General features: G+C 44.7%; 2 protein-coding genes across 3 annotated transcripts in view; both read left to right on the top strand.

Annotated features, from left to right (window-relative positions):
* The first annotated feature begins 312 nt into the window (after window positions 1–312).
* UBA2 (ubiquitin like modifier activating enzyme 2) lies at window positions 313–42,013 on the top strand. The gene is made up of 17 exons (XM_041744127.1): window positions 313–525; window positions 2,700–2,783; window positions 3,926–3,996; window positions 5,368–5,432; window positions 7,038–7,138; window positions 8,831–8,952; window positions 15,296–15,363; window positions 15,789–15,910; window positions 21,999–22,098; window positions 23,374–23,540; window positions 25,227–25,320; window positions 25,408–25,520; window positions 29,432–29,587; window positions 31,191–31,287; window positions 35,314–35,419; window positions 37,091–37,227; window positions 38,748–42,013. The coding sequence occupies exons 1-17, from the start codon at window positions 388–390 to the stop codon at window positions 38,927–38,929; spliced, it is 1,923 nt and encodes a 640-aa protein (XP_041600061.1). The 5' UTR covers window positions 313–387; the 3' UTR covers window positions 38,930–42,013.
* Window positions 42,014–46,685: 4,672 nt separating this feature from the next.
* LOC121485225 (WT1 interacting protein) overlaps window positions 46,686–60,948 on the top strand; it is a 21,299-nt gene continuing 7,036 nt past the window's right edge. The window contains exons 1-2 of one of the 2 annotated variants that reach the window (XR_005986239.1): window positions 46,686–47,602; window positions 53,614–53,715. Coding sequence is in view for 1 of the 2 variants with exons in the window: in XM_041745347.1 (XP_041601281.1) it covers window positions 46,894–47,602; window positions 53,614–53,715 (811 nt within the window). In the remaining variant the exon portion in view is untranslated. The remainder of the gene's footprint in view (window positions 47,603–53,613; window positions 53,716–60,948) is intronic. The other variant, XM_041745347.1, reaches the window with a different exon arrangement.

Genomic DNA, 60,948 nt, shown 5'->3' with positions numbered 1-60,948 from the left:
GTGACATCTGCTCTCTTGTTAATTTGCCAGAACTCTTTACATACAGCGGCATCTATTTTCAAACGCGCACGGAAGCCTCGGCTGGGAGTGCAAACCCCCCGCCTTACAAAGCCGGCCGCTGGGGTTCCCAAAGCCGGACGGCGGCTCCTGGCGCGTCGGCGACCACCGCCACCAGGCCGGGTCCGACGCGGCCGCGAGCGGGGCTTCGCGCTGGGCCCATCCTGCACGCGGCCGGGGCTCCCCGCGCGGCCCGGGCGTCGCCCGCTCGGCGCCAACGGCGGCCGCAGTGCGCAGGAACGGAAGTCGGGCCGCCCTTCCCCCACCTGCTTCCGGCCGCCGCTCAGTTCTCGCGCCTCCGCCTCCGCCGCGGCTCGTGGTCGTCCCGCCATGGCACTGTCGCGGGGGCTGCCCCGGGAGCTGGCCGAGGCCGTGGCCGGGGGCCGGGTGCTGGTGGTGGGCGCGGGCGGCATCGGCTGCGAGCTCCTCAAGAACCTCGTGCTCACCGGCTTCTCTCACATCGACCTGGTGAGGGCCCGGCGTGCGCGCGGGCTGAATGGCGGGCCGCCCGCGGGGGGCCGGGGCGCGGGGGGCGGCGGCGGGCCTCCAGGCCCCGGGGTCGTGGGCGCCCGCGGCGCCGCGCGGGACGCCGGGAGGCCGCGGGCCGGGGTCCTCCGGGCGCCCCTCCCCCCTCCCCCCCGGGGGCAGCGGCGGCGCTGGGCTGGGGGAGCGGCCTCGCGTGCCCGGCTCCCGCGGGGGGCGATGGTGCGCGCGTCGTGGGGTCGTGACCGTTGGTGTCGGCGGTCACGGGAGCCGGTGGCTGCTGAGCGCTCGTCCTGAGCCCCACGCAGTTCTGAGCGGTTAACTTGCCTTAACGCATCTTGTCTTCGCTGCCCCCGTAAGGTTGCAAACGCCATTTTCATCCCCCACCCCCTCACCCCCGCCGTTTTTAAAAAAGAAGAAGAAGAAGAAGAAAAGTGAGCTCTAGGAGCATTTTTTTTTTTTTTTTAAGTAACTTAGCGAAGCAAGTGGCAGGACTGCTTGGGGACCGGCGCTCCTCTGCTGTGGGTATAATCCGCGTGACTGTCCCTGTTATCTCCGTAGATAGCCCTAAACGTCCCCCAAGACGTTGGTGAGGATCGGGACTCTTGGCGCTCCTGTCCAGTGACTGTAATCTTAAATACTATTAAATGTGAACTTTTTTTTTTTTTTTTTTTTTTTAAGAAATTGGAGGTGTTAACGAGGAGGCTGGATGTGAGTTTAAGTCGTCTTGAAGGTGTAGTGGAAATACGGAATGGGGAAAAAAAAAAAAAAAGAAGTGACAGACTGAACTAAGAAATGATTTGGGGATGGGGGACCCGGCTGGAGAATTTACACATTTTTCCTTTGGCTGTTAGAAGGGTAGCCTGCCTTCCCATCCGGTTCTGGACCTCAGATCCAGATGGGATTTGTGCCCTGAGCTGGTAACTGCTGCTACACGTTTAAAAAGAACCGTTTTGTAATAGGACAGTAGATTGGGCGCCTGAAAAAGAAACGCTGATTTCTTTTTTTTTTATTATTTGATTTAATTTTTGTAATAAACGTGGAAAGTGCAGGTAGAAAATGTTTAGGTGGTTATATAGTGATTTTTTTTTTCAGAAATTATAACCTAAACTGTTGAAATGTTTCATGATAAGAACGTTTTGGTTACTCTATATAAGTTTGGAGTGGAATGAAGTCTTTAGTCGTTTTCTTCCATTATGTTTGTTTATTTATTCATGAGAGAGAGAGGCAGAGACACAGGCAGAGGGAGAAGCAGGCTCCATGCAGGGAGCCCAATATGGGATTTGATCCCAGGTCTCCAGGATCAGGCCCTGGGCGGAAGGGAGGCGCTCAACCGCTGAGCCACCCAGGAATCCCCCGTTATGTTTATTTTCAAGCAGCAGTTACTAGTAGTTAAAAGGTGACACTACTTCTTTAACCTTGTGTAGACCTTTCCTTTCGCAGCCCTTAGGTAACGATTATAATAAATGGAGTTGTGCGTGAATGAAGACTTGAACTAAAGCAGCAAAAATTCAGTAAATCTGCCAAGTATCATTTAAGAAAAACAAGTCAGATTAATATATTGGGTTTGATAGTAATTAATTAGATTGATAAATGAGTTACATATTCATTTTCCATAGACACATAATTTTATGCCATGTAAGGAATTTCCAAACATACTTGCCAGGATGATTAAACAAACAAACAAAAAAATGCATCCTTTCTAAAATATTTCTGAGAAAAATATCTCTGAAATTAAATCCTGACTTTTTTAAATTTATTTTTATTTTTTTAAGATTTTATTTATTTATTCATGAGAGACACAGAGGCAGAGACACAGTCAGAGGGAAAAATAGGCTCCATGCAGGGAGCCCGACCTGGGACTCGATCCCAGCGCCCGGGATCAAGCCCTGGGCCAAAGACGGCGATAAACTGCAGAGCCACCCGGGCTGCTGTTGACTTTTTTTTTCAATTAAGTCCCAAGTCCTTTTTTTTTTTTTAATGTGTTGTTTGTTATTTTTATCAGTTTGACAATTTTGGTATTGCTGGTTGAAAGTGAAAAGCATTTTCTCTGCTGATGTGACAAAGAGCAAGAGTTTGGGTTATGAATGCTGAAGATAGTAGTATTGCTCAAACATACTAGAAAATTTGTGATTTATCTGGAGTTTATGCACTTGTAGATTGATCTGGATACTATCGATGTCAGCAACCTCAACAGGCAATTTTTGTTTCAAAAGAAGCATGTTGGAAGATCAAAGGCCCAGGTAACTTTATTTTTCTTATACTTTTTGTCTTTATTCATTAATATTTGTGCACTTTGGTGTATCTTCTCTTTATGGTATCAGGTTAATTGGGACTCTTCAGTAGGAGGGAGAATTGGGGGAAGCTGCCTCTGTAAAAAGAGATTGTGAAGAATAAAAATAAAAAGATGTGGAATAAAGTACTAAAGACTACATCCTCCTGTTGTAGGGTGTTGAGGAAATAGATGTGCTCTACCAGGTCCTGTAAATGGTATTCCCTTCATATTTAGATTTCGCATTGTTTGCTTAGGGTGAGCTTTGTTCCAATGTTTCCTAGAGGTTGACTGCTCCTGTATTTGGGGGCAAGAGAAGGGACAGCCTCTGCTCCTGTCTTTTGTAGAAAAAGAGCCTTCCCTGAGGTTTTAGCCACCTTGGCTTTTCCTTAGTGCCTTGAATGTTCTATCTTGAATCAGTCTTAAAAAACATCTTTTTACTTTGCTTTTCTCCCAACCCTTTTGGCAAACTCCCACTCTGTTCTCTTTTTTAGTTTCCAAAATTTGGCTTCCTTCTCTAGAGATACACTCCAAATAAACCTTCTAGACTAAGTCAGACCTTCCTCTTATACAATTTCTACTTTTTTTTTTTTTTTAAGATATTTTTATTTATTTAAGTAATCTCTACACAACGTGGGGCCGGAACTCAAAACCCCGAGATCAAGAGTAGCCCGCTCTTCTGACTGAGCCAGCCAGGCACCCTACAGCTTCTCCTTTTTCTCTGTATCATTTATCATAGTTCATAGTTCTGTTTATGTACACTAATTAGCGTTACTTTGGTTTACTAAGTGCTTCATACAGATACTGGCACAAAGAAGATACTCAGTAAATGTTTATTGAATGAATAAATGACACTTATTTACTGCATTTTATATTCTTGTTGACGCTTGCTATTCATGTAGATGTGTATAAGGGAAGGAGCCAGCTCTCCTTTTATTTTATAAATATATATCATTTTAATCATTGAAATGCACATTTTTATATTTCTTTAGTTTTTAATACAAATAAGATATGTAAGTAGATGAAACAGTTTGTCATCCATAAATAAACTTGAAATACAGAGAATTGTAGCAATTGAGTAAATTAGTAATTTAGTGTTGTTTGTTTTTCCAGGTTGCCAAAGAAAGTGTACTGCAGTTTTACCCGAAAGCTAATATCATAGCCTATCATGACAGCATCATGAAGTATGTTCTAATTATTATGTTGCAAAACTGTTGTTTTGTGAATTAAACTTTGAAAGCATAAGGTATTTTTGTTAACTTGATCCAGGAGTTTGAAGTCCTTCTGCTTTTAAAAATGATTTTTCAAAAAATAAAAAATAAAAAAATAAAAATAAAAATGATTTTTCTATCCTAATTATAGAGAAGAAACTGCTGGTTATCAGGGGAGGTGGATGGGGATGGATTAAATAAGTGATGGGGATTAAGGAGGGCACTGTGATGAGCACCACGTGTTGTGTTGTATGTAAGTGTTGAGTCACTAAATAATATACTGTATGTTAACTAACTGGGATTTAAATTAAAAAAATTATTTTTCTAGATAAAATGTTATAGCTTGTACCCACATAATTAAGTAGAGTTTTTATAAATAGTTTATATAACGGATTTAAATGAGTTAGAGGCAAAATATTTTAATATTTTAAATAAGTTACTGAAACTTACACAGGGCCTTATGTTTTTGTTTTAAATAAAGATACACTAAACTATGAAAAATCCTTATATGTGAAAATTCAGACTTCTAAATATATCGCTCTCATTCTGATTGATTGCATCTGTGGTCTTTTTTAGTTTAAACGATTCCTTCCCAAAATAATTTGTTTGGACTATGACGTCTGTACTATAACACTAGAAATTGTGATGGGGGCCATATATAAATACGCTCTGATTTCAGTAAAGATAGAGTAAATACATAATTTTGGAAGTGTTGGGACAAAGGAACCCTGGGTCTGAATTGTCCTTTATAGTTGTTGTCTAGCTTACAAGCAAGTGGTATTAAAAATAATAACTTCTTGTCTGAGGTCTGCAATTAGAGTCTTTTACTTTCTCAGGAAATTTGTATCTCTAGTTTCTTTTATTCTCTGGATGTTTGCTCTGCAAACCTTCCTGTAGCTCTCTGTAACCCCTTTGCCCTGTGTTGCTTTCCCAGTGCTTCTAAAAGCAGGGACCCTAGAGGCCTGAACCCTGCCTGATCCTAACCATGTGAGGTGAAGTCAGAGGCCAGGCAGATCCTGGGAATGTGTTCTTTATATGTTCCCAGGCTGCCTGGCAAAGGCCTGTGGGACTGGTGAAGTCATGCCATCTTTCTGCCAGTTTGAGATCCTGCTCTTAGGCCCTAGATTGCTGGCCAGAAAGGATGCCTAGTCACAGGGAGTAAGGGGAAATTATTTCTTTGAAATCTGCTATGGTGTTTGGAAAAAGTCCAACCTATTATACCCCTAGTATCAATTATTTTTGCACTGTTATTTTAATATGCTTTTTAGGATACTGTATTCTGTGAAGATCAGGTGTAAGGCCAGTTGTTTTAGTGACATTGTTTTGTTTTGTTTTATTTTGTAGCCCTGACTATAATGTGGAATTTTTTCGACAATTTATATTGGTTATGAATGCTTTAGATAACAGAGGTGAGATTATTTTAATACATTTAATTTCTAAGTATTTCCCTTCCTCCAAAACAAGGCTGTTTTCCACTTGTAGCGTTTAAAGTATGTCCTAATGAGTTTCATGTAGAGGGAAGTAAGGTTAGCTTTAAAATTTACCAGTTGATTGTAACTTTAACTAGAACTGGTTTCAGGCAGGAATTTAGCTATCATTTACTCTGCTTGTTCTACCAAAAGGTGTGAATATAGAAGTTGTTAAAATCACTAAAGAGGGTGACTACATATGATATGTGGGTGTGTGCTTGTTTCAGAGTATCCCATCACTTAAGCAGTGTCACTTCCTTCATTTACATGGCGATCTAAGAAATATCAGTGCCTACATCTCATCTCAAAACCAGTTAAGTCAGTCTCTGAATGGGGCCTGAACATCTTTTTTTCCCAAGATTCCCACATAATTCTAAAGTGCAATCAGGGCTGTAAAACCACTGTTTTGAGATTGAGGCAACAGGATGTTCATGTAGATGCCATGGATCTTGAATTATTTTAGGTATAGCTCGTGTGCCAGGATAACAGACTGGATTCTGTTTAGACGTACACATTATTAGACCATGTAAGCTTTTCACAAATAGTGGGTGATGTTTCTTAAAATCAAGTGTTTTATAGCCAGGCATTGTTCTGCATGGGAAACATCTGTGGAGTGATTTGTAACAATTTTGAGCCAGAAATACCAAAGAATAAACACAAAGTAGCATGAGGAAGGGTCAGAGTTACCTTTTTTTTTTTTTTTTTTTAAGTTTTATTTATTTACTTGAGAAAGTAAGTGAGTGGGAGCAGTGGCAGAGAGAATCTCAAGCTGACCCTGAGCAAGGAGAACCCTGAGCGTGGAGCTGACACACAGGCCAGATACCAAGACCCTGAGATTGTGACCTGAGCCAAAACCAAGAGTGGGGTACTCAACTGACTGAGCCACCCACACGTCCCAGAATGACTTTTAACTAGACTCCTTTTTCTTCCCCTTGGCCTCAAACTGCCTTAATAGTTCCAAGTTGATGTTCTGTATTCTCCATTCACTTCTATATGTTACCTACTAATTTTTTTAGAATAATAGTAAGAACTCAAAACACATTGAAGCAATGCTTTAGCTAAGATTAATAGAGTAGGCACAGCAATAGAAGAAAAAGGCGACGCTTTGGGATTTAAAAATTATTTATAGGGGTACTTTCCAATGGAGTAAATTTGTGCTATAAATTATGTTTGAAATTTTGCTAGTGAATGTCTCTTAAATATAGCAGTTTTATTTACTCTGGTCATAGCTATAAGAAAATTGCATTGAAATAAAAAAAACAATAGTTCGGGTAAATGTTATCCTAACTAAAGGTAATTGTTTTTTTTTTTCCCCCGTAAATTACTGCTAACTAGGGACACCTGGGTGGCTCAGCGATTGAGTGTTTGCCTTTGGTTCAGGGCGTGATCCCAGAGTCCCGGGATCGGGTCCCGCATTGGGCTCCCTGTGAGGAGCCTGCTTCTCCGTCTGCCTGTGTCTCTGCGTCTCTCTCTCTCTGACTTTCATGAGTAAATAAATAAACTCTTTAAAAACAAAAACACTGCTAACTAGTATTTTTCTTCCAGCTGCTCGCAACCATGTTAATAGGATGTGCCTGGCAGCTGATGTTCCTCTTATTGAGAGTGGAACTGCTGGTTACCTTGGGCAAGTAACTACCATCAAAAAGGTAAAGTAAGTTTTTTACTTCCCAAATAATTTTTTTGGACCTTAAGGGAGGGAAGAAGTAAATTTTGAATTTATATGATATGGGCTGGTCAGCATCCAAGAAACAGGGATTTTTGTACTGTGATAAAACATAGATACTATAAAAGTAATGAAAAGAATATAGGGCAGAGATTTTTTAGCTTGGTGCTATTTTGCTTCTGTAGCTTATATATTAAAATTATTAGACTGGTAAGCTTAATAAAATTACATTTACAAATTCTTTGTAGCTATGAGACCGCATGTCATGCTGTAGTTGACATGATAAAACAGTCTTCTGCAAAATTACTTTTTATCTGAAGTCTGGACTCAGTAGATCTTTGAAGAGTACTTTGAAAATTTTTGGTGTATTTCTGAAATATTTCAAACAGAATAATAGAGCAAATGAATACTTGTAGACTTACAATGGAGTTTTACAAAATTCAACGTTGTCCTCTTTTTCCTCTTAGTTCTTTTAGGAAATTAAACATAGTTACATATGAGGAATCATTTTGCAGGTTTTGAAACCAAAACTTGGATTACATTCCTTAAAATTTGCTACTTTTGTCTGTTACTTGGCAGTTTACCCATATTGAAAATTGTGGCTCTGCTTCTTTCCTTTTAGCTGGTAAATACTAGTATTAGAAGCTTATTTAGTATCCTTTTACAAAGACTTTTGTAAATATCAGTGTGTATTAAATTTACTTAAATCACTAGGGTCATTCAGAGTCTGTTCATAAGTTCAGCAGTAGTTCTCTTTTCCACTGTGATTTGACGGATGGCTGCTTGTCATATGGCTGCTGCCCCCAAGAAAGTTACTGTGAAAGATACTAGAAATGGTACTATGGAGAACGTCCTGGATTTGCTGCTACATATGTTAAAACAATATTTCCAGGTTTTGGTTCTTTAACCAGTATTAGAAAGACATTGCTCATTAACATGATCCTAAGGTACTAGTATGTATTAAGACTGAGGTTGAGAATTGCTGAAATGAGGAATATTCATTTATGGTTTTGAAAAATTGTCTTAGGTGCCATAGACTTGTTCCAAAGATTCCTTACATTGCAAATTAAAATGTAACCCTAGCTCAACAAAATGAAGATTTTACTTGGTGGTAATCTAGGATTTTTCTGTATACATAGGTGGTTCTTGAAATGAATAATTATTTTTAGCTTTCTTAACTTTTAGGAGATTATAAGGTAAGGCTATGAATAATATTTAAATAACTGAGGTTCACACCTTTGAGAGATAATTGGTTAGAAAGCTATTATTTGTAAAAAAAAAAAAAAAGCTGTTATTTGTCTTTTAGTAGTTTTTCTTTTGTTTAGTGTGATTAAGGGAAACTTCATATTGATATTCAGGTGCAGTTGGGGTTTTTTTTTTTTTGTTTGTTTGTTTTTTGGTTTTTTTTTTTTTTTTTAGCTTGTGAGTGGTGCTTACTGGACCAGGAGTCAAGAATCCTGGCTTAGGTTTAGCTGTGACTGTGATTCATTCAATTCACATTTCTTACAGTTTCTCCTCTGTAAAGGAAGAATTTTGGAGTCACTGATATTTTAAAATATGCTTGACAGTATAAAATCCAGTTAGAGTAGATGAATGATTGTTTATTATATTACTTTATAATGTTGAGAAACCACCAGTGTGGGATAAATGACTTTCTCATATCCTGACTTTGCAGGGTGTAACTGAGTGTTATGAATGTCATCCCAAACCTACCCAGAGAACTTTTCCTGGCTGTACAATTCGTAACACACCATCAGAACCTATTCATTGCATCGTTTGGGCAAAGTATTTGTTCAAGTAAGAGTGTATCTATTTCTGGGCATATTTTCAGTATTGTCGATGGGAAATGGGGTCATTTTTATTTAAATATTTTGGAGAGATTGTCCTTAGGAGGAATATTCTTTTAAATATGGCAAAGAGACACTTCAGTAGCTTTCTTTTGATATCTCTTGCGCTAAATTCAGCCAACATTGTATCCATACCTGTTAACATACCATAGACTATTTAGGAAGCCTGATATTGGAGACAGGCATGTAACTAAAGGAATACAAATTTGTGTATTTGGAATTATAAAAACAGCAGCAACTCATTGGTTAAAAAAAGATCACGGGGGAGTGCCTGGGTGGCTCAGTCAGTTAAGGATCTACCTTTAGCTTGGGGCGTGTCCCAGGGCCCTGTTAGTGGGGAGCCTGCTTCTCTCTCTCTCTCTCTCCCCCTCTGACCCTCCACCCCCACTTCTTTGTGCTCTCTCTTTCAAATAAGTAAAATCTTTTTTTTTAAACCGAGATTGTGGAAAATAAAAAAAATATTTTGTAATGATAATGAAAATAATACATGTGAAACTTGGATGCATTGAATATGGCAGTTGTTAGAAAAGTTCTAGGCATATACACATAAAGAAAGATGAACCTTAATGAGCTAAGGACCCAATTTATATTGGAAAAAGGATAAACTCCAAGGAAATTAGTGGGAAGGAGGTAATTGAGATAAGGGGGAAAAATACTTCTTTGAGTTGAGTCATGAAAAGGAGAGAGAAATAACTAAATGAGGAATATAATCTCAGGACAGATTTACGTAATAGTAAATAACAAAAGGATGATAATAAAAAGACCATGCTGGTATACAGAAATTTTTAATGATCTGGATAAATTCATTTAAAAAAAAAAAGAGCACAGTGAGGAGGGACAGAGGAAGAAAATCTCAAGCAGACTCCATGCTGAGCATGGAGCCCAGTAAGGGGGTCGGTCTCACTACTTGTGAAATTACCATCTGGACCAAAACTGAGAGTCAGATCCTTAACTGACTGCTTGCTACTCAGGCACTATTGGATAAATTCACTGTGAAAAAAACTGACTCAAAGAAATAGAAAGCCTCAATAGTACTATGCCTTAGGGGAATTTAACCAGTGTTTTAAATTCTGAGTGATGCACCAAACTTAGGTGAATTTACTGGTGATCTCCACTGAACTTGAAAGTACTATATCAAAATAATGTTAAGTAAACTATCCCATAGACATTTTTTTTTATTTTTAAAAAAAATTTTTTTTAAATTTTTATTTATTTATGATAGTCACACAGAGAGAGAGAGAGAGGCAGAGACATAGGCAGAGGGAGAATCAGGCTCCATGCACCGGGAGCCCGATGTGGGATTCGATCCCGGGTCTCGAGGATTGTGCCCTGGGCCAAAGGCAGGCGCTAAACCGCTGCGCCACCCAGGGTTCCCGACATTTTTTTTTTAAATGAATATTAGTTTACATTTACAGGACTGTCATGTCTTTGATAACAAAACCACATAAGGTCATTATGGAGTAACAGAATTTTAAGCCTTTTTTTTTTAAGCTTTATTTGTTTTAGTGTGTCCACATTCTTGTAAGAGTGTGGGGAGGGCCTCAACGGGGAAAGAGAGAGAAGCAGATTCCCTGCAGAGCTCAGAGCCCGACATAGGGCTCAGTCTCATGACTCTAAGATCACGACCCTGAGACAAAATCAAGAGTTAGATGCTGAACTGACTTAGCCACCCAGAGACCCTCAAGACATTCTTATTTATAAATGTAGATACAAAAGTCCTGTACAAAATAGTAGCATACAAATCTAGAATTTTGTAAAACAGAAGGTGTGCCATGACCAGGTTGTATTTATTCCAAGAATATAAGCCCAGTTTAATAAAGGTCTTTCACTTCATTAAGAAATTAAAGAGGGGGCAGCCCGGGTGGCTCAGCAGTTTAGCACTGCCGTCAGCCCAGGGCTGGATCCTGGAGACCCAGGATCGAGTCCCACATCTAGGCTCCCTGCATGGAGCCTGCTTCTCCCTCTGCCTATGTCTCTGCCTCTCTCTCTCTCTCTGTCTCATGAATAAATACAAATCTTTAAAAAAAGAGGGAGAGAAACTATATAATCAAGATGTAGAAAAAGCATCTGACAAAATTTAGCAAACATCATTTCATGACAAATTCTTAGTGAATTAAAATTTTATCATCCTGGTAAAAGATATCTTTACAAACCTACAACCAACACTGATTTCCTTATTGATTGAGGTATAATGTATATGCACTCAGAAAAGTACACATATAATAATGGTATGACAGTGAAATTTCACAAAAAACATACTTACAAACTTTAAGTGGTAAACTTTTTCTTTTTAACAGATTTTACTTTTTAGAAATTTAAGATTTTCAGCAAAATTGAGGAGGTACAGAGTTCCCCCATTGTTTCTTGTGTTAGTATGATACATACGTAGTAATTAATGAACCACTGTTGATCCTTTTTTGTTAACTGAAGTCCATGGTTTATTCAGAGATCTTTCGTTTTTACCTAGTGTCCCTTTTTTGTTCCAGGGTACCACATTACCGTTAGTTGGGTCAGGTCTCTTTAGGCCTTAGGCCTCCTTTGGCTGTGATACTTTTTCAGACTTTCCTCCTTTTTGATGACCTGATAATTTTGAGGAGTGCTAGTCAGGTATTTTGTTAAGATGCTTTACTATGGGAAATTTTTTTGTGTCTGTTAACACTGTCATGAGCTATTGGAAGGGAAATCACACAGGTAGGTAAATTGCCATTTTCATGACATCATATGAAGAGTAAATATATTATTGAAGTATTGATGTGGTTTATAACTTAATGTTGGCCTTGATCATTTAACTAAGGTAGTGTTTGCCAGGCTTCTCCACTGTAAAGTTAACTCTGCCCCCCCCCCCCTTTTTTTTTAAGATTTTATTTATTTATCCATGAGAGACACAGAATGGCAGAGACAGGCAGAGGGAGAAGCAGGCTCCATACAGGGAGCCCAACGCAGGACTTGATCCTGGGTCTCCAGGATCACACCCTGGGCTGAAGGCAGGGCTAAACTGCTGAGCCACCTGGGCTGCCCTGCTCCCCTTTCTATATTGTATCGTACACTTCAGAAGGAAGTCAATGTGTGCATCTCACACCTAAGGAATGGGAGCTGTGTTTGTTTTCTTGAGAGCATAGTGTCTATGTAGAGTTCTTCTGCCTGGAAAATTTTTCTCACCTATTTATTGATTTATTCATCATTTATATCAGTATGCAGTCATTAAATATATTTTTCAGGTTAAATCCAGTAGTATGTTTGTTGCTCAGTTTTGGCTACTGGGAATTCTTTATTTTGGGTCTGTGCTCTTAGACATACTGCCATCAATGGGGGGGAGGATGTTTAGGGAGTAATACCTTGCTTTCTGGTACTAGATGTTCCAGGCTCATCATGTTATTTCCTGCTGTAGAATCAGACTTTTCTCCAAGGAGCCTTGGTTCCTTTTATTAAAGAATGGATTTAGAAATCAAGATTTGAATGTTTGGCATGCAATGGTATCATTTCTTTTAGGCTCTCTTAACTAATAGAGCAAAGAATATATTTTATACTAATCTGTATATGTGTACAAATTTATAAACATTTCAGTATCCATCCTTATCTATATTAAGCTAAATGTGAATTCATACTAGTGTCTCCAGCTCTACTCCATTAGTACACGGATCATTCTAGCCTCCTCCCCGTGCTTATCTGTATAGTCCCACTCCAACAGGCAGAAACTTCCACTCTTTGCCATCCATATACTTAATATAAGCATTCTTTTATTTATTTATTTATTTTTAAGATTTTCTTTATCCATGAGAGACACAGAGAGAGGGGCAGAGGGAGAAGCTCCCTGTGGGGAGCCCTATGCAGGACTGGATCCCAGGACCCTGGGATCACGACCTGAGCCAAAGGCACATGCTCAACCACTGAGCCACGAAGGGGCCCCTAAGTTATTTTTTAAAGATTTTTTTTATTTGAGGGAGTGCATGCATGAGTTGGAGGGAGAGGGAGAAGCAGACCCCCATTGAACCTGACTAAGGCCTTGATCCCAGGACCTTGAGATGAGGACCCCAGCTGAAGGCAGACACCCAACCAACAGAGCCACCTACATGCCTCGATACAAGCATTATTTTTAATGATAAAAGTTAAAAATCAACTCTCTGAAATGATAGCGTGAAGGAGATTGCTGCTTCAATTTGGTGTTGTAATGAAGTTCCTAGCCAGCACAATAAGACAAAATTCAGGAGTAAGAGTTGATTAAGAAGAAACAAAACTTGTTTGCATATAGTTTGAAAAGCTCCAAAGAATCTATAGACAAATTATTAGAAATAATTAGTTGGCCATGTTGCTGAACTCAATCCCAAGACCCCAGGATCACACCCTGGGCCAAAGGCAGGCGCTAAACCGCTGAGCCACCCAGGCATCCTAATGTGAAATTTTAATATAAGCTAAAAGTAACTTACAGTATGTTACTGGTACAGAAATAGAAACACAGCCCTTGGGACAATGCAAAGCTCTAGGCCAGGGGTGCATTAAGAGATCCCAGATGAAAGAAGGGATTGAATTAAAGGTAGGACAATTTATTATCAATGTAGAAAAAAATGCTCCAAATAGTATATACAAATTAAGTCCAGATAGATTTTTTTAAAGGTTTTATTTATTTATTCATGAGAGAGAGAGAGAGAGAGGCAGAGATACAGGCAGAGGAAGAAGCAGGGAGCCCAGTGTGGGACTCAATCCTGGGTCTCCAGGATCACGACCTGGGCTGAAGGCAGTGCTAAACTGCTGACCCACCCAGGCTGCCCTAGATAGATTATTTAGATGTCAAAGGAAAAACATTATCTTTCTAATATGAGGGAAAATCTTTAGGAAACAATCTCAAGACTCAAAAAAGTGATAATCATAAAAGAAAGGATTGATTCATTTGAATCCATTAAATATTATTTGTCAAAAGACTGTATATATGAGAAAATATTTGCAACACAAATTCAACTAAAAATTATGATCTTAGAATATATTCCTGTAATCAAGAAATAAACAACCTGACAAAATAATACAAATAGGCATTTTCACTTAGAGGGAAACCCACATAGGCAGTAAGCAAATGAAGATGTATTTAACTTCATGACTAACTTCGTGAAAACTAAGAGTAAAATTATAAGGTACCATTTTATTCTTGGTAGGTTAGCAAAATGTTAAGTCTAGGGGGGAGTGAATTAATAGGAACTCGTGCATGCCTTGTGGGAGGTGGAAATTGATGCAGTGACTTTGGGAAACAAGTGGACATTACAAACAAGTCTTGTAAACTCTATCAGGAGCTTCTTTTTAACTGCAAAGGATACCTTTAAAAAGCTTTCTTCTAAGTCAAGTACTTGAGGAAAGGTTGGAACATTATATTCCTGTAACTGCTATGAAGTACTTTTTAGGATAACTGGATTAACAAAACAGAATTCCTGCTTAATATATTGTTTAAGGCCTTTTAGTAGTAAAGATATATATTACCATGAAAAAAAAGTCTTACTCTTTATTCTTAGACCTAGATCAGCGCCCAGCATGTAGCAGATGTGTAATAATGTTTTTTTAATAGCTAGTTACAGGTATACTTCACAAGTGCCAATCTGGCATTAGAATGTTCTCCAACTTGGAATGTAAAAGCTGTGTCTTGATCAAATATTTTAATGTAGAAATTTGCAGACGCTAAATGATAGGAATGAACATAGATGTGCTAAAATTTAGCCTGCTGTGTATTATGGTTGAAATTAGAATGCAAACTATCTGAACAGGTTGCTTTAATACTTTTAAGTTATGGAATATAATTTATCTTTTTTTTAATTTTTTTTTTTAGTCTTTTTATTTATGATAGAGAGAGGCAGAGACATAGGCAGAGGGAGAAGCAGGCTCCATGCACCAGGAGCCCGACGTGGGATTCGATCCCGGGTCTCCAGGATCGCGCCCTGGGCCAAAGGCAGGCGCCAAACCGCTGCGCCACCCAGGGATCCCCTCTTTTTTTTAAATTTTTATTTATTTATGATAGTCACACAGAGAGAGAGAGAGAGAGGCAGAGATATAGGCAGAGGGAGAAGCAGGCTCCATGCACCAAGAGCCCGATGTGGGATTCGATCCCGGGTCTCCAGGATTGCGCCCTGGGCCAAAGGCAGGCGCCAAACCGCTGCGCTACCCAGGGATCCCGAATATAATTTATCAATTGTTTATTATTCATTCCTTCTAAAGATTTGGAATATTCTAAATTAGTTGTTTTGGGGGGAAGTAGGAAAAGTAAACCTTTGTTCAGAATTTTTTTTTTGAACATTAAATATTTATTGCTCTTATAGCCAGTTGTTTGGGGAAGAAGATGCTGATCAAGAAGTATCCCCTGACAGAGCTGACCCTGAAGCTTCCTGTGAGTAGATGGGGGATGTTATCTTACTTAGTGAGCACTACCTTTATTTGGCTAACTTGATAGCATGAGGAGAAACAAAATAATTGCTTTTTTATGTTACATAGTATATTATGTATTTAAAATGGATTATTAAAACATGAGTAGTCCCATTTGTGGTGAAGACAAGGTGCAGAAATTTTACAAATGCAATAAATAGAGCAGAGAGTTTTCAGATCTGATTACAGGTCCATATTTTGCACTGTTCTACATGTGGCTGTCAGAAACTGAAATAGAAGATGCTCATGAGTGTATTATTTTCCTTTGTCTTTGAACTCAGAAGGTCATGTGCAGGTGACTTCCATGAAAGACTCTTTCTCCCTCAAAGGTAGATGAGAGGTTGGTTCTACTTTACCATAACTGCGAATAAAATGGTGTTCATTCTATAGGGGAACCAATGGAAGCTGAAGCCAGAGCCAGAGCATCTAATGAAGATGGTGACATTAAACGTATTTCCACTAAGGAATGGGCTAAATCAACTGGATATGATCCAGTTAAACTTTTTACCAAGGTTAGATTTACTTTCTTTATAATTATGGATTAGTTTATTATTCTGTTTGTTTTAAAATAGTAAACGAAATAGGGTTGCCTGGGTGGCTCAGTCAGTTAAAGTGTCTTCCTTCAGCTCGGGTCATGATTTCCAGGGTCCTGGGATCAGGCTCTGCATCGGGCTCCCTGCTCAGTGGGAAGCCTGTTTCTCCCTCTCCTCCCCACTCATGCTCTCTCTCTCTCTCAAATAAAATCTTAAAAAAATAAAAATGAAATCTGAGCCTGAAGTTTAAAAAAAAGTACATGAAATAGATGCTTTTTATGCCCAGTGTTGTCTTAATAAGTTGATTGATGTCATCAGGATAAGCAGTTTTGGGAATTTCCTAAAACGGTATAGAAATTAAAATAGAAAGGCTCCCTTATATATGTCTGGTTGGCTTTCCTTCCCTCATTTTGACTGAACCTCTTGATTTTCCTTGTAATTGACCTTCCTGCTGTTTCTCATCTTCTTTTAGATCCATCCTGCTCAGATCTCTTGGGACGCTGATGGACATTTACTGAATTAGTCTTGAATCCCTAATTCTGTCATTCTTGGACAAATCCCTCTTCATTAGTATATATTTGCTTGCTGAATATATGTAGAGAAATCTACAAGATTGTTTTAATTGGCTCTATCTAATTATAGCCCAGCTAGATTTTCATGTCTGTGTTTAAAAGTTTTTTTTCCTTCTTTTGCCTCCACTCCCTAGCAAGTTTATCATAATAGATACTTGGAGATTTGTTACCCTTTTTTTTATATATAAGATTTTATTTATTTATTCATGAGAGACACGGTGGGGAGGGGGCAGGGAAGAGACACAGGCAGAGGGAGAAGCAGGCTCCATCCATGCAGGGAGGCTGACGTGGGACTCAGTCCCTGGTCTCCAGGATCACTCCCTGGACTGAAGACCGCGCTAAACTGCTGAGCCACCCGGGCTACCCAGCCTTTTTCTTTAAAGAAAAAAAAAAGATTTTATTTATTCATGAGAGGCACATAGAGTCAGAGACATAGACAGAGGGAAGCAGGCTCCCTGCCGGGAACCTGATGTGGGACTCAATCACAGAACCGTGGGATCATGCCCTGAGCCAAAGGCAAATGCTCAACCACTGAGCCACCCAGGAGTCCCTCTTAGCTTTTCTTGAATTACCCTAATACAATAGGTAAATCTTACTATCCTTACTGAGCAGATGACCTTAAGAATATATTAACAGGCTTGTAGCCATTGGACAAAAGCACCCATTAAGAGCAGGTCCCACTTCATGCAAACTTTTTTTTCTCTCCCGCTACTTGAGAGAAATTGCTGTGAAAAAAGGTTCATTTACTTTTCCTTTGTACCTTTGTCTTTTTTATTTTTATTTTTTTAAGATTTTATTTATTTATTCATGAGAGATACAGAGAGTCAGAGACACAGGCAGAGGGAGAAGCAGGTGCCATGCAGGGAGCCTGATGTGGGACTCCAGGATCACACCCTGGGCTGAAGGCAGGTGTTAAACTGCTGAGCCACCTAGGGATCCCAGTCTTTTTTTTTTTTTTTTTTAAATAGGCTTCATGGTGAATGTGGGGCTTGAATTCAAAACCCTGAGATTGTGGGGATCCCTGGGTGGCTCAGCAGTTTATTTATTTTTTAAGATTTTATTTATTCATGAGACACACAGAGAGAGAGGCAGAGACACAGGCAGGGGGAGAAGCAGTCTCCATGCAGGGAGCCCGACACGGGACTCGATCCTGGGTCTCCAGGATCATGCCCTGGACTGAAGGCAGATGCTCACCCGCTGAGCCCCCTGGGCTGCCCTGTGTGTGTGTGTGTGTGTGTGTGTGTGTGTGTGTGTGTGTGTTATGAATAAATAATAAAATCTTAAAAAAAAAACAGATTGAGAATCAACATGCTCTAATGACTGAACCAGCCAGGCACCCCCTGTAACTTATTTATTTATCACTATATTTTTGCCAGTTTAATTGCAGTAAGCTTTGGTGTGGTTCTGCTTTTCTTGATTTTGGTGGGAGTTCTCTGTGTTCCCCAGATCTGAATGGGAAAGTCTTTATCTCCCATTTTGAATAGTATGTTTGCCGGTTAAAGTATTCTTGGCCATAGGTTTTTGCCATTTGGCACTTTGACTATATCATGCCACTTCTGGCTTGAAAAGTTTCTGCTGAACAATATGCTAGCCTTAAAGAGTTTCCCTTTTAAGTTACTGTCTTTTGTCTTCTTTAAAATTGTTTTCTTTATCACCATGTTTTGCCAATTCAGTTTTTTTTACTGTATTTTTCAAACAGTATTTTCTTTTTGCCCTGCATCTTGATCTTTCCTGGTTCCTTCTGTCTGCTTTCCAACATGTACAGGTTCCGCTATCCAAAGCAAATAGCCTACTACTTCCTCCAGTTTATATATCTACTCTTTTCCTCAGTGCAAGAGCTGTCACAGGTTGAACTCTTTAAACTTGTTGCATTTATTTCCCTGTTTTAGCCTTTTTAAAATTTTTTAAAAGATATTTATTTGAGAGAGAGAGAAAGAATGAGTAGACAGAGGGAGAGGAAGAAGCAGGCTCCCCACTGAGCAGGGAGCCTGATATGGGGCTTCATCTCAGGACCTTGGGATTATGACCTGAGTCGAAGGCAGACACTTAACCAGCTTTGCCACCCAGGTACCCCCTATAGCCTTTTCTTAAGAAAATGGATTCTGCTTTAAAAAAAAAAAGGATTTTGGTTATGCTTAAAATGTGCTTAGCTCTGTTAGGGATGGTGACAGTGTATTTTCTAATTTTGAGTCTCCCAGATCTATTCAGTAGGTAACTAAGCATCTGCTGTGTGCTGGTTACCACTCTGAAATGAGATAGAGTGGTAAACAAGACAGAAGATAGGGTCCTAGCTCTTTGGTTTTTTGTTTTTGTTTTGTTTTTTTAAGATTTTATTTATTTGTTCATGAGAGACACAGAAAAAAGGCAGAGACATCGGCAGAGGAAGAAGCAGGCTCCATGTAGATAGTCCAATGTGGGACTCAATCCTGGAATTCTGGGATCACACCCTGAGCCAAGAGCAGACACTCAACTGCTGAGCCACCCAGGCACCCCAGGTCCTAGATCTTTGTAGGTAACTCATAGTTCAGAGGCAAAGTCAAACATTGAATAAGTAATATCAAATTCAGAGTGTCATGACATTAAGATCAGATGCATTGGAATCTTTAATACTAAGTAGACTTAACATTGTTATTAGTGTTATTAAACATTGTTATTAGACCTACTAACTAGAACTAGAGTTCAAAAGAGGTTTTCCAGAGGAAGTGACGTTTCAACCCAAGACTTTAAAGAATAGGGTTGGGGATAAGAGTGCTACATATATAAAGAAGGTCTGTGGTCAGAAAACTGAAATAATTCTAAAGGGAGAGTGGGGAAAAAAATAAAATAAAAAATAAATAAAGGGAGAGTGGGAAACGGACTAGAAACATAAGGTGAGGCTACATCAAGCAGGAAGTCCTAGGTCATTACAAGGATGGTAAACCAAGGCAGTGGGAATCCATTAAAGGTAGTCTATAGGATCAGATAGAGAGGGTATGCCGTGCACCATTCTTAGCACCTGATATACGTGTTGTAGTCAACAGGGGACAGTGCCTTCTGGAGTTGTACAATGTTAGAGTAATCTGAAGTACACGCCCATTTGCATTCCCAGTGGAGTGTGGGGAAAAAAGTAGACTCAACGAGACTTAGGATGTTTAGGGGGTAAGTGTCCAAGTCTTTTTTTTTTTTTTTTTTAAGATTTTATTTATGTATTCATAGAAACACAGAGAATGAGAGGCAGAGACACAGGTAAGGGGAGAAGCAGGCTCCATGCAGAGAGCCTGATGTGGGATTTGATCCAGGGTCTCCAGGATCACGCCCTGGGCTGCAGGGGCGCTAAACCGCTGCGCCACCGGGGCTGCCCGTGTCCAAGTCTTGATTTTGGCTCAGGTTGTGATCCCAGGGTTGGAGACTGAGCCCCATGTTGGGCTCCATGTTCAGCAGGGAGTCTGCTCAAGATTCTTTTTATCTCCCCCACCCGCCACTCACACACTCTTTCTCTGAAATAAATAGTTTAAAAAACAAAAAAGACTTCAGATGTTTAAGGTGAGGAATAGTGAAAATTAGGAATTTTACCTGGTTTCCTGCTGGGCAGCAGAATGAACAAGGTGCCATTTCTCTGAACTAGGTGAGGTGAGCAGCAGGTGTGTTGGATAGGGGTTAGAGGATGGGAGAAGATGACAGAATCGATTTGAGATTGCTGTGGAATATTAGAATAAGGACAGGTGATTGTAAGGCAAGCAGAGAGGTTTAGACTATGGTTTGTAGGCCTAAGAGAAAAGAGCGTGGAGGTGGTTTATTATAGAACTCAGAGGGATTCCCAGGATTTAATAATTGGATAAGAGGAATGGAGCCTTGTATGTGGAAAACCATGCTAATTCCCCATTACCTTAGGAGGCTTTTCAGCCAAGCCCTTAAGGTCATCTATAAAATGGGTCTTGGGACGCCTGGGTGGCTGAGCCGTTGGCTCAGTGCCTGATCCCGGGTCTGGGGATTGAGTCCCACATCAGGCTTCCTACATGGAGCCTGCTCCTCCCTCTGCCTGTGTCTCTGCCTCTCTCTCTCTTTCTCTCTCTGTCTCTGTCTCTCAGGAATAAATAAATAAATCTTTAAAAAAAAATAAAGTGGGTCTAACCACATTGGTTACCCGGATCATACTGAATTTATTTCCTTGCCTGTGCACCCATTTCAGATGTTACCATCTCTTTGAACTCTTTTCTTATTCCTCAAAACAACTGCTGGTGCTAAAAGCTATGTTATTTTCACACTAAATTTGTATTCTTAACTATTTGTATATTTGGTTAGTTTTCCAAAGATATAAGGATGCTTCATAAATATTGACTGAATTGAATATATTTTGATAGAAATAGTTCTGAATTTGGGGGGCACCTGGGTGGCTCAGTTGGTTAAGCAGCTGACTCTTGATTTTGGCTCAGGTCATAATCTTGGGGTCATCAAATTGAGCCCCACGTCAGGTTCTGGGCACAGCTGGGAGTCTCTTTGAGATTCTCTCTCCCTCACCCCTTCCCTTGCTCATGCTCTCTCTCTAAAATAAATAAAATATAAATTTAAAAATGGTTTTGAGTTTTTTACTGAACTGATTTACATACGTAGCTGATACATATAATAAATGTATGAGTAAATCATCTGACAGTAGAAAATTCAGCTGAGGAAAAAATAAATATTCTGAAATCACCTGAAATTCCACCACAGGATAGTGCCATGGTTGTGATAGTCTCTTAGGCTACATGTAATAATGTTTATAATGTATTTTGTTTTTGAAAGAGTGCACTTGTGAGCCAGGAGGAGAGAGAATCTTAAGGAGGCTTCATGCCCAGCGTAAAGCCTCAGGGCTCCATCTCATGACTCTGAGACCATGACCTGAGCCAAAATCAGGAGTCGGACACTTAACCGACTGAGCCACCCAGACACTTCTATAACGTTTTTGAAAAAAAATTGTTTTGGTTTTAGGGAGACTGGGGGGCACAAGGGCAGACCACATTTCAAACATGTTACAGATGGTTAAATTCTGGTTTTTCTACTTTTAAAATGTGTATGCGTTATTGCTATACCTTAAACTTGGAGTTAACTAGTTAAAACTGGTCTCTCTGAGCTCAGTGATTTTATTCAGTTCTTGTGGAAATGATGTATGTTTATTTAGCTTTGGGATTGGTGTGATTTTGCTTTAGATTGATCTTTAGAACGTTAGGTGTGTTTTGGGAGGTGAGTTGGGAGGGCAGGAGCCATGAGCACTATTCATAGTTCCCTTACTCTGTTTTCCTCAGCATTTCTGCTTTCACTGTTTCAAATGCAGGTGTTCTGTGTGAAATTTCTTTTTACAGAAGGTTTAAGTTTTGTGGGTTTTTTTCTTTTAGAAATTGGTAATCTGCTGGTATATGATGTGTCTTTAAGATTTTATGGTATATTATAGTAAACCAGCAGTGAAATTTTTGTTACATTTTATCAACATGGGGACTGTAGGATTTGTGGGATTTTAACTTTTTTTTTTTTTTTTTAAGCTTTTTAAAGATGATATCCGGTATCTGTTGACAATGGATAAACTGTGGCGGAAAAGGAAACCTCCAGTTCCATTGGATTGGGCTGAAGTACAAAGTCAAGGTAAAGAATACATTTATGGGTTGCCAGGCAGGCTTTTTCAGGGGAGCATCTGGCTCTCGATCACATGGTTGTGAGTTCAAGCCCCACATTAGGTGTAGAGATTACATATTACATACATACATACATAAATACATGCATATACAAACCAACTTAAAAACTTATCTTTGTGATACCTAAATTGGAAATTCTCTCACCTAAAATCTTTAAATAACACTGAATTTCGTGATAACAAATTCAAACAGTTTAGAAATATGTGAAGAAGAAAGATCACTGCAAATCTTGCCACCTAGAGAAATAGCCACTAATAACATTTAGGGAATGTCTTGGTAGTCAACTGTGCATAGAAACAAAGGGCATTTGTAAATGGAATCATACTATTTATATATTCTTACTGCTTTTTGTAGTCAATATTATTTAGCTCCTTATTGGATGAGCTTTATTTGTTTCATATTTTCCCTGAAATAAAGTGTTAAGATACATTGTGATAAGAATACATGCACCTACATCTTTGTACCTTTGTGTGTGTATCTGTTGAAGATTTAATTTGAGGACATACTTGTAATTTTGAACGTGAGGAAAAGCACTGTGAAAGTGACGTTTTCTTTATCCCGCTGCCTCTTCCACATATTATATCTGTGCTTTATCTGAATTATATTTCAGTTAATGTATGCAAAGTAGTGGTCAGTACATTGAAACTTAAAGGGTCCTAAGAGATTTGGGGTGTCAGTTTGGAGCAGTTCTCTACACTAATGAATAGATGTCTTCACAGACCAAATGATAGCTTCCATTTAACTGAGTGCTAATTATGTGTTGGACATAATGCTTATCATCTTATTGATAGTGTATCTTTGAATTCCCCAATAACTTTATGAGGTCCCTCACTACTGGCAATTTCATTGCACAGACTTTTGTAGCATTCTGATAATTGTTTTGTTTTGTTTAGAGATTTGATTTTTATTCCACGTTTCTCTTCTTCTTTTTTTTTTTTTTTTAAGATTTTATTTATTCATGAGAGAGAGAGAATCAGAGACACACACAGGCAGAGGGAGAAGCAGGCTCCATACAGGGAGCCTGACATGGGACTCAATCCTGGGTCTCCAGGATCATGCCCTTGGCTGAAGGCGGCGCTAAACCGCTGAGCCACCCGGGCCGCCCTGATAATTATTTTAATGGAATTTGTTTCGTTTTGATTTTCTTACTGGTCAAGCATTGAATTGTTAAATAAAATAGAGGAATTATGTTTAAAAGTGAAATTTCTAACATTTTTTCCCTTAGGCGAAGAAACCAATGCATCAGATCAACAAAATGAACCCCAGTTAGGTCTGAAAGACCAGCAGGTTCTAGATGTAAAGAGCTATGCCTGTCTTTTTTCAAAGAGCATTGAGACTTTGAGAGTTCATTTAGCAGAAAAAGGGGATGGAGCTGAGCTCATATGGGACAAGGTTCGTTTTGAAAATATGTGGCAATTCTGTTATCACTTGGATATTTATAGTTCTTGAACTGTAACCAGAAACAAGTGGTTTTTTGAGTATCATTTATTCTACCAGAATTTGAGGACATAATGATGATGTTGCTTAGGTGTTTTCATTTCTAATTACTACATTGAACTATGAATTTTCTGTATGTGAATTCAAGTATCAAGTAACACAAAACTTCATTTTAGATTCTGGTAGTGTATGTGTGGTTTGTAATTATGTTGACTGGAGAAATGTGATTTCATTGGAGTAAAATGTTTCACTTACTTAAAAAATTATTTGTGTAATACAGATTTGTTCATAGAAATCATAAAATTCTTTTGGAGACCACAGCTCTTGGGCCTAATTTAACCTTGAAAGTAATAAAATTGCCTTTCTATTGAAATTCAGTGAAAGATCTGAGACTTCTAAATACAGAGTTGATCTTATTTTTAATAGTAATCAGTTTTCTGTGTCTAAAAGTGATTTATATGTGATGGCAGAGATTTGTCATGAGTTGTAAGGGGAGAAGTTTGGTCAGTATTACTAAGTAATTTTGTGCAAATTTTGAAACTGAATTAGACATCTAAAATGAAACTAGTAAGTTTATATTTAGGAGATTCTCGTAAACATTTGTTTATGAGTTTATATTGCATAAACAGGTTTATATTATATTAAGGGTTTATATTGTATAAAGATTAACTACTTGATAAATATGTATTTTCATTGTTATGATTATAATAGTGGTTTGGGACATTTTTATCCCTGAAACCTTGAAACTGAGAGTTGTTACCCTCTGATTAAAATCTATACCTATTGGGTATGGTGAACCAGCTGCCTAGGAAAGTACCTGATGTGTACACCATGTTGTGTACTGTTAAATAATCATACTTCATCACAGTCTTATGAACTATTTATATAATTGTCCCTACTTAATAGTTAAGGAATTATGAGTTTTAAGGAATTTCATTTACCTGAGGATAGTCAACCAGCCAGTAAATAGAGAACTCCCATCCTGTCAGTTTTTTCTCTTATATACTTAGGTGCTTCTGAATTATAGGCAAAGATAGTATGTTCTCAGTGAAGCAGGAAACCTTGCTGAAATCTAAAGAGACCAAGATATAGTCTCAAAAAGAATATAAATTGTCAAGAGAAAACTTTTGTTGTATTGCCATATGTGAAAAGAAACATTGAATAACAGGACACTGGTGTATCTAAGGGAATTTGGAGAAAGAAAACCGAAAGGTGTAGTCCAGATATTTGAGTCTTTAATGAAGCCCTTTTCTCTAAGAAGTCTATCTCACTGATGTTATTGAACAACTTTTCATTACTGACTGATGGACCCAGAAAAGAATTGCCACCATCAGTGAATGAAATTGGTGTTCCGGTCTATATACTTAGTGTTTGCTGCACTAGAAGCTTGGTGGGTCTTGGCATTCTTGTCAGGCTACATTCCTGGATCCAAGAAGCTGATAATGAGACCCTGCCCCCTACTCATCCAGTCTCCATGTTACTATGAGGCTTTACTACAGACTGGCTACTTCCTCAAGGCCATCTCTTATTCTAGTTGACTGTCTACAGTGTTATAAAACATGGGAAAGTACTGTTTTGAAGGTGATACTAATCAAATTAAGTTTGTGGAAAGACTTGTTAAATTGTTTAAATTATCGGCAGGATGATCCATCTGCAATGGATTTTGTCACCTCCGCTGCGAACCTCAGGATGCATATTTTCAGTATGAATATGAAGAGCAGATTTGATATAAAATGTAAGTTGTCTTGTTCTTTGGTTGTATTATCTAAAATTCTGAGTAACTGTTTTTTAACAGTCAAATATATTCATCTTTGTTTTTTAGCAATGGCAGGGAACATTATTCCTGCTATCGCTACTACTAATGCAGTGATTGCTGGGTTAATAGTATTGGAAGGATTGAAGATTTTATCAGGAAAAATAGACCAGTGTAGAACGGTGAGTATATATATTTTCATTTTTTATGCAACATCTTTTGTTTTTTAATTTAATTAATTTTTAAAGTAATCTCAATGTGGAGCTTGAACTCTGGACCCTGAGGTTTAGAGTCTTGTGCTCTGCCCGCTGAGCTAGGCAGGCGCCCCTGTCCAACCTTTTTTTCATAGTAGTTTATACTTTGGGGGGAAAAAAAAACTTATAAATAGGATATTAACTAGATCATTTTAAAAATTAAATCAATGAAATTGATTAAAGCAGTGGGAAAAACACTGTTTCAGTTACCCCCGTGATTTCATGTGTAAGTAAGCTTCCTGGAAATTACAGCCAAAAAGAAAACATTTGCTCCTCTTATTTTTGTCTGAAATAGAATCAGAAGCTAGTTTGCTTCTAACAGTTGCCTGGTTTTACTGAAGTCTTAGAGGGACTTGTGTGGTTCCTTCTGTTATTTTTTTTTTTTAATATTTTTTCAATTCTAGGAGTTATCTATGGTTTTAATTTTGTCGTTTTATAGTACTCTCCTTTTTTGTTCTTGTTTTTCAGTCTCCTTTTTGGTTTTAAATCTAGTCCATGTTCTTTAATAATGTCAGTTTCTGAACTCTATGGGTGAGTCTACTGTCATTTCTGCTAGATCTTACAGTATTTTGTTGGCTTATGCTGTATTTTTTTAATCGAATTAGTGTTAATGTGTCTGGTAATTCTTAAGGACTTATTAAAGGTGTGCTTCTTCAAAGAGGATTTGTGTTTATTTAATAAAATCTTTAAAAAAATAAATAAATTCTTAGCTTTATGGGCAGCCCCGGTGGCACAGCAGTTTAGCGCTGCCTGCAGCCCAGGGCGTGATCCTGGAGACCCTGGATCAAGTCCCACGTCAGGCTCTCTGCATGATGCCTGTGTCTCTGTCTCTCTCTCTCTCTCTCTCTCTGTCTCTATGAATGAATAAATAAAATCTTTAAAAAATAAAATAAATTCTTAGCTTTAGTTTTTCAGCTCCTATATCCAGACAGCAAATCTTCATGAGCGTTTTCTTACCATAATGAAATGTGAAGGAAGATAGCGTGTTGTTCTTCCCTCTTCTTCCCCCCCTCCCCTTACCTCCCCAAAGCACCAAGGCCAAAATCTTTTTTTTTTTCCCCCTATTTTTGTGGGAAAGATGCTTTTATTCTCCACATACCTCCCCATCCAGGTCCTTGCTCTATGCAGGAGTCTCCTGTTAATTCCTACCTTGCAGAATACCTGGGTGGCTCAGTGGTTGAGCGGCTGGCTTTAGTTCAAGGCATGATCCCGGGTCTGCAGATCGAGTCCTGCATTAGGCTCCCTGAGAGGAACCTGCTTCTCCCTCTGCCTGTGTCTCTGCTTCTCTCTCTTTATCTCTCATGAATGAATAAATAAAATCTTTAAAAAAAAAAATTCCTACATTGCTCGAGGGATGGACTAAGTTTATTTTTTAAAACTAAAGCCACTGGATATTCTCTCTGGATTCCTGCTTTTACTTTGATTTTGCTTGAAGATAGTTTGCATTCTTACCAGCTGAGAAATTTTAAAAACTGCCTTAAAAAACATTTAGCCAATACTTTTGATCTTGTTTAGGTTCTCCTTTTTACTATAATGTTGAAATGAAAGGACCAATTTATTTTCAGGATTTTCTTTTTTTTTATTATATTTTATTTTCAGGATTTTCTAAAAACTACCTCCTTTGAAATGGTACTCATACTTTTCAGTGCCATTATTGATACACTCTTAAAATACCTTTTATTGTTGGGGCATCTGGGTGGCTCAGTCAGTTAAGCATCCAACTCTTAATCTCAGCTCAGGTCTTGATCTCAGGTTGTAAGTTCAAGCCCCATATTGGGTTTCATGCTAGGTGTGGAGCCTACTTAATCCATTTTTGGGACGCCTGGGTGGCTCAGCGGTTGAGCCTCTGCCTTTGGTTCAGGGTGTGATCCCAGGATCTGGGATCGAGTCCCACATCGGGCTCCTTACAGGAAGGCTGCTTCTCCCTCTGCCTGTGTCTCTGCCCCCCTTTTTTTCTCTCGCTCGCTCTCTGTCTCTGTGTCTCATGAATAAATAAAATCTTTATAAAATAAAACCTTTTTCTGTTTTTCTCTCGCTCGCTCTCTGTCTCTGTGTCTCATGAATAAATAAAATCTTTATAAAATAAAACCTTTTTCTGTTTTCAGGAAATTTTGGGACAAAGGAATGCAGAGTCATTGCCAGTCTGTCATCTTGATTTGATTTGCTGTTTAAATCTTTTTTGACTGTCCTATTTTTAATTTTTAAGAACTTCTTGTTTGTTTGGGGTTTTTTTAGATTTTCTTTATTTATTCACGAAAGACACAGAGAAAGAGAGGCAGAGACACAGGCAGAGGGAGAAGCAGACTCCATGCAAGGAGCCTGACGTGGGAATCGATCCCGGGTCTCCAGAATCACACCTTGGGTTGAAGGCAGCACTAAACTGCTGAGGCACCAGGGCTGCCAGAACTTCGTGTTTTAATTTCCAACAGACTGAGTTTGTCCTGTGGCTACAGAATACATCACTTGGAGCTGATAGACAATATTAATTAATGAATTTATTAAAATGTCTACTGTTTCCTGTGACATCCTTCTTGTTTCTTTACCTACTCAGCTTTGTCCATCTCTTGGGTTGATGATGTTTATGTCTGCATTTTTGGTTCACATTTATAAACTGAATTTTAGGATGGCGTAATAGTCTTAGCCTGTTAATAGTGTTAGCGTTTGTTTTCATGACTGTTGATTTCCCTTAGTACAGTTACCTTCCCAGTGAAACCTAAGATCAAACAAATCTATTCCTCCATTGAACCCTGCCTCTGGCCCTGCCAATACAGTGACTAACTGTTAGCACTACTGTTAACAGGAGCCCTCCTCCCAGCAATAACTGCTTCCTACAGGATTTACTTCATTAAGCTTGGGGGATCCATGGAGTTCCTCGTTAGAATTAGTTCATCTTAGCAAGTGCCACTCTTAACATGGTCATCACAAGATGAAAATTTATATATCTGCTTCTAGTGGTGTTCTCACATTGGTTTGTATTGATCTTGCTAGTATTTACCAAACTTTGTAGTAATATGAGGTGAGGCCTTCTTAAATTCCAGTGCAATTTTTATTATTTTTTTTAAGGTTTTATTTATTCACGAGAGACACAGAGAAAGAGGGGGGCAGAGACACAGGCAGAGGGAGAAGCAGGCTCCATGCAAGGATCCCAATGTGGGACTCGATCCCTGGTCTCCAGGATCATGACTTGAGCCAAAGGCAGACGCTCAACCTCTGAGCCACCCAGGTGTCCCTCGGTGCAATTTTTAAAATTTGCATTGGCTTTTATTTTTTTGTTTGGGTACTAGGCAGGACGGAAGGTGGTAAATAGATGCTAATACTGCCTGAGGTACATTTTTTTTTCTCGTAATTATATAAACATTATTATTGTAGTTATCATAGACAAGTTGAAAAGAAAGGCAGTATATTGGTTCCATACATCTGTGAAGGTGTCATCATTAATTGGAGAAATTAATATATGTTGCTGTTATTGAGAAGTTGGCTTAAAATTGATAACCACTAGGAAAACATTCAAAAGCTTATTTAAGATCAGAGAGGAGTACAGCTAGGCCCTTACTTGGCTAAAAAACTAATTTAGTTTGTACTCAAGTTCAGAGTCTTGAGCACAAGATTTCTTTTCAGTAAGCATAGCCTTTGACGTGGTAGCTAATTGGAAAAGTTGGAAAATCAAGCTCTTAAGAAGGTCTTGGTCTTCCTTATGTTTTTTGCCATCTGGAAGGGAATATTTAAGTCATTTTTTATTGGCTCTACAGTAAACAAGATGGTAGACTTTCAGTTGTATGATATATAAAATTGTAACTCAGATTTATGAATTCTGCTTGTATTTTTTTTCTCCTCCAAAGATTTTTTTGAATAAACAACCAAACCCAAGAAAGAAGCTTCTTGTGCCTTGTGCACTGGATCGTCCTAACCCTAATTGTTATGTATGTGCCAGCAAGCCAGAGGTGACTGTTCGACTGAATGTCCACAAAGTGACTGTTCTCACATTACAGGATAAGGTAAGTGCACACACTGGTTCTCTTCCACAAAGTATGTTCATTTTTCTTTCCTAAAAACCGAAAACCCAGGTTCCCTTCTGCTTTATAGTGTTGGTGTGATAACCAACAGGGATCGAGTCCCACATTGGGATCCCTGCATGGAGCCTGCTTCTCCCCACATAATTACTCAAAAGATACTGACTACTAAAGTGCGTTGCTCTGATATTCTAGGTTGCTTTACTATCTGAGTTCCTGCTGGTTTTTTGTCTGTGGTTCCAGAGTATGTGCCTCACATGCCAGAAGGGAGTAGATGAATTTGGATGGAATATGCACCATAGGTGGTACAGAGGTGATACAAATTCTTGGCAAACAAGAGACACTATGTTCCCAGATAGTGTGTAAATTCTCTGTTCTCTGACAAGCAGTATCCTTAAATGGTCTGGTGATCATCCTGATTCTGGTGTGTTAAGTTGGCCTCTTACAGAATTCTGCATTTGTGTACCTGGATTCACCATTTGAGCTCTGGAGTGAGGAAAATGGAAGTTTAGGATTAGATCTGGCCCTTAGGTTTCTCCTAAATTGGCTAGATGTAGTTTCTTTATAAATGGCCCAAATGGGTGCCACTTCCCACTTTGGGGATTACTTCAGATTGTTCTCTGATAACATCCATCATCGTGTTTCATATTTATATGACACAGGTGCAGTAGACTCTTGTGGCCCAGTTCTCCCAGAACTGATTAAATGGGACAGATTGATTTGTGCTTGTGTTTTGATGGAGAAGCGTGCCCCAACTACTTTCTTAGAAAATAATTGTAGTTTGTATGTACTCATTCTTGAGCTTAAAAGCAATCCCACTATTTGTAGGATAATCAGACCTTTAGAGAATTCATCCTTTTTTTTTTTTTAAAGAACAGGTAGGATTTTACAGATGATTATCACTCCTATCTTGAAATTTAAAGAGAGATGGAGGGACACTTGGGTGGCTTAGAGGTTGAGCCTCTGCCTTTGGCTCAGGACATGATCCCAGTCCAGGGCAAGTCCCGCCTAGGGCTCCCTGTGAGGAACCTGCTTCCCCCTCTGTCTATGTCTCTGCCTCTCTCTCTGTCTGGGTGTCTCTTGTGAATAAATAAAATCTTTAAAAATGAATGAATGAATGAATGAATGAATGAATGAATGAATTTGAGATGGAACTTGGGAAGCGGAATACTATCAAGTATCAGTTTTTTTTTTTTTTAAGTATCAGTTTTTTTATAAATTTTCCATCTACAAAATGTGCAAATACAGGATTGGTATAGAGACTAAGTGTCTAGCTCAGTACCTGATCTGTAGGGCAGGACAAAATACGAAGGGCTAATTAAGAGTTCACAACGGCCCATTTGGAGCAAGTTTTATCTGAACTTTATCAGTGGTCAAATGTGGGGATAGAAGGTAGGCAAACACGGGCATGGAGTAATTGGGTGAATTTCTAGTGCTTTCCTGCATGCCCTGGGGTATCTTAAAGAACACCTTTGCCCCTTTCAATGGAAGGGGAAAGTAGGAGCCTTTGTGGAAAAAATGTCAGTTTTTTGTTTTTTTATGATTTTTAGCTATATATATTAATATTTTGAATCTTTTTTCTTTATAGATAGTGAAAGAAAAATTTGCTATGGTAGCACCAGATGTCCAAATTGAAGATGGGAAAGGAACAATCCTAATATCTTCAGAAGAGGGAGAGACAGAAGGTATTAATACATTGCGTTTATTCACTCCCCTCATTGGATGGAAACTGTACATGAAGAAGTAACATTAGTTTGTCTGTTTACGGTACACATTACTTGGTATCACAGCTGAAAGGGGCAATATTTGGTCATGGAAGTGCTCTTCCAAGGTGGCACTGCCTTGCTGGGATCACCACATTTTCAGATTTGAGGACTCCCATGTTGTCAGGGTATCTCAGGCACTGTCAGGAACCCTGTGAATGGTTAGGTTTATAGTGACCATGAACAAGGAACCATCTTGCCTGTCTCATGGATCCTGGGAGCTAAATTAGTAATGTGAAGATTGCTCTGGCTATTAAGGTAGGAAGGATAATTTAATGCTATTAGGTGTTTTGTCCAAGAGCAGAGAAGCCTTCATAGACCGCTATAGAGCAGAAAGTAATGCTGAAAATCCGTGCCCACTTTTGTTTTAGGCTTTCTTTTTCAAAAGTTCAGGCAGGTCGGGGCACTTAGGTGGTGTGGTCTGTTAAGTGTCTAGTTCTTGTTTTTGGCTCAGGTCATGATCCTGGGGTTGAGGGATCGAGCCTGAGATTATGGGATCCAGCCCTGTGTCAGGCTCTGTACTCAGCAGAGTCAGCTTGGGATTCTCTCTCCCTCTGCCCCTCCCACTTGTGTTCTCTGTCTCTCTAAAATAAATAAATCTTCAAAAAAAAAAAAAAAACTAGTTTAAACAGGTCATCTTGTTTAATGCATTTGTTGTACAAAGTGCGATGCATTTGATTCTGTTTAAGCTTAGAACTGATAATAATTAGGGATCCCTGGGTGGCTCAGCGGTTTAGCGCCTGCCTTTGGTATAGGGCGTGATCCTGGAGTCGCGGGACCGAGTCCCACATCCAGCTCCCTGCATGGAGCTTGCTTCTCCATCTGCCTGTGTCTCTACCTCTCTCTCTCTCTCTCTCTTTCTGTGTGTGTGTCTCATGAATAAATAAATAAAATCTTAAAAAAAAAAAGAACTGATAATAATTATGTCCCCTTCAGACTGCACTGGTCAGTTTGATTAGACTTAGCCTAAGTTTCCTTACCTCTTCGGTCACTTTAGCAGCTCATTTCCTTGGGCTATCACTTGAGTTGATTTCACCACATCCACAATTTTATCAGTGTACCATTACTTTGAAAATCTGAGTGTTTTCCCCAAATGTGTGATGTGTGTATTCACACATTTGTTCATTGATTATTTATTCAGGACAGTTTGCCAGATTCCAATGGGGTTATTCAAATGTCGAGCTTTTACATTAAAACTTAGTGTCAGGATTCTTCTTGACTATAGTTTTTTGTCAAGAACTTGTTCAAGGCCATGTTTTGCATAGGTTTATTCTAAGTATCTGGTTGAATATATTTAACACCCCATTTTAGCCGGCTCGGCTGTCTTTACTCACAGAAAGTTTGTGACTATATATTCTCCCCTTGGTTCTCTGGTACTGACCAGCTCTTTCAAGTGCTAGGACTTTAAAGGGTTTTTTTGGGTTTTTGGTTTTTTTAATCTATTAGGGCACAGCTGGGCAGGTGGGGAGGAACAGACAGAGGTAGAAGAAGCAAAATCCCTGTTGAGCAGGGAGCCGGGCATGGGGCTCGATCCCAGGCAAGCCCTTGGGATCATGACCTGAGGCGAAGGCAGATGTTTAACCAACAGCCACCGAAGCACCTTCACAGATGCTAGGACTTTAAAAATGGAAACTGGCCAAGAATCTCAAGTGACTGAACTGGCCCTTCTCTACAAAATACATGTGCTACTGAGGGAGAGAACATATATTCAAATATTTTTGTGTCCTTCTGTGTTATAAATATGGTCCTAGGTGTTTATGATTCAAGAATGAATAAGGAAGACAGTGGTCCCTGTCTTGAGGTACTCTATAGCCTGGAAGGAGAGGAGAGATGATCAAGTGGGTGTAATACAGTCTGACTATAGGAAGAGAGCATATAAGGTAGGAATTGAAGCCTTGTGAGAAGAGGAGAGGGGTCACATGAGAAAGGACTCTGGGTCAGTTCTTAGATGGAAAGGTGCTCTGGGCAGAGAAAGGAATGACTGCATTTGGGCAGAATCGGCAGCCTTTATAAATAAATGTGTGAACTAGTGAAACAATTTTGGAATCGCCAGTTACTTATTTTACTGGAAAGTGGAGTGCTGTCTGGTTGGCAGTGGTGGCACAGCTGGAGGGCTTCCTGTGCCATGCTGGTGACATTGTTTGCCGTCCCGTCCCCCAGGGCCATGCTCCCACCAGAGTTTATAAGCAGGGAAGTAATGTATTATAGGAAGAAAAAATGAAAGTAATGAGGGATGTTTACTAAGGCAAAAGCAAATGAAAGAGTTGAAATTTACAGTCAGAGTTTAGGGGCCAGGTGAGGAGAAATAGCATTGTTGGGCAGATGAGGACTATCACAGGACTCTGGCTTCAGAGATGATATGCTAATTGACCAGAATAGAACGCATAGTAACTGCTTCTCTTTCAGACATGTTGGGTCTGAGGAGTTAGTGTTGAGAGGGGAATGTGTGAAAGGGCTTGAAGATTAACTCTTGGGTAGGAGCTATCATTCTCTGAAGGCGTCTCAGGTAGCTTAAAAAGTTAAAATAAGAAAAATCAATCTGTAGGGGTACCCCACTGACTCAGTAGAGCATGCAGTTCTCAATCTCAGAGTCACGAATTTGAGCCCCACATTAGGCATAGAGTTTACTTAAAAAAGAAATCTGTAAAATTAGAAACTCAGTAGTTTCTGGGTTTCAGGGTCAAGTAGGGAGGATTCTTTCTAAGCATTTTCCTTATAAGCAACAAAAAAATAAAGCATTATTAGATTATATAGAGAATCACATAAATTTAATGATGGATAACTAGAATTTAAAATACAGTCTACTTAGTATGTGCCACACACTACATAGGTCAGCAGGTTCTATACGGTGTGTGTCCCTCACAGAGCAGATGTTTAATAAAGTGCACTCTGGTAATGAGGGGGTGAAATTGAGAGCAAACTGAGGAAGCAGTTTTGTAAATGATACCTGAGTACTTTTACTGGTCCAGGGAGAGGAACATTTGAACAGGCAGGAGAGAAAGGATAATTAAGGCAGAAAGACCCAAGAATAGGGAGGGTGAGGTGGTGTGGACATCAAAAGTTTGATTCAAGGAATTGTTCTTCATTGAAGTATCTATAAACCATGGATCAAAGGTTTATTCAGTGCTAGTGGGTGTTAGGGACTGTGCTGCATGAAGCAGAAATATTCACATGAACCAGAAATGACATGTGGAAGCTGAAACCAGATTGGAGTGATTATTTTTGGGAGGTCCCATAGGCTTGTTGTTGAGAAATGTTGAAAATTCATGTTGAGAAATGGAAATCCATTCAAATCAACAAAGTTGTCTCCTATTTCTGAATTTTAAAATTTGCGGAAAAGTAGTTTTTTAAGTTGTTGTGGATAACCTCTCTGCAAGTAGACTATATTTTGAACAACACTAAAAGTTGTCTTTGACTCCCCTAGGAGTCCAGAATAATTTGGTTTGAATGGGAGAATGTTGTCAGAACTTCTTACAGTTTGGTTCTTTTGAAGCAGTTTTAGTAGTTGAATATTCACTCAGGGCTGAATTTTTAAGTGCCTAATATTTTAGTGGATTAGTTTGCTTGGGCCACCATTCAGAAATACACAGAGTGACTTAAATAACAAATTTATTTTCTCATGATGCTGGAGGCTACAGGTTGTAAGATCAAAATGTGCGCAGGTTTGGTTTCTCTTGAGGTCTCCTTGGCTTCTTACAAGGATTCCACTTAGATTGGATTAGGGCCAACCCTAATAGCCTCATTATAACTTAATTACCTATTCAAAAAGAAGGCACTGTTTCCAAATACTGTCACATTCTGAGGTACTGGGGTTAGGGCTTCAACATAGGAATTTTGAGTGGGTGACACAATTCAGTTTATAATAGGAGTTTAATCTTTTTAAAACTAATGTGACTGCTCCATGGAAATCTATAACTGAAATATCTAAATTCCTTTCCAATTTCTTAGCTAATAATCACAAAAAGCTGTCAGAATTTGGAATTAGAAATGGGAGCCGGCTTCAAGCAGATGACTTCCTTCAGGACTACACTTTATTGATCAACATCCTTCATAGGTAGGAACTATTGATAATATATTTAAGTGTAATAAATTATCTGAATATAAAAACGTAAAGTAGAGAAAAAAAGTTTTCTTACCGTTAAGCCCTACTCTTCATTTGAAACCACACAATATATTTGCTTGAGTTGGCTGCTAAGTTCCCTGATGCTTGACCTATAGAAGAATCTGAGAATTCAGAAACAGAAGGGATAGGCAAAACTAAAATAAAAACTTTAATTATTTTAAAGATTTCTCAGAAGAAAGAAATCTTTGTCCAGTAAAACAAATATTTCGTTTGTGATCTGTAACAATAACAAGACATTTTAAGATTATCCTATAGAGATTATTGAATCATTTGTTTTTTTTTATTTGATTTAATGTCTTGCCCATTTTATAAAAAAGCATTCGTATTCTTGCTTTACAGAATGTTTGCATATATATGTAACAGTTAAAATACAGATGGTCCTCCATTTTGATGTGGTTAGCTGTTGAATAAGGTGCATTTTTTTTGTGTTATGTTCCCGTTGGTACACCTTAACTACACCCTGACTTAGGACTTTTGGATACCATCTAACCAACAGGAAAGGGGTTGCTACCTGCATCCACTTGTTTGGCTAATGTTGCCATCTATGAATTTAAAGAATGTGTAGCTGTTTGGAGGATATCATATTTTATATACTTGGTTTATAAAAAATATAAATATACAAGAAAGACTGAATGTGAGTTATTGGTAGTAAGTACTGCATTTTACAAAGCTAGGCATCCTCGTGGCGCAGCTGGTTGAACATCTGCCTTCTGCTTAGGTCATGGTCCCAGGTCCTGGGATTGAGCTCAGCGGGGAGTCTGCTTCTCCTTCTCCCTCTGCCACTCCCCTTGCTTGTGCTCTTTCTCTCTATTAAATAAATAAAAATTTTAAAAGAAAAAAGTTTCATAAAGTTAGACAATGGAGTCAAAGACTGATATGGCTTGGGAGTGATCTCTAGCCTCGAACGCCGTTGGATACCAATGGTGTGCTTGTGTTCAATTATACAAGAAAAAAACAATGGAAGGACATGTTACAATAAAATGGAAATATATCAGATGGTGTCTAAAGAGGAGGCATAATTAGGGTTTTTTTTATCGTATTTTTTAGCTCTCTGGGAACAGAACCCCCCCTTAAAACATGTAAGTCTTTTGCTTGACTTTCATGCATTAAACTTTCATACATGTTTTTGGGAACTCATTACAAAAGCAGGGTGCTGCCTGTAAAGATGGGGGGGAAACCCAGAGTCCATGTAACCGCCCTATTCCTAAAACACCAAATTACTCTGGTTAAGATCAGAGTGGAATATATAGAATCTTTAAACATAGTAGCCGAAGAAATAATGCCTAAAAGATATATTGGGTTGCGGAGTTCTGAATTTCATTTTCTGCTCTACCAGTAAAAGTTACATAATACTATTTTAAAAATCTTTTTCTTGATCTGAAGGGGCAATGGTACTGGCCATCTGAGAGTTTTGAATTTCACTAAAATTTGTTAACGTGCAGTCTATAATTTTTGTTTTATTAGCTCTTTGAAAATCAGGATCCGTATATTTGGTGTGTACATAGTACATGCACTTAGAGCTTAACAGTGTCTTTCTGGTGTGCCTTTGCTATCTTCTATAGTCATGGTGGTCCAGTTTTACATTGTGTCATTCTTTTACAGTGAGGACCTAGGGAAGGATATTGAATTTGAAGTTGTTGGTGATGCCCCAGAAAAAGTGGGGCCCAAACAAGCTGAAGATGCTGCCAAAAGCATAACTAATGGCAGTGACGATGGAGCTCAACCTTCCACGTCCACTGGTGAGTCACGGCCCCAGCCAGCCAGCACTTTAATTACCCACCAAGCAAGCAAGTCATTATGTAGAAACAAATGGATTATTTTACAAATAAGACCATAAAACAAATCCACAGGACTGTTAGAGGTGTGTATTGATTTGGCATTGTTTTAATAGAGCTTTTGTATGTATGAACCATGAACATATTTAAGTCTAGGGGAAATTCTTATGGAAAATAGGAACTGTTCTTTTTTGTTAGTGGGTTTTTACAACTGGAAATGTTAGAGTGTACTAGTGCATGAAGAAACTTCATTTTTCATAGTAGTTTTGGATTTCGTATGCCTGTTTTATTTAGGGGAAACAAATTGATGCATCTGACTATTTTGAGTGAACAGATGCTGTAAATGGAGAATTAAGCATTTCACAGTTTTCTCGGAACTGTTATGACTTTGGTAAAGTGCATCAGAGGCTGTTTCCCTGCACAGTCAGTGCTAGTGCTTGGTGCTTTGCTGTGTGCTCAGATTTGGATGTTTCCTATCGACCTGCATCCCACAGCAGCCTCCCTTCATTCTTTACTCAGGAAATTAAATTTCTACTTCTCTGTTTCCATTTCTTTAACCCTGTGTCTTTGGTGTTCTTTGGAATATGGTTGTTCTTGGTTCTTATGTTCTCTGAGAACTTTTTAAAGATAGACTTTGAGACTAGCTAGAGCGTAGTCCACCTGTGAGCCATGACCTTTCTTCCCCTCCAAAAATAGAAAAAGTCTTTCATTCTCCTGTAAGGAAGGGACTTTGGTAGTTTTTCAGAAACCATAAATTAAAATGTGCATTCACTGATCCCTTACTGTGGGTTGGTTTGGGAGGCTATAGCAATGAGTAAGATAGGTAGGTACTCTGCTTTTGCTTTGGTGGGGATGGAGGATGGGGTGGGGGTGGTTCATGAAACCAACTGTACTGTAAGGTTAAGAGCATGCACTGTAGAGCCCACTGCGTGGATTTGAGTCCTGGCCTCATCTTCTGCTATTGTATGACCTTGGGCAAGTCAATCTCTGTACGTCAGTTTCCTTTTCTGGAAAACGGATAATAATGTTATCTTCTTTATAGGGTTGTTGTGATGATTAAATGAGTTGTTATATGCAAAGTGCTCAGAACAGTTCCTGGCACATTGTAAGTGCTATATATATGTTGTTGTTGTTGTTTTATTATTATTATTATTACCACCACTACCAGTATTAGGATATGCACCTTCCCCTTTTCTGTTGGAGAAATAGAAACAAGGAGCTATGATAATTTGAGTTCTATAATGCTTGTTACAGTGTTTTTTTTGTTTGTTTAGATTAGAAAACAAGTAGGTGCTTGTTACAGAAAACATTAAAACAGTACAGAGAGGTGTAATGTGTAAAGTGAAGATTCCCTACGGGTGGCCTACCATTCTTAAGTTTGGTATATATTAAAAATGCCAGCTTTTCACTTTCATAAAATATTAGTGAATCACTAGTAACTCCCACTCCACTTTTAACCATTTTTCCCTTTTTTCTGAAATAAGCACAAGAGCAAGATGATGTGCTCATAGTTGATTCAGATGAAGAAGGTCCTTCAAATAATGCTGACATCAGTGAAGAAGAGAGAAGTCGCAAGAGGAAATTAGATGAGAAAGAGAATATCAGTGCAAAGAGGTCCCGCACAGAACACACAGAAGAGCTTGATGATGTGATAGCATTAGATTGAACAGCTGCCTCTAAACAGGACCCTCTTACTGCAGTAGGTCATCTGGGCAGAACCAGGTTATTTGTTACGTCCTTTGTTCCAAAGGGAAAAAATTGACACCAGTGACTCGAAGATGATTCTGCTCCTTTGGAAAGCATTCATTTTGCTAGAACAATTAGAAACATTGCGGTATGCGGTATTGAAAGTAGGAATATAGTTTTAAAGCCCTTTGAACAAAGTGTGTGCATAACCAGTCATGAGATGAAACAACACAATGCATGTTGCCTTTTTAATGTAAATACCCTTAGGTATCATTTAACAGTTTTAAAATATTGTGGTTTAGTAAAGTTGATACCTGGTTATAAATATTATGCCTTTATTTTTGGTTAGAAGAAGAATTATTTTTAGCCTAGATCTAACCATTTTTCATACTCTTAACTGACTGAAACAGATTCAAAGAAGTATCAAGTGCTATGCATTGAAACGTGTTTTTAAATGTTACCTGGCACTATGTATATTACTGTAAAACAATGTTAATTTACTCAAGTTTTCAGCTTGTACTGCCTGGTGTGTCTGTGTAAGAAGCCAATTTTGTGTATTGTTACAGTTTCAGGTTATTTATATTTGATGTTTTGTAGAACTCAAATACGACTATACTGTACTTATGGACCAAATAAATGGCATCTGCATACTTGTTATACATGCCTGCATAGTTCACGTTTCTGCTGCCTTAGTGGGTTTATATATTACTGCAGGCATGCTAAATTCTTTCCTTCTAAAAACTTAACTCCTAATGGATATGAAGGTTAAATGATCTCCACTGTTTGCCATAGATGAGTACTTTCTAAAATAAAACTTTAAATGGCAGTGTTGCTTTTTAAGTTTGGATTGTAAACAACTGGCCTTCTGTTGAGAACATTAAGTGATCTTTGCCCAGCCCCAGGAACTTAGAACCTTGGATTTGAGATTCCAGAGCAGGGGAGAGTCTTCTTTATTCTACAGTCTTCTCTGGGTTGCCCCTCCCCACCTACCCCCCCCCCCCACCCTCAATTCATCAGAGTCCCTTCTTGAGTGTGTACCATTTAGGGCCCAACTCCAGCCTATATATGTGGCCAGACCAGCGCTGGATGGAGCAGCATCCCTGTCTCTGCCGCTGGCCTCAGAGGACCTTGGCCCTTAGGCGGTACTCTCCTCACACAGATGTGCCTTGAGTTTTTAGATAACAGAAACCCCTGGAGTTGTTTTCCCCCATTCTATACCCCGACCTTCGGTGGTTTTGGCTGCAGTCGATTAAATTTCAAGTTACTGGTTCATCATTTTGTTCTCCTTTGTATAGTTCTTACTCTGCCATCTAGGTTATTAACTCTTACTCCTTGTTTTGTATCATTTGTAAATTCAGCATGTAATCAAAGCCTTCAGAAAAATCATGTTGAACAAGACTCCGCCCTCAGGAGCCTGCCGCTTGATGCCTGCAGGATGGACTGACTTCCAGCCTTCAGATACAGCACTGAGCTAGCTGAATCCCCACCTACAACTGTATGAGTGTATGAGGTTCTCTTTGCCTTTAGAGTCTTACAAGATGTTCCATTTTCCTCCAGGGGAAAAAAAAGTCTCAAAATTATAAAACTGTAACAGACGATAATGAAATATTCTGGAAATCCACCTCTCAGAAATGTTTCGGTTAACTGGTTGGTCACTGGTGATCATGTTCAATTTTGAAATTCCATTCCTAAAACCTCATACTACCCTTTTAGACTTCATTATCAATGTATTTTTCCAGCATTTTATATATTTCTTTTATTCTTTTCCATTTATATGTACATGGCAGTAAGTGCCAGTCTGACCTGTAGAGTGAGAGGTTTCTGTTTTGGGAGACCAGTGGTTTTTTTTTTTTTTTTTAACCTCTGCAACAACTCTTATAACTACCTTTTCCAGCAAGTTCTGTCCATTTTGTACCTGTTTCTATAAAATCAGGGTTTATCAGCAAGGCAGGTCCAATGCAAGGGACCCACTAGACTGAGCAGATCCAAGCTGCCTTCACACCCCTGGAGCATGGAGACACTTTAGATGTGGCCTGGTATTGGTGGTTCTCCTGTGCAAGTTGTCTTCTCAGTTGGGGAGCTAGAGGCAGAACTCGTCAGGGGCCTTTCCCCAGCAGCTCTGTCCTGAAATACAGTCTGAAAACCATCTTCCAGCCTTAATGGGAACAGTCTGGTGATTCAGGTTTACCATCTAGTCTATCGTCCCAAAGATCAGTCTGTGTACTGCATACTTGGCATGCATGAGAGGACTTGGTGTTTTGACATAGAGCCTGACCCTTTAACCAAGCAGACATCAGTGGATGCCAAAACCTTTCGTAAAAAGTTGTTGAGGAACAGAATCTTTACGGTGCTCAAGTGTTGCTGTACAGAGAACTCGCAGAAGGGAAAAAAAGATAAAATCAGCTTTTGACCATGTGCTGGTCTTGTCACCACTGTAATTGCCTACTCAGACCTGGCATCAGGAACGGGACCACGGGACGTGTGCTTCCCAATGAGATGATAGACTCAGCAGCACGGAGACAAAAACCATGTTAACCTGAACCTAATGCAGCATCTAGACGTAACTTCCAGCTGGCAGGAAATGGGGGGTGGTGGTAAGAGGAGCAAGCTAAACAGTAGGAAGAAACGGACAAGTACAGAATGTGGGATGTTCTCGAACTCAAGTTCAACATACGTGACTTTAGCAATTCTTGTGACAATTGGAAATGGGATGTGGTCATGGAAGTATTTTTTTAGGTATGGTAACGTCCTTGTACTTTTGTAGGCCAGTGTCTTTATTCTTCAAATATTAGGGATGAAGCTTCATAACAACTTTTAAATGGCTCAGCAAAATACACAATACAGGAAGAAAAAGATGAAGTTACCCATTTATTGAATCTAGGTGGAGCCTACATATGTTCATTGTACTATCCAACTTTTCTCTGAAAGCCTTCGTAATAAAGTGGAGAGAGATATATATATATAGTCTGTATTTTCCTTCTGTGCCTATGTGACTTTCAAGTTTTGTAATGAATATATCCTATGATTTAAATCAGAAAGGCAATAAAGATTATTAAAAATATAAGTTGGCATGAAAAAGTGTTGCAGTGATTCCTGGGTCCAAGATTGATGAAGTCCACTTTGTTCATTCTTGTTGCTAGGCTGTGATTTAGGAAGAATTCTCTTTCATTTGATCCTCCAGAGAACTTAGAAGAGAGCCAAGTTGCTCCCAGTAGATTAATGGTTCACTTAGAAGTTCCAGAAAACATTTGGTTCATAATAGATGTTCCTGTTCCTGGAAATTGCCCATGGGTGGCACACATGTCTAAGTGGACTTGCTCTGTGGCCAAAGAACATTGGCAGATGTAAGCTTCCTACTAGCCTTTTGTAACGTACAGAAAATAGAAACTTAAAAGGAAGTAAAGGAAAACCCAAATCAGGGGAGAAAATGTGACAGATGTTTCTAGTCACTGTGACTTGGGGAAGGAGTAAAGGCCTGGAATCTCCATTTGACCATTTGCAGGAGGATATATTTAGAGAAGTATTTTTATAGACCCTTTCATGCTGGGAATACATTATTTGCATTCTGCACACAGAACTTTTTTCCCCTGCATCTAATTTAAAATAAATTCCAGCCAAAGGTTTGAGAAATTTTTGAACTGTTCTCAATAAAAAAGATCATCCGAGTTGAACTACAGAACTGTGATGATGCTGTGCAGTGTGACTCTCCTGAAGATGTTTTCCTGATAAAATAACATTTTGGGGGGTTTTGCTGAATATCTGACTCAAGCTTTACAAACTCTAAATCTGGGATGCGTGGGTGGCTCAGTGAGCGTCTGCCTGTGGCTCAGGTTGCGACCCCGGGGGTCCCAGCATCGAGTCCCGCATCAGCCTCCCTGCACAGAGCCTGCCTCTCCCTCTGCCTGTGTGTCTGCCTCGTTTGTCTCTCATGAATAAATCTCTAAAAAAAAACTTTCAATCTTGCAGCAAGTGATGACTTACGCAGGAAAGGGCTCTGAGGAAAATTTTACTAGAAGTACAAGTGCTCCAAGTAGGTCCCTCGGGCTTTTACTTTGAAACACACCAAAGTTCACGTTCTCAGGTCAGTCCGTCTCAGAAAAGTGTACTCCTTGTGCACGCTGTCAATCACTTGTCCTATAAACGTGTATTGCGTCCCTACTCTGCACTATGCTACACGTAGAAGACCTTGCCAACCTCGCCAGCCTGGGTAGAAATCTTTGAAAGCAGTAAGACACTAAGGGCTGGTGTTCACAGAAACTTAACTTCTTACCTACGCAGCAAGAGGTGGTGGGATGGGGTTCCCGTGTGTTGTCCAGCTTCCCAGTTGCTCCTGTCAACTTCTAGCAGCACTAAAAGTCATGAACACCCAACTTCCTGCTCAAAAATGTGATAACGGACGCCTGGGTGGCTCAGCAGTTGGGCATCTTCCTTTGGCTCAGGGCGTGATCCCGGGGTTCCGGGATGGGGTCCCGCGTCGGGTTCCCTGCAGGGAGCCTGCTTCTCCCTCTGCCTGTGTCTCTGCCTCTCTCTTTGTGTCTCTCACGAATAAGTAAAACGTTTACCAAAAAATATAACAAATCTGTACGAAGCCGCATCCCCAAATGTCCTGGCCCGTGGAACTGCAGATGGCTGGGAGTTGGCCCCGGACAAAGTTTGTGTACAAATTCCCTTTCCTGGAAGCAGGGCAAGATAGTAAAGTAAAGGTCATTCCAAGGTGGCCACTTTCTCCCCGATGAAGGAAGCAAGCTGTGATCATCGGATCGTAACCCTAATTGTTAGATTGGGGAGCCAAGCCTGTCCGTGGTTTCAGCTGTCAATGCTTTGACCCTCCTGTGTCCCTGAAGGGGATACCAGGACCAGGGGAAATCGGTGGACGCCAATCTGGTTGAAAGAGCCGGGCCTCCAAGGAGAAGATGGAAAAATCCCTTTGGGCACAGCTCCCAGTAAGATGTCCTGCCAGGAGAGGAGCATCACAAAGAACACACCTTGGGGCTGGGGCTGCGTGGGAAGCCTGGCTCTTAGGAGCTGAGCCCGAGAGGTACGGGTGGCCTTCCCCACTGCTCTCCCCAGGAAGTACTATTTCGAGGGTAAAGATTGTTGCAGGCTGGAGAGAGAGAGGAGTGGATCCCAGGAACTCCTCCACGGGGAGTCTGGCCATGTGCCGCCATCCCTCTTCCCTAGGAACCCAAGTTCAACAGCCACACCTGACTGGCATCTGAGTGTGTCCTAAGACTGGGGAAACTCCTGACTTGTGTCCATAATGGGGGTCCAGACAATACAGACACTACAGGGGGTCTGAGGGAAGCCAGATTACAAGGAGAGACAGGAGGGGGGATCTTGAAGTCCCCACTAGTGTAGACCTTCTGTGTAGGATCGGCCTCCGGGGAATTGGAAGGAAAAGACTACGGTTTAGGACTTGGTGTGAAACTAGACTGAACATGCCCTGAGTGTGTCCCCATCCCCAGAGCACGGGATGAGGGACAGACAGAACCCCACCGCTGTGTCGTGAAACTTCGACAGCCCACCCCAGGAGTGGCAGGTAGCACCGGCTCCTACTGGCTTCGGAGAGGTGATTCTACTCCTTCCTTCCCCACTCCACGCAGTAACACGTTTGAAATTGCCCACGGTGGGGTGGTACTGCTGAATGCTACAAACCGGGGCTCCCGGTAGGTACGATTCGCCCCAGGAGCACTGGTTGTTGAACACCTCAGCGCACCCCGGGCCCAGGAAGGAAGAGGCCGCAGAGGGAGGTGAACGGAGAACATCCCCACGGGGGTGGAGGGCGGAGAGGGCCTTAGCCGAGGTGGGAGCCGGAAAGCAGACGTCTCCGATGGTTTGCGGGCATTCGTTATTAATTAATTAATTAATTACCATTAGAGCGAGCAGTGTGCGTCCCCTGACGCCAACACTGCTGAAAGCTGGCTGAAGGCTCTGGTTGGGCAGGTGGGGATGAAAGAGTTCAGAAGCACCTGTGAGGGCGGAGAGGTCCTTTCGGCAGGCGGACGTCCTGGGACTGGACGGACGACGGCAGGAGTAGGGGAAACACTTGTGCTTGTGTCACCTCTGCAGTGTGGACTCCTTCTCCAGAACAGTCTGGAGCATCACCGCGCATAAGAGCGCTTTGGTTTGTTGATGACACTGCTAAGACCGTGGAATCCTCCTGCTGACAGGAGGCGCCCACGTACCCTCCCGCGGTGACACGCGTGCCCGCCGGGCCACCAGTCTTGCCAGTGCTCCCATTTTTAAATAGGAGGTAATGTGGTGGGTGACAGGCGATGTCGCATTGCTGGTCTTCGAGTGGAGACCGTTTTTCATGGGAGGGCTCCTCTGGGTATTTGCTCCCCCAAAACGCTCGCGTCCACCTGCACCTGCCCCCCACCCCGAGGCCCGAGGTGCCTGGTCCGTGGTCAGGCTGCGCCACCACCGTCCCCACCCAGGCTCCCTGCCTCCCCCGACCTTCCTGGAGCTCTCTGAGCCTTTGGGGGGGCGGTTCCTGCCAAGGAGAGAAACCCTTCCCCACTCGTGGTTTCCCTGAGTCCGCAGCAGGTCGCGGCGGGTGACCTCGCCCTTCCGTACGAGCCCTTTGGAATAGCCACAAGGGCTTTGTAGCTTGTGTTTGGGGGGGACGAAGCCCTGGTCACCCCTCGTTCACCTCCCTCCGTCCCGGCGAGGTCCCCAGGGCCTCGTGTCCCAGGGCCTCCCTCCTTGGCGCCCCCCACAGGCTCTGAGGGCAGCTGGGGGGGAAGGGGGTGCCCCCCATCCTGTGGCCCCCGCCTCTGGGCTCCCCGCCCCCGCGGAGCTTGAGCCTGCTTCCGGCCTGCATGGTGGGGGTGGGTGTGGGGGTGAGGGTGAGTGAGGGTGGGGGTGAGGGTGTGTGGGGGGGTGAGGGGGGGTGGGGGTGAGTGTGGGTGAAGGGGGTGGGGGTGTGGTGGAGGTGAGGGTGGGTGTGGGGTGAGGTGAGAGTGAGTGAGGGTGGGGGTGTGGGGTGAGGGTGGGTGGGGGTGTGGGGTGAGCGTGGGTGGGGGTGTGGGGTGAGGGTGGGTGAGGGTGTGTGGGGGTGTGAAGGGGGTGGGGGTGTGGTGGAGGTGAGGGTGGGGGTGTGGGGGTCAGGGTGTGTGGGGGGGTGAGGGGGGGTGGGGGTGTGTGGGGGTGTGAAGGGGGTGGGGGTGTGGTGGAGGTGAGGGTGGGGGTGTGGGGGTCAGGGTGTGTGTGGGGGTGAGGGGGGGTGGGGGTGTGAAGGGGGTGGGGGTGTGGTGGAGGTGAGGGTGGGGGTGTGGGGGTCAGGGTGTGTGGGGGGGTGAGGGGGGGTGGGGGTGCGGGGGGGTGAAGGGGGTGGGGGTGTGGTGGAGGTGAGGGTGCGGGGGTGAGGGGGGTTGGGGGAGTGACGGGGGTTGGGGGGTGGGGGTGAGGGTGGGGTGGCGGTGGCGGCGGGGACCCTGCGCACAGCGGCCACCCCCGCCCCCCCCCCGGCCTCCAGCCCCCCTCCCCCCCGCCCGGGGCCGCTGCGCCGCCAGGGGTCCGTCGAGGGCCCGGGGTCCTCCGGGGCCCGGGGGCGGAGGGGCCGTCGGTGCCCGCAGCCCGGTGCCCGCAGCCCGGTGCCCGCAGCCCGGTGCCCGGAGCCCGCCCGGAGCCCGCCGCCGCCGCCGCCGCCGCCACTCCCCCCGCATTCCACAGGCCGCAGCGCCGTGTCCTTCCTCGCATTCCTCCCACAAAGGAGTCCCTCCGCCCCGCGGCCGCCGGGGAGGGCGCGGCCCGGGCTCGCAGCGCGCCTCCCCGCGGAGCCCGCGGCCCCCGGAGCGACCCCGGCCCGCGCGCGCCCCGCCCCGCCCCGCGCCCAGGGCTCCCGGGGCGGGCTCCGGGCTCGGGCGGACGATGCGGCGGCGCGGCCGGAGCGGCGGCGGGAAGCGGAGGCGGAGGTGACGCGCCGGGGCCGCGGGCCGGGCCATGCAGCGCTCCCGGGCGGCCGCGGACCAGGCGGCGCTGCTCCTGGCGGGGCTGGCCCTGCGGGAGCCCGAGCCCGAGCCCGGCGGCGCCTCCCCGGGCCGGGGGCGGTGGGGGCCGGGGCCGGGGCCGGGGCCGGGGCCGGGGGACGAGGCGGCGCCGAAGCCGGGCCGCAGGGGGAAGGGCGGCGGCGGCCCCGAGGCCGCGGCGGACGCGCCGAGCCGCCCCGAGCGAGGCCCGCGGCGCACGGCGGCCGCCGAGCTCCCGGCGCAGCCCGCGAGCAGCCCGAGGGCCAGCCTGGCGGCCTCCGACGGCGGCAGCGCGCGCTCCAGCGGCATCAGCCTGGGCTTCGACCAGCGCCACGGCAGCCCGCGCTGCGGCCGCCCGGACCCGCGCCCCGGCCCCGGCCCCGGCCCCGGCCCCGGCCCCGGCCCCGGCCCCGGGCCGCCGTCGGGGGGCAGCGCGCGCTCCAGCGTGTCCAGCCTCGGCTCCCGCGGCTCGGCCGGCGCCTACGCCGACCTGCTCCCGCCCGGCGCCGGGCCCGCGCCCGCCCGCTCCCCGGAGCCCGCGCCGCCCGCCGCCCTCCCGCTGCCCGCGCTGCAGCTGCCCGCGGCCCGGGACGGCGGCCCGAGCGCGGCCGAGCGGAGGCTGGAGGCGCTGACCCGCGAGCTGGAGCGGGCGCTGGAGGCGCGCACGGCGCGGGACTACTTCGGTGAGCGGCGGGCGGCGCGCCGTGGGGGCGGGGGGAGGCCGGGGGGGACCCGCGGAGGCCGGAGGGGGAGGCCGGGGGGGGGGGAGGCCGGGGGGGGACCCGCGGAGGCCGGAGGGGGAGGCCGGGGGGGACCCGCGAAGGCCCGGGGGGGGGGGAGGCCGGGGGGGATCCGCGGAGGCCGGGGAGGGGGGGAGGCCCCGGGGGGGGGGGAGGTCGGGGGGGGGGCCCGCGGAGGCCGGGGAGGGGGGGAGGCCCGGGGGGGGGAGGCCCGGGGGGGGAGGCCGGGGGGGGATCCGCGGAGGCCCGGGGGGGGAGGCCCGGGGGGACCCGCGGAGGCCCGGGGGGGGAGGCCCGGGGGGGACCCGCGGAGGCCCGGGGGGGGGGGGGGGAGGCCTGGGGGACCCGCGGAGGCCGGGGCTGGAGGGGAGGCCGGGGGGGACCCGCGGAGGCCGGGGAGGGGGGGAGGCCCGGGGGGGGGAGGCCGGGGGGATCCGCAGAGGCCCGTGGGGGGAGGCCGGGGGGGACCCGCGGAGGCCGGGGAGGGGGGGAGGCCCGGGGGGGGAGGCCGGGGGGGATCCGCGGAGGCCCGGGGGGGGGAGGCCGGGGGGGACCCGCGGAGGCCCGGGGGGGGAGGCCGGGGGGGACCCGCGGAGGCCGGGGAGGGGGGGAGGCCGGGGGGGGACCCGCGGAGGTCGGGGCGGGGGGGAGGCCCGGGGGCTGGACCCGCGGAGGCCCGGGGGGGGAGGCCCGGGGGGGATCCGCGGAGGCCCGGGGGAGAAGGCCTGGGGGGGACCCGCGGACCGGGGCGGGGGGGAGGCCTGGGGGGTCCCGCGGAGGCCGGGGAGGGGGACCCGCGACGGCGCCCGCCGTTCCCGGGGTAGGTCGCGGCCGGGCGCGGAATGAGCCGCCCGCGGATCGTGCCTCCCCAGCCCGTAGCGCGGCCTCTGCTCGGCCTGCACCCCGCCAGCCCCAGCCGGGTGGGGACCCGCCGTCCCGGGCCCCCGGCGCCCCCGCGGTGCGCGGACTGGACAGGCGGGGGGGGGGGGTGCGAGGGAGGGACGGGAAGGGGCCCAGGCCGGCCCCCCGCTGCCCCTGCTCCGCGCGGTTTCCCACGGGGCCGCTCCCCCGCGCTCGCGGAGCCCACGGTCCCTGGCCCGCCTCCCCCAGGCCCGCCTCCCCTAGGCTGACCCTGGCCCGCCTCCCCCAGCCTGACCCTGGCCCGCCTCCCCCAGGCTGACCCTGGCCGGCCTCCCCCAGGCTGACCCTGGCCCGCCTCCCCCAGGCTGACCCTGGCCCGCCTCCCCCAGGCTGACCCTGGCCCGCCTCCCCCAGGCTGACCCTGGCCCGCCTCCCCCAGGCTGACCCTGGCCCGCCTCCCCCAGGCTGACCCTGGCCCGCCTCCCCCAGGCTGACCCTGGCCGGCCTCCCCCAGGCTGACCCTGGCCCGCCTCCCCCAGGCTGACCCTGGCCCGCCTCCCCCAGGCTGACCCTGGCCCGCCTCCCCCAGGCTGACCCTGGCCCGCCTCCCCCAGGCTGACCCTGGCCCGAGATCCCTAGTTCCTTGGAGACCTCGTAGGAGCCTCCCTGCGTCGCTGAGAGGGAAGCAGGAAGACGAGGCACCTGGCCGGGGTGGGGGTGGGAGTGGGGGTGGGGGGTGGTTCTCACCCCCAACGACTCCGCTCCCCACTCCCGTCCGTGTGCTTCCTGCGGGCAGCTCAGGACCCCCCGAGCTGGATCTCGACACAGGAGGGTGTGCAGGGGCCAGGCCAGGCCTGGGGGCCAGTCCAGGGGGAGGAAGAGTGTGAGCCCGGGAGGCGGGGAGCCCTGCGCTGCACCCCTGGCTCCCAGGGTGGCCGCCTGGGAGGGCCCAGGTGTGTGTTCAAGGGAGTGACTGGGACACGGAGGGGTCGCCTTTGGGAGGGGGCGCCAGGAAGGGTTTCAGGCCCTTCGGGGGGTGGGGCGTTAGGGTGAGAATCTGCGGTTTGGTAGGTCTTGTGGCTGCTGTCCAGAGAATGACTCCGGTGCTCTGGTCTCCTGTCCCCGTGCCCTGCAGGGCCCCGGGCGGGGTGGGTGCCGCGGGCCTCTGCAGCTGCTCGTGGCATCTTTGTGTGAAGCAAGGTGACCAGACCCAAGCAGGTGGTGGGAGGGTGGAGGGCGGGTGGCCCGAGACCTCAGAGGCGGGTGGCCGTCCTCTCTAAAGGGCCCCAAGGGGTGGGAGGCGAGTGATGCCAGATCTTTTTTTTTATTTTGTTTTTTTCCCCAAGGGAAGCCAGATCTAGGGAACATTTTCCTAATTTTGAAAAACTCGGGCAACTATCGGCTTGAATTGCTGATGACTTAGTGCTGATACTTGGCCTTCTGGAGCTCTAAAAGGTGGCTCTTTCACACACTCCACCTTGAAGAACGCAAAGTTCTGCAAAAGGAAGCGTGCAGGTAGCGTGAGCTCAAGCCGTGTGCGGGAGTCCACCCCCGCAGGGTGTTTCTTCCTCTCCTGCCGTCCCCCCTTCTCCAGGGCCCTGACACTCACTGACGTCTTGGGCCTTCTCTCCGTTCATTGACGTCTTTAGAACTTTCTCGTCTCTCCTCACCAAGTTCCGCGGCCCCTTAGCCAGCCAACAGCCTCAAGCTTCCGGAACCTCTTTGGAACCTCTTTTTTTTTTTTTCTTTTTCCAGAATCTTTTTAACTTGGGCCACCTCCCTCCCTCCCTCCTCTGGAACCACCACGGCCTCCCAGGGCCACACTCTGTTTTTGCTTCGCTGAGACGGCCACCTGGTCTCCCTGGTGCCTCAGTTTCCTCAAATGCCCGCTGCCCTGCAGAACCCCGACCCCCAGTCAGTGCCCCAGCACCCTTTTTTGCTGCTACACCGGCTGGCAGGGTGCTGGTCTTGAACCTCTGTGATCTGGGCACCACCCATCGCGTGGCCCTAAGCCTTGGTTGGATCCCACTTTTATTCCCTCAGTCGTCTTCGTGCCCCTCTGGCTCCTGCACTTGCCTTGTGCTTTGCTGCAAAACTTGAGGTCGGCACATGCAGGCGGCCTGGCACCCTCAGGGTGTCAAGTCCGCATCCAGATCTGAGGACCAGGGTCATTCCGCCTCCAACCCCACCTCCTCCATCTTGGGCTCTCCTCTTTCCATTGGTCTTTTTCTTTGGTTGTAAGTATATCAAGGGTCTTTCATTAAAAGAAAAAGGGGAAAAAATAAAAAGTAAAAGAAAAAGGGGAGAAAGAAGTAAACCCACACCTCCGAGGCCACCACGTCTCGCTGGCGTGCTCACCTCCTCCCATCGCCACACCTGGTTGGCACTGCCTTGCTCACCTGTCCCCCTTCAGGCTCAGCTCTCTGTCCCCCCTCACGGGACCGAGCCAGCTCTTGCACAGGACCCTGGTGATGCCCTGGCCTCGCCGGTGTTTGCCAGGCCTGGTCTCACCATCCCATAGGTAGAGTCCACCCTCTTCAAAATGCTGCACTCCCCGAGTTTTGTGGAGACTCTGTGCACTTGGTTCTCCTCCTTCGGTGTCTTTTTTTTTTTCTTATTCATGAGACACACAGAGAGAAAGAGGGAGAGACAGAGGCAGAGGGAGAAGCAGGCTCCCTGCGGGGAGCCCGATGCGGGACTCGATCCCGGGACCCCTGGATCACGCCCCGGGCTGAAGGCAGGTGCTCAACCGCTGAGCCACCCCAGCGTCCCTTCGGTGTCTTTTTATGAAAGTGATGCAAGCGCATATTTAGAAAAAACCCAAACAGGAGCAAACACTAGTCATACAAAGTCACAGCCTCCTGCCCTGCTTCCACAGCCTGGGGACTCTCGCTCTTCAGCGTGGCCTCTGGTAAGGTAGGAAGCGCCCGGTGGGGCTCCCAGAGCTGGGGGACAAGAGTTAGGGACAGGGCCTGGGTCATTTTCACTTAGAAGGAGAAGCGGCAGCAGTTGGCGCGGTGGGCTGTTGGGGACCAGGCTGCAGGACACCCTGGACGTGGCCTTTGGGAGGAGAATGGGGGACTTGCATCAGGCCCGGGGAGGGGGTCCCCGAGAGGAGGGAATGAAGCCAAAATGGGAGCACAGAGGAGCTGCGATTGAGAGTCGGAGGGACCCGCGCACCCTGGACACCCTGAGCGGGCCCGGGGGCGAGAGCAGCCCTGGCGCGGGGCGCTGGGGGGGGCGCCGTGGGGGGCGTGGAGCCGCGTGTGGAGCCCCGCGGGCCTGCTGTGTTCCCTCCTGCGTCTTCCAAACCTCCCAAGTCAGCAGTTGAGGTCCCGGGGTGACCTTTCACGGGCGGATCTCGGTTTCCAGCTTCTCTTGAAAATCCTGACCCGTTAGCGGTCTGGGCCCGCGTTCCCCCAGCAGCCGGGCGTGGGGGGGACCCCGGCGGCTCTGTTCTCTGACCCCCTGGGCCCCCCTGGGCCCATCAGCCTCCCTTACGCCCGGGAGCCCCCAGTAGAGCTGCAGCCGGAGGAGCGCCGGGGCCGGGGTGCACCAGACCCCCGACGCCGCAGAGGAGGAGCCGGCGGCCCCCAGCAGCATCGGGACGGGATGTCCGCACGGTTGGGACGCGGCCACCCCGGGCGGCGGGACGGGGACAGGCGCAACCGTGGCTGATGCCAACACCCCAGAGCTCTGGTGGAGACCGGAGGGAGAGCGTGAGGGCAGCACGTCCTGGAGCAGCCCGGAGATTAGGGTCTAGAAGGCCCGGGGAGCCCGTCTCCCGGCCCTGGGAGGGATGGGACACCCCGGGGCACTGAAGGGAACTTCGGACTTCAGGCTGGGCGCCCCCGTTCTGGGTCCCAGGACGGCTGGCCAGGGAGTCCCCCGGGACCAGTGCCTGGCTTCGTCCTGCCGTTGCCGGTCACCCTTTTCCTTACCACGCGCCCCTGACTGCTGGGCACCCCGGCCTGTGCTGCTAGAGGCGCGTCCCTCATCCCACCCAGTAATCCCAGGTGTCTGCGTGGCACCTTCCTCCCCGATTTCTTCCAGACCTTAGCTCAAATGTCACCCTGGCACTGGGGCCTTCTCCGTCATCCTATTGAAAGCTCACACGCTCAGATATATACTTCATCAGCCTTACGTTCCCCCACAGCGCTTGTCTCCACTGGAGATACCGCTTACCTGTGGTCACCGGTCCCCCGTGACCCCCCTCCCTGGCATAGAGGCTCCTTGAGCCCGGGGACTTCCCTGGTGCGTGGCCGGATCTCCAGCCCCTAAACCGTGGGACATGTGGCAGGCCAGCAGTGTCGCTGTGCTGATGTGGGACTCAATCCTGGGTCTCCAGGATCACACCCTGGGCTGAAGGCAGATGCTCACCCGCGGAGCCACCCGGGCGTCCCTTCTTTCTGGCTCATAGACAGCAGGAAGGATTTTCTATCAATCCAAGACTCTGGTCACTGGTGAAGGGGCTCAGAATGACTCTCTAGTATAAATGTGTCACTCGTGGGGCCCCCTGGGTGACTCAGTCAGTTAAATGTCTGTCTTCAGCTCAGGTCATGATTCCAGGGTCCTGGGATGGAGCCTGGCATCGGGCTCCCTGCTCAGAGGAGAGTCGGTCTCTCTTCTCCCTGCTCGTGCTCTGCTGCCCCTCAAATAAATCTTTATTAAAAAGGTCCTTACTATTTTTAAAGAGTACTTATGTATTTATTGGGAGAGACCGTGTGCTTGAGGGTGCATGCGAGCAGGGGGAGGGGCAGAGGGAGGGAGAGATGCTCAAGCAGGCTCTGAGCTGAGCAGGGAGCCCGACGTGGGGCTCGATCTCCCCACCCTGAGATCACAACCAAGAGTCAGATGCTGAGCCGACTGAGCCACCCAGGCGTCCTCCGTCGTTGGTATTTTGATGCCAAGGGCAGCGCCGGGGACTCTGCTTACCTCTTTGAATCGCAAAGAGCAGCAGACACAAACCCAGGACACCCTCGTGGTTCCCACGTTAGTTTGTACCTGAGCGATGGAGGCCTTGGGAAGCTCGTTGGCCCCAGGTGAGGCAGCCTTAGGACTGGGGGCTGACCTCTCCTGCTTCTCTCCCGCAGGCATTTGCATCAAGTGCGGGCTTGGCATCTACGGAGCGAGGCAGGCCTGCCAGGCCATGGGGAGCCTCTATCACACGGATTGCTTCACCTGTGACTCCTGTGGTAGGTGACCTCTTCCTCGGCCCTCTGGCACCTAAGTGCCAAGCACCTGCCACCAGCTCTGGCCCAGGTGGAGTGTGGAGGAGGCTGAGTTGTGGCCCCTCTCCTTCTGGGCCTGGCCTGCTTGGGAGGCCCAGGCCCCCGGGGAGATCCGCTGGGCCCGGGGGAGGGAGGTGTGGAACCAGGGGGGGAGCCCTGTGCCACCAGAGGGAAAGGCTGCCCCTCGGGCCCTTGGCCTTGGGGCCCCATGTCTCCTGGCTGCCTGGGTGGGGCACGTGTGCTAGAACTGTGCTTCCTGCCTGGGCGTGGGGCTGCTATTTCTTTTCCCTGCAGTTTACTTATTTTTTTTCTCCCAAGTATCAACTATAAATGTTATAATTTAACCTAGACGAAATTCTAAAAAGAAAAAAGTAGCTATTATCCAACCAACCTAATAAATCTTCACTCTTGATTCCACCCCCTTTCCTTCAGGCTTTGCCCCGAAGCAAATATCTTTCGTTTATTGATACTAAGCACTTTAATATTTTATGTTACAGGAGTGTAGTACACGCACAGTGTTAAGTCAGACTGTCCTGAGAAGCTGTTTTTGCCATAGCAGAAACCACTCCTCTTTCCATTCCTGGTCCCATTCCCCAGAGGCAACTGCTTGGTACTTTTTTTTTTTTTAGCAGTTTCTAGAATCTAGTAGACATCCCTGCATCTGTAACAAGCATACACTGCTGTCTCTTTTTCTTTTTTTAAAAAAATTTTTATTTATTTCTTTATTCAGAGAGTGCGGGTGAGGATGTGCCATTTTCAGACTTATTTTTGCTTTGATAGATGAGGAACAGGTTCTTACACTGCCCACTTCTCTTCCTTCCAGTTTTCTGAGTGTAATTCCATCATAAGTTGTGGTCAAGGGACGCCTGGGTGGCTCAGTGGTTGAGCATCTGCCTTCAGCTCAGTCATGATCCCGGGATCCTGGGATCGAGTCCTGTGTCAGGCTCCATGCGAGGAGCCTGCTTCTCCCTCTGCCTGTCTCTGCCTCTCTCTCTCTCTGTGTGTCTCTCATGAACAAATAAATAAAATCTTTAAAAAAAATTAAATTAAATAAATAAGTTGTGATTAAGTCAATAAGCCAGGTTTATGTTACTTTGAGTATTTAAAAATTCACTGCAGAGCCAAAAATTATACTGTGATACATTCTGTAGTTTTTTACGTTTCCTTTTTTTTTTTTTCCTTTTTTAACCTTTTCTTTCCCTTGTATTGGCTTGTTTCATCCTATCTTTGTCCCTCCACCTCCTTCCCCAGGCCCCATTATATAAGGCATCCTACTGAATCCCTCTGGACCCCTGTGGAGTGCCCATTCGGTGCTTTGCCGTGTATCCGCCCTGCATTGAATCCACTCTTTCCTGGAAGCTTTTAGCTGGGGAGAACAGAGATGCTGCTGAGGAGGCTTAAACTCAGAATATTTTTTTGCTCCCTGAACCGGGAACCCAGAGATAAGGACTGGCTTCAGGTTGTGATTGATCTAGTGGCTCAGGCCCTATGAGGTGCTTGGCTTGGTTTCCCTTGAGTTTGGCTTTTGCCTTGGGGCAGCTTCTTTTAGGGTGGTGAAATGTCTGAGGCAGCTTGAGACTTCCATTGGCGCCCCGCTGGTCTGGAGGAAGAGGGGACATCTGTTCCGGTCACATTTTTGGAAATTTCTTTTCCAGAAAGCACCTAGCAAATATCTCTTTGTATGTCATTGGCCAGAGCATCTCACACATCCATTCCTGAGCCAGTCTCTTTGGCGGTGGGGAGTGTGATGATTGATTCACCGACTTGCCTGCGTCTCTGAGTAATACCGTGATAAGGGAGGAGGAGTTATCTTTATACTAATCAAGCCCATCGAGGGATAAGGGGAGTGGATTCAGGTTTCCCTTGAAGGAACCAGGCTGTCTGAGGTAAGGTTGGCTACTGAACACCGTGGAGGAGAGAGAGAGAATCGAAGCTGTGAAGCATTGCCTACGAGATTTTGCTCCCGATACCTAAGAAAGGGCACGTGGGAGGTCAGTGTTCTGAGTTCTGCTCTAAAATGCCTTTATTCTATGCTCATACATTTTAGTTTGGAATAGATTCCCAAATTGGAAACATTTTTCACTCCGCATTTTTTTTAATCTTTTTTTTTTTTTTAAAGATTTTATTTATTTATTTGAGAGAGAGAGTGAGTGAGAAAGAGCATAAGAGGGAGCAGGAACAGGAGTGGGGATGAGGGTGTGGGGAGGAACAGAAGGAGAAGGAGAAGCAGGTTCCCCGCTGAGCCGGGAGCCCAGACTCCGGGCTTCATCCCAGGACCCTGGGATCATGACCTGAGCCAGAGGCAGCTGCTTAACAGACTGAGCCACTGAGTGTGTGTGTGTGTGTGTGTGTGTGTGTGTGTGTGTGTGTGTGTGTTTTAAAGATTTTATTTTTAAGTAATCTCTACATCTGACTTGGGGCTTGAACTTACAACCCTGCCTGCGATCAAGAGTCCTACACCCCAAGGCCTCAGCCAGCCAGGCGCCCCTCACTCAGCATTTTGAGGTCCTAGTTTTACCTTCCAGCGGCCACTGTTGCTGCTACGTTCTGATGCCCTTCTGATTCACGTTTGTGTGTGCGTGATCCGGGTTTTCCTTTGGGGAGCTCTTGGGAGGAGGACTGTCACGTTGCACGGTGGCCTCTGGGCAAGGCCGTGTGCTGCCCAGTTCCAGGTGGTGTCACTGACATCGATACAACGGCAGCCGTGCTCGTGAAGTTGGACGATACAGCTTGTATATTTTATTTATGTGTGGTGTAGGCTTTTTACCACTGCGGTTGTCCTGGGCACACACACAGCCCTGCGAGACTGGAGATTTGCCCCCTCGGTTCTGGGAATTTTCTTTTTTTTGGTACTAGTTATTTTATTCCCCTTTTTTTTCTCCAGAACCGAATTCACCAGTGTATAATCAAGATAATACATTATGTCCAAGTTGAGTTTACTTGAAGACGACTAGGCCGGATTCACATTAAAAAACTCATTAATGTATATATAGATGCCTGGCTAGCTCAGTCGGTAGAGTATGCGGCTCTTTTTTTTCTTTCCTTTGAGAGAGATTTTATTTATTTATTTGAGATAGAACGAGAAAGAAAGAGCACAAGCGAGACTCAATCCCAGGACCCAGGGATCATGACCTGAGCCCAAGGCAGATGCTTAAGTGACCAAGTCACCCAGGCGTCCCTAAAGTTTCAGGTCTTTTATCAATTTAGGGAAAAATCTTAGCTATTTTATTTTCAAAAATTGCTTCTCTCCCATTCTTTCTATTATTTACTTCTAGAATTCAAATTCGGAGTATTAGACTTTCTCATTCTATTGGGTCTCTTAATCTCTTCCTCTCATATTATCCATTTCTCTGTCTCCCATTCTGTTTAATTTTCTCAGATCTGTCTTACAGAAACTAGAATCCAGATCACTTATTTTCGCCTTCAGCTGCGTTTTTTCTCTTTAAAGATTTTATTTATTTATTTATTTATTTATTTATTTATTTATTATAGACATAGAAAGAGAGGGGGGGGGCAGAGACACAGGCAGAGGGAGAAGCAGGCTTCCTGCGGGGAGCCCGATGTGGGACTCGATCCCAGAACTCCAGGATCACGTCCTGAGCCGAAGGCAGATGCTCAACTGCTGAGCCACCCAGGCGTTTCCGAAAAGATTTTCTTTTTAAGTAATTTCTACCCTCAACATGCGGCTCGAACTCCTATCCCTGAGACCAAAACTCACATGCTGTACTGACTAAGCCAGCCAGGGGCTCCTATACTTTTTTTCCTAGCAATGGAGTTTCTGGGTCCTGGAGTAACATTTGTGTCACTTTAATATATGCTGCTAAGCAGTTTACCACAGTAGACAAAACAATGTATTATCCTGCTGGCAATGTATTAGAATTCCAGTTTTTCCTCTTTCCCACCAGCAGGTAGCATTGTCAGTCTTCCATCATTCGAGTGGGGGTGGTGTGGTATATTAATGAGATTTTATTTTATTTTATTATTCTTTAAAGATTTTATTCATTCATGAGAGACACACAGAGGCAGAGACACAAGCAGAGAGAGGGAGAAGCAGGTTCCCTGTGGGGAGCCTGAGTCAGGACTTGATCCTGGGACCCCAGGATCATGCCCTGGGCCGAAGGCAGGTGCTCAACTGCTGAGCCACCCAGGCACCCATGACACTTTGTTTCATCACATGGTTTTGTAATTTTTGATTGTGGAGGTCAGCCTGTGGGAATTGAGTGAGGTCTGTGTGGAGGGAGATTTCCCCGGGGTGTATTTTTTTTTTAAGATTTTATTTTTTAAAAAATTTATTTATTTTTATTTTTATTTTTTTAATTTTATTTATTTATTCTTAAAGATTTTATTTATTTAATCACGAGAGACATAGAGAGAGAGAGAGAGAGAGAGGCAGAGGCACAGGCAGAGGGAGAAGCAGGCTCCATGCAGGGAGCCTGACATGGGACTCGATCCTGAGTCCCCTGAGTAACCTCTGTACCCAATGTGGAGCTCCAACTTGCATCCGCGAGATCAAGAGTTGCACGCTCTACCGTCGGAGCCAACCAGGCGCCCCCCCATCCATGTATTAGTAGCTCGCTCCTTTTTATTGCTGAGTAGGATTTTATTGTATGAACATACCACAGTTTGTGGTACGTTCACACACTGATAGATTGTGCTGTGAACATTCTCGTACAGGTCATCTGTGGACAAATGTTTTCATTTCTCTCTCGGGTAAATTCCAAGGAGTGGAATTTCTGGGTCATAGGCTAAGTGTATGTTTAACTTCATAAGAGACTGCCAAACTTTTCCAAAGGGGGTTGTGCCATTTTCATACTCCCACTAGAAATGTTAGAGTTGGGTTATTCTATGTGTTTGCCAACAAGCGGTATTTTTGTCTTTTTAATTCACCCATTCTAATGGATGAGAAATGGTATCTCGTGGTTTTAATTGCATTTCCCTGATGACTAATAAGGTTGAGCATCTTTTTTGTCTGCCTCTTGGCCATTTATATCTTCTTTTATGAAGTCTGTCCGGGTCTTTTGCTCAACTTTTGAATTGAGAGTTACTTGTCTTTTATTACTTGGTTGTAAGACTATATATATTCTGAGTAGAAGTTTTTTTCAGATGTATGTTTTATGAATATATTCTCATGGTATTTTTTTTTTAAGTAGGCTCCATGCCCAGCATGGAGCCCAGCATGGGGCTTGAACTCACGACCCTGAGATCAAGACCCGAGCTGAGATCAAGAGTCGGATGCTTAACCGACTGAGCCACCCAGGCACCCCTCATAACGTACTTTTGTGTATGGTATGAGGTGAGGAATTGAGTTTCGTTTTTGTTCCATATTTCATTTTTTCCCTTCAGTTGTCATAGCACCATATGCTGAAAAGACTTTGCTTTCCAACTTGTGTGTTTATTGAAATATTTATGGGTCTATTTTTGCATTCTGGTCTGTTCCACTGATCTTTGGGTCTTTCCTTACCCCAATATTACACTGTCTCGATTACTTGAAGTCTTAAGATAGGCAGTGTAAGTCTTCCAGAATTGTTAATCTTTTGCAAGATTATTTGGCTATTTTGGTTCTTTGTATTTTTATATAAATTTTAGAATTGGAAGGCAGCTCTCAACACAAGGGTTTGAAAGAAGAAAAGAATGAAACAGAATAGAATGGCATGTCGGTTTCCACAAAAAAATAAGAATGCTGGGATCTTAATTGTGTAGCGTTGCACGTACAGATCAATTTGGGGAGAATTGATGACAGAACATTTGAAGCCGTGAAGATGATGGTCAGGGACTGAGAGGTTTTTTTTTTTCCCTATGTGCAAGCTGATGAGTTTGTCTGCCACTCTTCCACTGATGCTGACTGAAGACATGAGTCTCCTGGGGCAGAAGCTCACAGCCCTGCAGGCAGGATGAGCCTCACATTTGAATCCTTGTGCATGCCCTCGAGTCCCATGGGGTGACGCAGGGGGTGCCAGGCGGGTGCTGCAGAGCAGTGGGTGTCTGTCAAGGCTGGGAGCCCTGAGCTTAGGGAGCCCTAATGTTTTATAGTGGGCTGCCAGCAACGCTATGTGACCTGTGTTTCTGAGAAGCACATTATATGTATAAACTGGACAGCAAACAAGCCTGCTTTCGACTTCAGAGGGACATAAGCCATCTTTGTTTTCTAAGCCATTTGTTCCACAGATGTCCTTGGGGAGGTAGTTCCGAACGAAAGCTGTCGGTCCCCTGTAACGTATGCAGAAGTGTGAGAGACCCAAGGGGGAGCTGGTCTTCCAGCAACGGTAGATTGTTCTACTTATGGATGTTTTGGGTTTTTTTTAAGATTTTATTTATTTATTCATTCATTCATTTATGAGAGACAGAGGCAGAGACACAGGGAGAAGCAGGCTCCATGCAGGGAGCCCAACGCGGAACTCGATCCCAGGACTCCAGGACCACGCCCTGGGCCAAAGGCAGGCGCTAAACCGCCAAGCCACCCAGGGATCCCCTATTTATGGAGGTCTTTTGAAATTTCTCTCAGCAAAGTCTCGTTTGGCAGAGTGAGGGTCACACATATCTCTTATTAAATTTATCCCTCAGAATTTTGCAGGGTTTTGGGGAGGCTGTTATAAATGCAGTTTTAAAAATTGTAAGTTCGTTTTCCACTCATTCGTTACCAGGATATACAAATATATTTGGTTTCACATTTCACATCCTACAACCCTGCTAAGCTCATTTATTAGTTCCGGTAGGGTTTCTTTCAGGTAGATTCCCTATTGTTTTCTATATAGCACAATCATATCCTGATGAAAGATAGTTGTACTTTTTCCTTTCCAATTTTTAATTTTTTTCCCCTGTCATATTGCACTGTGTAGGGCCTCTAGTCCAATGCTGAATCCTAACGGGAAGGAAAAGCCTCTAATGTTTCCCCCTAATGTCTGATGTCAGGTCACGGTTTCTCTCAGGTGCCCTTTATCAGGGGAGGAGGCTCCCTCCTGTTTCTGGTTAGGCGCTGTGGTTTTTCTCCTGATTCTGGTGGGCTGCCTCTAACAGCAGGCAGGTCTGCTGGGGCTCTTGTTTTGACAGGAACACCCCTTTCACGAGGGCCTTAACTGGTGAGAGTTACACTTCTAATGTCCAAAGATTATGACAATTCATTCTGGAACGTCTGCTCTGAGTCCCACTGAAGTGATTTTTTAAAAAAACATTTTATTTTTTTTAAATATATTTATTTAT

The sequence above is a fragment of the Vulpes lagopus genome, chromosome 2, assembly GCF_018345385.1.
Source record: "Vulpes lagopus strain Blue_001 chromosome 2, ASM1834538v1, whole genome shotgun sequence".
Lineage (NCBI taxonomy): Eukaryota > Metazoa > Chordata > Mammalia > Carnivora > Canidae > Vulpes > Vulpes lagopus.
Note: the sequence above shows the minus strand (reverse complement) of the source record. Positions and strands in the feature narration are given on the sequence as shown.

Excerpts from the sequence above, each read along its gene's own strand:
- UBA2 (XM_041744127.1), top strand. The coding sequence starts at position 388 with ATGGCACTGTCGCGGGGGCTGCCCCGGGAGCTGGCCGAGGCCGTGGCC. Across the intron at positions 25,521-29,431 it reads AAATAGACCAGTGTAGAACG|ATTTTTTTGAATAAACAACC; the intron begins GTGAGTATATAT and ends TCTCCTCCAAAG. Across the intron at positions 31,288-35,313 it reads AGAAGAGGGAGAGACAGAAG|CTAATAATCACAAAAAGCTG; the intron begins GTATTAATACAT and ends CCAATTTCTTAG.